Raw genomic sequence first — 67,798 nt, 5'->3', positions numbered from 1 at the left:
AGTTCCCGGCACCTGGAGCCAAAGGGACAGGGGAACTGGGTTTTCACAATCAATTGTATTGATCTAGGAAAACTGAAACCAAATCACTATGTGGGGCAAGAGGCTTATCGGAAAGTGCTGGGCTGTCTGGTCCTGGGGAGGGGGAAGGGTGTTTGTGTTCTTGGGCCTGGATCTGAGGAAGTGGGTGCAGAGATGCAATGGTGCCACCCTTGGCTGCTGGCTTGGGTGTGTGCCTACCTTCTCTGGGGACCCTTACCAAGACAGGGGCTTTGGCAGGCCTGGAAGTACCTGGGCATTGGAGAGGGTTTGGGCATTTGTTATGTAAATGCCTTAGTGTGAGTCAGTCCCCAAGAGCCTGGTTGGCCTCAGCTGCCCTGATCCTTGAGGGCCAAACTCCCACCCTGGAGCTGTTGTTAAGGAGAGTGGCAGCCAGGTCCCCACAGGACACTCCGGTCATTGTTTTGGGACTGGTACACTTACCACATGTGTTGCCCCAGCAGTGTGGGAAGCTCAGACCTGCTCTGTGACTTGGTAACTAAGCTTGGGCTGAGCCTCTGACTCCAGGCCTGCCTGGCCACCCTATCTCACCCTTCTCATTAAACAAAGTCGGAGCCACAGATTCCAGCTCCAACAGGGATTAAAGACAGGCCCAGGACAGGGAAAGAACAAATGGCAGTGACAGGAGAGGAAGTGGGAGATGAAGTAAGACAGGGCAGGATGGGAGGAGGATGAAAGGCCAGAGAGAGATACTGGCCACAAGTCTGCGCTTTCATCTTTTCTTTTCTTTTTTTTTTTTTTTTTGAGATGGAGTCTCACTTTGTTGCCCAGACTGGAGTGCAGTGGCTCAATCTCAGCTCACTGCAACCTTTGCCTCCTAGGTTCAAGTGATTCCCCTGCCTCAGCCTCCCGAGTAGCTGGGATCACAGGCACACGCCATCTCGCCAGGCTAATTTTTGTATTTAGTAGAGATGGGGTTTTGCCATGTTGGCCAGGCTGGTCTCGAACTCCTGACCTCAGGTGATCCGCCTGCCTCAGCCTCCCGAAGTGCTAGGATTACAGGTGTGAGCCACCACGCCCAGCATGTGCTTTCATCTTTTTAAAACAATTTTTTATAGAGGAGTTGTCATGCTTTGTTGCCTGGGCTGGTTTTGAACTCCTGACCTCAAGTGATCCTCCTGCTTCAGCCTCCCAAAGCACAGGGATTACAGGCAGAAGCCACCATGCCTTGCCCTGTGCTTTCATCTTGAACACTGCCCAGCTCCAGCCTAGGGTGGTCAGCCAGGGACACCGCAGGAACATATGGAACTCTTAGTCCTTCATCAAGACCTGACAGAGTGGCATTGTTACAGTCATGGACATAGATCATTATCTTCCAAATGGTATCTTTGGTGTGTGTGTATTTATTCACTTTGATATTGGGTGAGAGGAATCAGGGTCACAAGGCCCGGTTTGGTGCAATTTCTCCCAGGACTTCAGGGAGAGGGGTCCTTGGGGGTCCAGGTCTCAGCAGGGACTGTGACCACCACACTCCCTTTCCACTCTCTGCCCCAGGCTCCACATACCTTCCTTGCCCAGCCCAGCAGACCTGGCCAAGGAGAGCAATTATGGCCAGGAACTCATATCAAAAAGCTTAGTAAGGTCCATGCTCCCATCACAAACCCTTACTGGTCCCTGGGGTCAGACAGACATGGGTTCAAATGCTGCCTCTACCACTTCCTATACATGTGACCTTGAGCAAGTTATTTAATCCCGCTAAGACTAAATGTTCTTTTTTTTTTTTTTTTTTTTTTTTTTTTTTTTTTTTGAGACGGAGTCTTGCTCTGTCACCCAGGCTGGAGTGCTGTGGCCGGATCTCAGCTCACTGCAAGCTCCGCCTCCCGGGTTCCCGCCATTCTCCTGCCTCAGCCTCCGGAGTAGCTGGGACTACAGGCGCCCGCCACCTCGCCCGGCTAGTTTTTTTGTATTTTTTAGTAGAGACGGGGTTTCACCGTGTTCACCAGGATGGTCTCGATCTCCTGACCTCGTGATCCGCCCGTCTCGGCCTCCCAAAGTGCTGGGATTACAGGCTTGAGCCACCGCGCCCGGCCGACTAAATGTTCTTTTCTGTGAAATGGGTAGTGCTTACTTCATTACAGAGCTGCTGGGAGAATTAAATAAAACCTTGCATGTAAAACATTTAGCATGGTGCCAGCACATAGCAAGTTAGCCATTACGATTATTTTCATTAGCATCACCATTGGCTTGACCACCTTACAATTTATTGTTGACACAGGATTTCACTGCTCAAGTTTGCATTTGTGTTTATGATTTTGTTGGCATCGAGCAGTCCTTTTTAATTGCTGCTGGCTAACAAGAAAAGAATAGAGGCGGATTTAATGCATAAATGATGCGTTGAAGCCAAGTGAAGGCCAAATGATGTAACAGCCCACTGTGCAAACAAAAATATTGCAGTAATTCAAGTAGAGAAAAGTTGGGGAGAATTGAGTCATTCCCCAGTGCATGGTAGCATGCAAATACATGTCAAGCTCAAAAGCAGATCCGCTCTGAGTGGTCAGTCCTATATCGCTAAAAGTAGCAATGTGGTTTCAGGCAAACATTATCCTTCTCATTAAACAGATCTTGTTACTTTAAATTTTACTGGGTTTGCAGTTTTGTCTATATTTACTAGGTACATTTCTCCAATGTACACGTACTGCTAAGTGAAAAAAAATTGTAATATGCTGCCTTTTGATTAAAAAGGGGAGAACAGGCCGGCCATGGTGGCTCATGCCTGTAATCCCAGCACTTTGGGAGGCCAAGGTGGGGGGGATCACAAGGTCAGGAGATCAAGACCATCGTGGCTAACACCATGAAACCCTGTCTTTACTGAAAATACAAAAAATTAGTTGGGTGTGGTCGCACGCACCTGTAGTCCCGGCTATTTGGGAGGCTGAAGCAAGAGAATTGCTTGAACCCGGGAGGCAAAGGTTGCAGTGAGCCGAGATTGTGCCACTGCACTCCAGCCTGGGTGATAGAGCGAGACTCCGTCTCAAAAAAAAAAAAAATAATAATAAAATAAAATAATGGGGAAGTATAGGCTGGGCACAGTGGCTCACGCCTGTAATCCCAGCACTTTGGGAGGCTGAAGCAGGTGGATGGCCTGAGGTCAGGAGTTCGAGACCAGTCTGGCCAACATGGTGAAACCCTGTCTCTACTAAAAATACAAAAATTAGCTGAGCTCGGTGGTGCACGTTTGTAATCCTAGCTACTCAGGAGGCTGAGGCAGAAGGATAGCTTGAACCCAGGAGGTGAAGGTTGCAGTGAGCCGAGATCACATCACTGCACTCCAGGCCGGGTGACAGAGTGAGACTCCATCTCAAAAATAAAATAAAATAAAATAAAATAAAATAAAATAAAATAAAGGAGTATAAAAATATAGATAACTCTATATGCTTGTATATGTATGTGTCTATATATTTTTTTCTTTTGGCAAAAAGAGACAACAGAGGGATCAATCCGATCCAATAAAAATTAGTACTTGGATATGGAGAGGGACTACACAGAAGGAATGGAGGTAGAAGCAAGATTGTCTTATGTGTATTTTTCCATGTAGTTTTGACCTTCAAGTCATGTATTGCCTATTCATCTTGGATTGATGTTTGCATAGGGGCTATAAGAAGAAATGTATACCTGACATCACAAAAATAACTGACATCAGCATATTGGGGTGCGAGTAGGGGTGGGGCGCTGCAGGAGTCTCTTTCCCGTAAATAATGTACGTGGCTTGAATTGGAGACTGACTGCCATGACCAGACAGAGCCCTGTCGTTTCTCAGGAAAATAATCTTCCTAGAGCACTACTTAGAAATTATTCCTTCTCTCTAAAACTGAAGATCAGGGAGATCGGCCCTGCCAGGATCTCTTGAGGAGAGAACTTAGCAAGCCCAATGAGGTGGCTGTCACAGGGAAGCAGCGTTCCCACCTGTCCCCCATGCGGTCAGGCCACCAGGGTCCCTTAGAGAGCACTGCCCACTAGTGTGCCTGAAATGGGCTCTAGATCCTCTCCTCCCCCAAGCAGGCACCAGGGTCCAGGGCGACCAATGCCAGCAAGGCTCTGCCAGCCTCAGTCAGCCTGGTCCATGGGCCCCAGCGGGTTGCCCATGTAATCTGTGTGGCATCACGTGAACAAGTTGGGAAGTACTGGCCTCAGAGGACTGTTTGCTGACCTCTGACCTCAGGGCAAGAGGTCAAAGGAGCAGAAATCTTACAAAATGGGTACAAGGGCACCTCGTGGGCCACCCAGGAACCAGGCCACACCAAAGGCTGCACTGAAAGTACACAGCCATGCAAGGGGACTGGTAGCTGTCTCCCAAGAGAAAAATCACCTGCCAGCACCAAGCTGCTGTCAGAGCAGAGGCTCAGCCATGAAACTAAGCCAACAGAGAAGGGTCAGAAAAGCCTTGTGGGCCAGCCAACTGGAAGAGCATTCCTGCTTCAGGAGGAGGGACGGTAGAACACAACCCCAGCAGCCCTCATTGCTGGTTGGTACAGTGCTGCACACTTCACAGCTGTCACTGATGATGGGGTACTGCTCTTACCCCATTTTATAGAGGAGGAAACTGAGGCCCTGGGAGGTTGAATAATTTGCCTAGGGACATTCAAGAGCATTTCAAAGCTGAATCTGAAATGAGGGCTGGGCTGATCACCAACACTGCAGCCTCCCAACAAGTCTGTGGAGGGGAAGGGCAGTTCAGCACTTCAGTAGCATGAATATTATTAAAAAAAAAAATCAGGGCAGGTGCAGTGGCTCATGCCTGTAAGCCCAGCACTTTGGGAGGCTGAGGAGGGAGGGATCACTTGACACCGGGAGTTGTAGACCAGCCCAGACAACATGGTGAGACCTTGTCTTTACAAAAGAATAAAACATTTCAGGAGGCATGGTGGCATGTGCTTGTAGTCCCAGCTACTCAGGAAGCTGAGGTGGGAGGACTCCTTGAGACCGGGAGTTCAAGGCTGTAGTATGATCTGATGGCACCTATGAAGAGCTGCTGTACTCCAGCCTGGGCAACAGAACAATACTGTTTCAGACAAAAACAAAGGAAACCAGAAAAATCAGCATGTACTACTATGAGAACATAGGTGAACAATTCTTGTCCAAGAAAAAGTCAAATGTGAATCACAGCTGAGCCACCCACATCATGATGGCTGAGTGAATCTGTGTCTGATTTAGCCACAGTTCAGCACTCTTGTAGAGGCAGAAGGCAGAGTGGTTGAAGTGTGTAGGCTTTCTATTCTTATGTCCCAGGTTCAAATCGTGGATCTTTATTTTCCTTAGTGACTGTGAGTCCAGGTCTCAGCTTCCCAATCTGTGAAACAGGGATCAAAACAGCACCTGCCTCAAGGGTTGTCGTGAGCAATATATGAAGCAATCATTATAAGGCATTGAGCACAGAGCCTAAGAGCATGAGCCCGCAAATGCGCTATGAGTTTCAGCTGTTAACTCAAAGCAGTTTTTTTTTTGTTGCCAAGTCTCTGGCTAAAGATGCCCAAGGGCTATGGTTTAGAGAGAAGCACCTGAACCCTCCTAAGCAGTTGGGTTGGGGGATCCCAGGCCTGGCTGCCCTGCCAGCTCTTGTCCCGCAGAGGCCCCCATTTCGCAGGTCAGATGTGTGGTTCACCTCCTGTCCAGCCTTCCCAGGCCTGTGCAGGAGCCTACCACCTGCTTACTGGTTTGTAAGTCATTCAAGGGCTGGTGCTTATAGTCACTCAAGGTGGTGACTCACACCTATAATCCCAGCACTTTGGGAGGCCAAGGCAGGTGGTTCACTTGAGGTCAGGAGTTTCAGACCAGCCTGGCCAACATAGCAAATGAAATCCTGTCTCTACTAAAAATACAAAAAATTAGCCGGGTGTGGTGGCGCATGCCTGTAATCTCAGCTACTCAGGGAGGCTGAGATACAGGCTGCAGTGAGCTGAGATCATGAAACTGCACTCCAGGCTGGGCGCGGTGGCTCAAGCCTGTAATCCCAGCACTTTGGGAGGCCGAGATGGGCGGATCACAAGGTCAGGAGATCGAGACCATCCTGTCTAACCTGGTGAAACCCCGTCTCTACTAAAAAATACAAAAAACGAGCCGGGCGAGGTGGCAGGCGCCTGTAGTCCCAGCTACCCGGGAGGCTGAGGCAGGAGAATGGCGTGAACCCGGGAGGCGGAGCTTGCAGTGAGCTGAGATCCGGCCACTGCACTCCAGCCTGGGCGACAGAGCAAGACTCCGTCTCAAAAAAAAAAAAAAAAAAAAAAAAAAAAGAAACTGCCCCCCAGCCTGGGGGACAAAATGAGACTCTGTTTCATTAAAAAAAAAAAAAAGTCACTGGACTCTCCCAAGCCAGTCCCCTACATTTCACATCGGGAGGGTCACCTATGGTGCCTGTGTCGGGCTGTGGTGGGTTCCCACACGAACCCCTTGTATTTCTACTCCCCATGGTAGTCAGAAGAGCCTTTAAAAAGGGTAAATTTGCCGGGCACGGTGGCTCACACCTGTAATCCCAGCACCTCTGGAGGCAGAGGCAGGAGGATTGCTTGAGGCCAGTCTGGGCAACAGAGCGAAAGCCCATCTTTTAAGTTAAATTTAAAACTATAAAAATAAAACGGCCAGGTGCGGCGGCTCATGCCTGTAATCCTAGCACTTTGGGAGGCTGGGGCAGGTGGAATGACTGAGGTCAGGAGTTCGAGACCAGTCTGGCCAACATGGTGAAACCCTGTCTCTACTAAAAACACAAAAAAATTAGCTGGGCATGATGGTGTGCACCTGTAATCCCAGCTACTCAGGAGGCTTAGGCAAGGGAATTGCTTAAATCAGGGAGCTGGAGGTTGCAGTGAGCCGAGATCGCGCCACTGCACTCCAGCCTGGGCAACAGAGCAAGACTCCATCTCTAAATAAATAAATAAATAAATAAATAAATAAGTTTTATTAAAGGGTAAATCAGTCAAATTTCCAAAAGAATTTTGAGAATCCAGAGCCCATAGCTCTGATAACTAAACTCAACATCTGGACCCAGCTTGGCAAGTGCTCTGTGATCCAGCCCATTACCTACCTCTCATCTCATCTCTCCGTCATGCTCCAAGAAGTGTCTGCTCCCCAAGTGTATAAGCTCATGCCCCCAGGCCCATGTCCTTGCCCTTCCCTCTGCGTGGTACACCCTTCCTCCAGATCTTTACACTTTTGCCTCTTTCTTTTTTTTTTTTTTTTTTTTTTTTTTTGAGACGGAGTCTCACTCTGTCACCCAGGCTGGAGTGCAGTGGCCGGATCTCAGCTCACTGCAAGCTCCGCCTCCCGGGTTCACGCCATTCTCCGGCCTCAGCCTCCCGAGTAGCTGGGACTACAGGCGCCCGCCACCTCGCCCGGCTAGTTTTTTGTATTTCTTAATAGAGACGGGGTTTCACCGTGTTCGCCAGGATGGTCTCGATCTCCTGACCTCGTGATCCGCCCGTCTCGGCCTCCCAAAGTGCTGGGATTACAGGCTTGAGCCACCGCGCCCGGCCACTTTTGCCTCTTTCTTCAGCCTCAGCTCAAACATCATCTTCTCCCAGAGGTCTTCCCCGACCACCCCAGGGATAGTAGCCCTCCCCCTCCCCCAGGCACTCTCACATTACCTTATCATTTTCTTTCAGAGCTCTTAGGATGATCTGAACTTCTCTCATAAACTGGGTTATTCACCTGCGAACTGCCTGCTTCCCTCACTATAACTGAAGCACTGGAAGAGGTTCTGAACCTGGTAGGCACTCAATGAGTATCTGAGGAATGAATGAATGAAATGCCTGGTGCACAATCAACCTCCACGAAAGCAGTTTTTCTTTTCACATATAACTCATCCCTGTCACAGCCCCTCTCCTTGCTCCCCTGCCTCGCTGAGGGGCTCCTAAGAACCTCCATAGAGGTCTCCATCAGCCAAAAAGCATCTGCACAGTCAGAGACGGCCCCTGACTGCTGCTTGCAGTGCTCCCTCCTGCCAGGTGCAGTCCCTTGGGCATGAGCCTGTAACACACAGGTTGGCACATGGCATCTGGCTTCTGTAAATGCTCTCTGCTCCCAGGTGTGCCATGCCCTACTGAAGGACAGCACTCACCCTCCTCCAGGTATTAACCGACTTTTCCCCAGCAATGTTTGTTTTAGGGATTAAAGTTTGTGGAGGAGCCTATAATTTCCAGAATCATCTGTTCCTTTCCTGGCAGCCAGCACATTTGTTATTCTATTTTCCCAAGCCCCTGATAATACCATTCCAGACATGTTGGTTTGATGGCATCAGTCAACGGAAAGACTCTCTGAGGCCTGCTGTAGGCCAGAGGACAGGCTCTCCGGGCCACACTCAGGGGTGACTGAGCCAACTCTTCATGCCATTCCTTTCCTTCCCTGCCTAGGACGACCTTACAGCCCATGATCACTTTTCTTCTTTTTGTTTTTTCTTCCTGTTTCCTTTTTAAGTATTATAGTGACTCCTTATTTATTCAGCACAGTCAAGAAACGGACTACTCCACAGTAGTGAATTTTCAAAATAATGCCCTTCAAGCACTAAAACTAAACAACACATCTTCAAAACAGCTTTGCTGAGGTATAACTGACACACTATGAACTGCATGGATTTAAAGTGTACAACTTGATATATTTTGACATATGGGCACACCCATGAAACTATCACCACAATCAAGATAATGAACATGTCCATCATTCCCAAAAGTTTCCTCCCACCCCTCCCTGCCCCCTTCCCCAAGCAACCAGTGATCTATTTTCCAAATACGTCTTTAATGCTACAAGGGCCCACACACCTCCCTGCCTTAGAAAATGGAGTATGATCAACATGATTGATCCTTTCCTTGATTCAGCATTATCACCAACACGATGGAAAGTGATGTCGGCCGGGCGCGGTGGCTCAAGCCTGTAATCCCAGCACTTTGGGAGGCCGAGGCGGGCGGATCACAAGGTCAGGAGATCGAGACCATCCTGGCTAACACGGTGAAACCCCGTCTCTACTAAAAATACAAAAAATTAGCCGGGCGCGGTTGTGGGCGCCTGTAGTCCCAGCTACTCGGGAGGCTGAGCCAGGAGAATGGCGGGAACCCGGGAGGCGGAGCTTGCAGTGAGCCGAGATCATGCCACCGCACTCCAGCCCGGGCGACAGAGCGAGACTCCGTCTCAAAAAAAAAAAAAAGAAAGTGATGTCCTCAGATGTCATGAGGATGCATGATTTTTTGCCCTCACTAAATGGCCCATTGTTGTGCTGGCATACTGGGTGGTTTCAAGTTTGGGAATTTTCTCCCTCGCTGCCAGCTGTCTCAGAGCTTAGTTCCCAGCAGACAACTCTTGCTGCCTCGAACCCTGGCACACTAACCACCATCCTGTGATGTTCCCACTCCTCACTCTGCGACAGTGGTTCTCTGCTGGGAGTGATTTTTGTCTCCCAAGGGAAATTTGGCAATACCTGGAGATCTTTTTGGTTGTCATCATGGGAGCGGGAGTGCTACTAGCAGCTAAGTTTAGTGACTAGGGATGCAACTAAACATCCTGCAATGCAGAGTCTCCCCTACAGAGTATCCCACCCAAGATGTCAATAATGCCAAGGCTGAGAAACCCTGTTCAGGATGACAAACCGACTGAAAACTCAACAAGGGGGCCAGGCACGGTGGCTCATGCCTAATAATCTCAGCACTTAGGGAGGTCGAGGTGGGTGTATCACTTAAGGTCAGGAGTTCGAGACCAGCCTGACCAACATGGCAAAACCCCATCTCTACTAAACACACACACACACACACACACACACACACAAATACAAGTGGCATGTGCCTATAATCCCAGCTACTCGGGAGGCTGAAGCATGAGAATTGCCAGAACCCAAGAGGCGGAGGTTGCAGTGAGCTGTGATCAGGCCATTGCATTCCAGCCTGGGCAACAGAGCGAGACTCTGTCTTAGAAAAAAAAAACAAAAAAAACCCATAAAACAAACAAACAAAAAGAAACTATGAGGATTGAGTGATTCACATTTTTTTTTTTTTTTTTTTTTTTGAGACGGAGTCTCGCTCTGTCTCCCCAGCTGGAGTGCAGTGGCCGGATCTCAGCTCACTGCAAGCTCCGCCTCCCGGGTTCATGCCATTCTCCTGCCTCAGCCTCCCGAGTAGCTGGGACTACAGGCGCCGCCACCTCGCCCGGCTAGTTTTTTGTATTTTTTAGTAGAGACGGGGTTTCACCATGTTTGCCAGGATGGTCTCGATCTCCTGACCTCGTGATCCGCCCGTCTCGGCCTCCCAAAGTGCTGGGATTACAGGCTTGAGCCACCGCGCCCGGCCGTGATTCACATTTCTGAATCAACAGAGAGAAGGAAGGGCAGCAGGCTTGTTGAAGCTGGAAGGTCAGGGGGGTTGCAGACTGAAGAAGATCCTGGTGTGTCCCAGTTACCTCCATGCAACCCTACTAGAGGTGGTCTCTGGCTTCCTAGGGATAAGCTCTAAGGGATTCAGCTATGGTGCACCACAGCCCAGCGTTCAGCAGCTGCTCAATGAATGTCTGCCAGGTGAGACTGCACCCAAAGCATTTATTAGGTACATAATGTGGCAGCACTTGCTGGCCATGGAAGGCAAGGCAGAAGACAAGGAGCTGGAGCTGGTGGAAGGAAGCCATTAAGTCAGCCAGTGGCTGGGATGCAGCAAAGCTAGGCAGAAGGTAAGTGCAGATCCACCCCAGTACGTGAGGAAAATGAGAAGGGCTGGCCATGTTAGGATCCAGTCCCAGCGCGACCAGATATGTCACCACCACATCACTTTTAGCTCCTCCCCCCACCCACACACACCTTATTTGCCTGTCATATAAAGAAGGTTTTCCCAAAGTGGTTTAGCCAGAACTGGAAGAGCCCTGCCCTGTGAAGGGATAGGAGCCTGACTGTTGCAGCTGCAGCCTGTGGTGGGGAAGCAGCAGCGGCCAGGATGAATCCCAGGTGTTCTGGAGCTGGATGGTGAAGTATGGACACGCTTTATTCGATTTCGCATTGACTTAAAGGTTTAATTATTTTAGGAGTTCTTGTAGACATTCCTGAAAAATGCAGGTAAGCAAAAAGAAGAAAACAAAGATCGCAAATGTGACCCTTTCACTCGGAGAGAACACCAATGGAATTTTGTTGGGCATCCTTCTATGCAAGTCTGAATATTGTGTAGACATTCTGCTTAAAACTAGGTGTGGGTGCTGCTGCCGGAGGCTTTATTTGCTGTGCCTGAGGTGGGCCAGAGATTTCACTGAGCACCCCAAGAAGACAACAGAAGCACTTGGAGTCAGGATGACTGGGTGGATTTAGGACTATGTTACTCTCAGGAGCCTCCCTGGATTAGCCCCAAATCAAGGATAAAGAGAGGCCTGGCTGAACTCTTCCTCCCAGAGCCCTGCTGGGAAAATGGGAGCCCCTTTGCAGCCCCCACTTACCCATCAGGCCCTGCTCCTCCCACTCATCTCCAGACTTCTGTCACATGCCCAAGTCCTGCTAACTGTTGTGTAAAACTGATAAGGTGGGATCCCGAGGACCTTGGGCCCCGAGGGCCCCAAGTCAGGAGACCTGGGCTCCAGGGCCAGTTGGGAGTGATAAAGAGAACAATACCTGCCCACAGGACTTGTTGCAATGAGATAAAGGCAGAAGTCACCAGTTGTGGTCAAATGGGATTTTTTCCAGAGAGGTCTCACGGAGAGTGGCTTTCAAATTCTTTTTAGCAGCAGAATTGTTGTAAAATACAATCTCATGTGAAACCCTAAAATATGAGACACTCTGGTTGAAGCAGAGAGAGGTGCTCACCTGCTCAATCCTGTCCTCATTCCTCCCTCTGAGGGTTGCACCTCTGAGAACCCAGTTTAAAGAATTTTGCCTTATGCCAAAGTCAGGATTGAAGAGGCAAGCTGGCTGGGAGAAACTGGGAAGCTCCACTTCCCACCGCCTCTGCCTGGGTGGCAGCCATCTGAGCCTAGACTAGCCCCTCCCCCTCCAAAGACCCACTGCGGGCTCCCCTGGGGCCAGCCTCCAGGATGGGTGGGGCACCTGAAGCAGCACGTATTGCTTTTTTTTGGGCTGACCTTTCTTCTAGGCCTGAGGACAAGTGGGAAGATAGGTGGGGCCAGCCCTGTCCCTGTTTCCCCTCAATGGAGTTCTCTTGCTCACAGCCTAAGGAAGAAGCGTGACTCACTTCCTGCCTCAGTCTGACTGCTGGAGTATTGTTCTCCCAACTGTGGCTGGCACTACCCAGTGTGGCCCCTACAAGTCTTAGTTCCTTGGTGGAGGGGACGTCCCCACTTTGGGACAAGGCCAACTGGACTTACCTTCCAGCTCAACTTTGAGGACCCAGCATTGTTCCTCCAGTTTCCAGTTTTTGCAGTGTTTCTAAAGGTGCCCGAATCATACCTTTGAATGAATGGGATCAGCATTCATTAAATATTATCTCCATTTTATAGAGGAGTAAATTGAGGAAGTCTCTGATAAATTAACTTGTCTAAGGTGTCCCAGTAAAAAATAGTGCCCCAGGGACTTGAACGGGTTTGCTGATTTTCATCAGTTGCCTTAAGAATTATCATGATTTAACCTCTCTGGGCCTCAGTTTCCTCCTATATAAAATGTAGACAGTGATACATCAAAGGTACTTAAAGGAAAATGTACTGTACCCACCTCATGGGGCATGTGGTGAGGATAGAAGGGGTTGACACAAGAAAAGAGTTCTCAATGGTGCCTGGCTCACAGAAAACACTCAGTGGATTTTTTTTTTTCTTTCCATTACCCGGGAACCTGTGTTCAGGAGGCCACAGGCAGATCCTGTGCAGCCAGGTTATCTCACAGGAAGCGAGAAGAGATGGGCACAGGCTGCTCTGCGACCTTGGAATAACCCAGCCTGGGAAGCTCTTGGCCACATTTTCCTTCTTTTCTTTCTCAGCTCAAGCAGCATCGGCCTCAGCCAAGTAGCACAAACGTTTTCTAGGGCCCAGGGAGGGAGAGGCTCCGGCTGGTATATTGCAAGCAGCTTGGATTCAGGTTCTGCCAAACACCCCAGTCTCTTGCAGGATCTGAGGTCTGCTGGTTGCGGAACTTTGGGCAAATTATTTAAACGTTGTGCGCCTCAGTTTCCTTATCTGTAAAATGGGATTAATAATGTCAGCCTGACAGGATTATATGGATCAAATCATGTACATAAGGAGGAGATAATATAAAGTGACTGGCCTGGTGCCTGGCAAGCGGTTGTGTTTAAAAAAAAAAAAAAAAAAAGCTAAAAATATTAAAAGGAGGTGGGTTACTTCTGCTCATATATCCACCTGTCTATACAAATGCAGACGAAGTCGTGACTCCTCTAACAGTAGGCCCAGAGGAGGCTGGCCCCGCCGCCGTGCAGTCCTCCCTCGACCTTGGACTGGAGGACCCCAGGTCCGCCGTCCCTGGGCACTTAACCCGGTTAGGCTCAAACTCGTGGCCCAGGAGTGGGAAGAGGGGGACGGAGAGGGTCGGCCCCCCAAGACTCCGGCCGAGGCAGGGCTCAGAGTGCCTCCCTCAAGCCTTTCCCCTCGGTTCCGAGTTCGGGTCTCCGCAGCCGTCTTCCCGGGGCGCTCGCGGGGCGAAGAGCCGAGCCCGGGGGCGGGGGCACGGCAGCCGGGCCTCGTGCCTGGCGGCCGCGAGGACTTTGGGATCGCCTGCCCCACTTCCTACCTGCCCCTACCGGGAGTCGGAGGCAGCGGGCGCCCCAGAAGGCCCCGCAGGGCCGCCGCTCGGGGCCGGACGCACTGGGGCGCACGGCGCTAGGAAAGCGGGCCCGGGGCCGGGCGGCATGGGCGGCGGGCGGCCGAGCCGGAGCCGGCGGTGGCGGCGGCCGGGGAAGCGCGGAGGTGGCGCCGCGAGGGGGAGGGGCGCGGCGGCGGAGGAGGAGGAGCCCGGGCCGCCGCCGCCGCCGCCGCCGCCGCTGACAGCGGCCCGAGTAAACAAGCCGCGCCGCTGCGGCCCGGCCGCTGCCCCCGCCCGCGCCGGAGCTGGAGCCCAGGCCGAGCCCTGCCCTGGTCGCCGGCCGGGCCGAGGCCGCGCCGCCGCGCCTCCCCGCCTCCGCGCCGTGACGCTGCCGCCGGGCGCGGGGACCGCGCCGAGCCCAGGCCCCCGCCGCCGGGCTCTTCGCTCGGCCGAGGGGCACCCGAGCCGCCGCGGCGCTCGCCTGTAAAAGTTTCCCCGCCCGGGCTCCCGAGGGTAAGCAGCGAGGGCGCGGGGCCCGGGGCCCGGGGAAGGCAAGCGCGCCTGGGAGCCGGGCCCGAGGGGAGCCGGCCGGGCCGGGCCGCTCTGCCCCAGGAGCGGGCTCCGCGGCCCGGGTGCCCGGGCCGGGGAGGGTCAGGGCACTGGCGCCGGTGCAGCCCCGACCCGGGTCCCCCGGGGCCCGGCTGCCCGCCCGCTTTCGGGAACTGGCTCCGGGGCCGGCCCCGAGGGTGGAGCTGCCGGGAGCAGACAGGGCGCTCAGCAGCCCACCTGAGCGCGCCGGGCCGGTCTCGGACCCCCGGCCCTGGCCGGTACTTTTCCGCGTGGGGCCAGGGCGAGCCCTCTGACCTCAGGAAGCGCCTGCGGGGCCCCTGCTGGGGGCGGGATGGGGAGAAAATTCCGCAGGCTCCGGGTGCTCCCGCCTCCCCGCCGCCTCGGGGGCTGCCGCCGACTCGCCCACTCCGCGGCCGCGTAGGGCCTGCGTTCAGCCCGGGGAGGGGAGGAGCGGCCGGGGGCGAGGCGGGGGATCCTTCTCCCGGGCCTCGCCCCCGCCCGCACACCTGTGCGGTGAGGACTCAGGTGCGGGATCCGCGGGCGCCGGCGGCGGGCGCAGGTAGGTCCCGGGGCTGCCTTCTGCCGCGGCCTGGCCGAGGCCCCTGTGCCCCCGCGGGGTGGCTGAACCGAGGGGCGGCCTGCTTGCCAGACAGGTCTGACGGCAGTCACTTGTCTGGTCGGAACCCGCTTTCCCATCATCCTCTACCCCATGGCCCCTGGGGTGCAGACCCTCATCCACTGGAGGGTGTTGGGATTCTTATTCCGACTTGGGAAGTGCGAGGGGAACCCAGGTGATGTGGCCTGATGAGAGCGGCTGCTGAGCAGGTGTGGACACAGCATAGGAGAGTAGCCAAGCCTGGCCTCTTCTCAAGCAGAGCAGCCCTCGTTTTACTATTTCCTATATTGGAGCATTTGATTTTAAAAAGGATTCTGTGGCTTTTTAAAAAAAAGTTTGAAAACCGCTGGTCTAGCAGTTTTTACCACCAAGGAAACTGAGGCCCAGGGAGAGGAAGTGACTTGTTAAGATCATCCAGCAAATAGTGGGCAGGAACTGGGAGCGATAATTTCACGGGAGCCTCCCAGGGCTGGTAACAGGACCCGGCGTGGTGTCTCTTCTAGAGGAAGAGACTGATTGGGTGTCCGGGTGGCCCTCCCGTGGCCTGCTCTGTGGCTGTGTCAGAGCCAGACCCCCAGTGTCTGGGAAACAGCAGTGGGTCCTGGGGTAAGGCGCAGTTTGAGTGGCCCAGAGTGGCTCTCTGTGTCGGGAGGTTCTGGAGCTGGAGAAAAGGGCTGTGCCCAAGAACATAGCCAGGAAGAGCACCCACAGCTCTCTCTGGCCACAGCCTGGAGCACAGTCCCATGTGAAACAAGATCATGAGAAATACAGCAAGCCTCCAGGTTTGAGACAAACTGGGACTAGAGGGTGAGTCAGAGTCTGGGATGGGGGTGGGGAGAAACCCATTCATTCATTGTTTTCAGTTCTTACTCTTTTCGGGGATCCTCCCTTGTCCCGCATGCTGTGGCAGAGCCGTCTGTGGGGGTCTGATTTTCTGGAAGCCATCCCCACCCCTCACCACGGGTGGGGTTGTTGGATGGAGGGAGGCTGGCCCTCTTTCTTTGGGGGGACTGTTCAATTGCGCCTGAAGCCTGCTTTCTTTCCGAGTGCTGCAAGGTAATTAAATAGTTGGTTAATCACTTTTAACGCCAAGCAGCTGCGGCTCCATCTACAGTGTGCTGGAATCTGGGCTAGACCCAGATGAACCCAGCCTCGATTTGGGGGCTCCAGCAGGACTCACAGCATTGTGGTTGGTGGTGGTGGGGGCAGGGGGATGATCCAAGAGGCAGCTGTGGTGGCAAGAGGAGAGAGATGAGGCCCTGTTCCTATGTGGCTCTGCCCCCAGGGTCCCACATCCTCTCTTAAATGAGGGACTTGGGAGGAGGTCCCTCCATCCCCTAGGGCTGGGGTGCCTAGCTGTCCAGCCATTGATCAGGCCAGCTTTCTGGAACCAACCATCATGGGGCTGTGGTTCCCAGGCCTGCCCTGGAGCCCTGTGGAGTCTGCCCACAGGGATGTGCAGGAGCTGTATTGTAGATGTCTCCTGCCATCAGCTGTCAGGTTATTTTGGTCCAAACTGAAAATACTCCAGGAATTGTATGTGGAGTACCCCCAGCCTGCAGGGTGGGACTGCAGCAGTCAGGGAGGCCGGTTGTGTCTAAGGGCAGCCTCTGGAGAAGCAAAGAGTTCTCTATAGTGAGCCTGCCTCTGTAGCTCCCCAGGGCCTACGTGAGCTGGGGTGCCTTCCTTTTGGTATCCGGCAAAGAGTGGCCTTGGCTATGGAAGCGGTAAGGGCATCCAGGGCCCTGCCGCTGCTCATGCAACTTGGCACTGATACGGGATACCCCCAGCAGCACTGCTGGGACCTCCCCCAGCTTCCCTCCTTCCTCCAGGGGCTTGGCTTCTGGCTAGTCAGGGGCTCTATGTGGGGACAGTTATGTGGCCCTAGGCAGAGAGGTCCCGCCGTCTGTTTGCTGAAGGAGGAAAAACAACACTCGGACTATTGATTCAGCCTCACCTTGGCGCTCCTGGCTCAGCAGCCAGTGTTTGCCCTGGCTGCCTGGGCTCGGATTACGCAAGGCTGGTGGGCGTGGAGCAAGCAAGGGGGCAGCTGGGGGCCTCCAGGCCCAGGCAGGGCAGGGCTTGGCGGCCCCAGCATTCCCCAGGAAACAGTAAAAACGAACCTGGGCCCCTGACTTTGCTGATAGAGCCATCTCAGCCATAGAGGGAGGTGAAGCCTCTGTGATTGCCACCCCGCACCCCCTCAGGACATGGCCCATAAAAGTACCATCTCACCTAGGGTCACCCATTCTTTCTTCTTAGGAGCTATGGGGCTTTGCAAATAACTCCCTATGGCTGAATCTGCTTCGCTGAACTAGGAAACCCTAGTGAGTTGTATAGATGCCATTCATTTAAAAACCTTGAAAAGCCAGCATCTTATTCCTATGTAAAATGTACCTAGGTGATTTGGAGAATACAGTGACACAAAGAAGAAAATAACAATTACTTGTTTTTTTTTTTTTTTGAGACGGAGTCTCGCTCTGTCGCCCAGGCTGGAGTTCAGTGGCCGGATCTCAGCTCACTGCAAGCTCCGCCTCCCGGGTTTACGCCATTCTCCTGCCTCAGCCTCCCCAGTAGCTGGGACTACAGGCCCCCGCCACCTCGCCCGGCTAGTTTTTTGTATTTTTTTTAGTAGAGACGGGGTTTCACCGTGTTAGCCAGGATGGTCTCGATCTCCTGACCTCGTGATCCACCCGTCTCGGCCTCGCAAAGTGCCGGGATTACAGGCTTGAGGCACCGCGCCCGGCCAACAATTACTTGTAATTCTCACCATCTTGAGAGAACCACTGTTAAGGTTTTATAGCGTGTGTCCTTCCAGATTTTGTTTTGGTTTGTATAAATATACATGTAAAAATAGTTTTTAAAAAATAAAATGGGATTATGTGTACGTACTGCTTTATAATGCATCTTTTTTACCTTGATCAGTTGAATATTTATTCATTTGTTGTTTCTGATTTTGAGTGACTCAGGGCTTGATAGTCTTCTTCCTGCTGCTTCCGTTACACTTTTTTTTTTTGAGAGGGAGTCTCGTTCTGTTGCACAGACTGGAGTGCAGTGGCGCGATCTTGGCTTACTGCAACCTCCACCTCCTGGGCTCAAGCAGTTCTTGTGCCTCAGCCTCCCGAGTCGCTGGGACTGGAAGCACCTGGCTAATGTTTGTATTTTTAGTAGAGACGAGGTTGCACCACGTTGGCCAGGCTGGCCTCGAACTCCTGACCTCAGGTGATCCACCCGCCTCAGCCTCCCAAAGTGCTGGATGACAGGAGTGAGACACCATGCCTGGCCTTTCTGTTACACTTCTTACATTCTTGCATGGAGAAAGGATTGGGTGGGATTGTCAGGGCATCCATCTGTCCATCTATCTGACTGGCCTTGGGTGCTAGATTTCTTCTGGGGAGTACTTATTTTTTTACCCTTCTCCCCCAGATCTCATTTCAGGCCCCAATTGAAACTTGAGGTGGGCAGGGCAGCTTTAGTGCATGGCAGGGGAGGAACTGACCCTCTCCCCCCTTTTCCCTTCTTGTTCCTCTCAGAGTCGGCACTCCTCACCCTCCCGAGCCCTGCCCATCTCGTCCCCATGCCCCCACCAGTCAGCCCCGGGCCACAGGCAGTGAGCAGGCACCTGGGAGCCGAGGCCCTGTGACCAGGCCAAGGAGACGGGCGCTCCAGGGTCCCAGCCACCTGTCCCCCCCATGGAGCTGAGGTCCTGGTTGCTATGGGTGGTAGCAGCAACAGGAACCTTGGTCCTGCTAGCAGCTGATGCTCAGGGCCAGAAGGTCTTCACCAACACGTGGGCTGTGCGCATCCCTGGGGGCCCAGCAGTGGCCAATAGCGTGGCACGGAAGCATGGGTTCCTCAACCTGGGCCAGGTAGGTGTTCTTACCTGGGCTGCTGGCCTAGACCCAGGACATTGCCAGGGGGTGGGACCAGAGAAGACAGGGATTCTGGCACCAGGGAGCAGGAACTGTTGGCCTTGTTTGCTCAGGGGCATCTGGGTAGCTGGCATGTTCTGGGTGGCCAGGAGCAAAGCACAGGTGCTTCAGGCGAGCAGCATATCCCAGTGAGAGTGAGTCCTCACGGTCCCTGCATGTTGCTGGGTCCTGGACAGGGAGCAGATGCCCCGCACCCCTGACCATGGCGAGCCTCTGGTGAAGCCATTGTCCACCCCCGTCCCCCGCCTCCCTGGGGACTGACAGATGGAAAGCCCAGCTCAGTCTCCCTGCTTTATTGCAGATTTTCGGGGACTATTACCACTTCTGGCATCGAGGAGTGACGAAGCGGTCCCTGTCGCCTCACCGCCCGCGGCACAGCCGGCTGCAGCGGGAGCCTCAAGTGAGTGTGGCCCCAGCCCCCTCCTGCTGCCACCCTCCCCCTCCTGCTCTCGGGAGCCCCTCTCGCCTCCTGCTCCACCCACACCATCTCTCCTCCACTCCCCCGCAGGTACAGTGGCTGGAACAGCAGGTGGCAAAGCGACGGACTAAACGGGACTTGTACCAGGAGCCCACAGACCCCAAGTTTCCTCAGCAGTGGTACCTGGTATGCGGCCTTCTTGGCTGCTGGGACCTCCTCCCCAGATGCACCATCCACCCACCATGAGCTCTTGGACAGAGGAGACTGACTTCGAGGCCTCCTCTGATTCTTTTCCTTTCCTCCTGCTGGGCAGTCTCTTCCTGGCCCATCCTAATAAGCAAGCCTGGGGGTGGCCCTCCCAGAGTCCTCTACATTCCCATGGAGTCCAAACAGCCAGTGGCGGCCTTTCAGGAGCAGGGATGGGTAGAGGAGGAGGTTTTAGGGTGGCAAGGGGATTCTTCAAGTTGTCCCTAGCCTCACAGAACCAATCATCTCTCATAAGTGATGGGGTGGGTGTCTCCGCAGTCTGGTGTCACTCAGCGGGACCTGAATGTGAAGGAGGCCTGGGCGCAGGGCTACACAGGGCACGGCATTGTGGTCTCCATTCTGGACGATGGCATTGAGAAGAACCACCCGGACTTGGCAGGCAATTATGTGAGGAAGTGGGGGAGGGAGGCCGTGATCCGTGGTGAGGTGTGTCTAGAGGCTGTCCTGTTCTATCAGTGAGGTCAGCCTTCTCCTGATGGTGGCCAAATCCTTCTTAGGATCCTGGGGCCAGTTTTGATGTCAATGACCAGGACCCTGACCCCCAGCCTCGTTACACACAGATGAATGACAACAGGTAAGAAGTGGCAGGCCCCTGGCCTCTGCCTCCCTTCTCCTTTATTCCACTGAGGAACAGGGCTGAGCCTGGGTGAGATGTGCCCTGCCTAAAAGGGTGAGGGTTTTTCCACAGTCCTGGCCCACCTGGGGCTCTGAGGGAGGGCTTGGTCAGAGTGGAGATGGCCACAGGCCCAGTGGAGTGTGGGAGACGGGCTGGGCACTCAGGGGATGGTGGGTGTCAGATGTGCAGATCCCTCGTGCTCCTCAGGCCACATCTGCTGGGCCCTGTTCACCCCATTCGTCCTACTCATGCTATGCACTTGGCCGTGGCAGGCATGGCACACGGTGTGCGGGGGAAGTGGCTGCGGTGGCCAACAATGGTGTCTGTGGTGTAGGTGTGGCCTACAATGCGCGCATTGGAGGTAAGTGTGGGCTTGGGCCACCCTGTCTTCGGGAGGGCCTGTCAGTGGGATTTTTCCCTGCCTGCTTCCCATCTGGCTAATGCCTGCCACTTTCCCACTGTGGATCCTTTGATCACATGGCTGTTCCATGGAGGGTTCTCAAAGGGTCAAAGACTGAAAGAGTTGGACCCCTGTGGAGTGAGGGTTTCCTAGCAGGAGTCTCCTGAAATCCTCACGACCCATTGTGAGTCCTCATGTGGCAGATCCTTGATCACCAGGCTCCTTTGGGAACTGGAGACTCTTTCTAGTCCAGAAGGTGTGGTTGGGGGCAGGAGGTGTTCTCTTTTCCCTTCTCTGGGTCTTGTCTTTGAAAGGCAGAGGCAAACGGGTAGTTGGGGGTTCAGGGTTTCCCAGCATCAGCCTCTACCCTCCCCTGCTCATCCCCTGGGGTGCAGGGCTGGGTGTGCTCCTTGGGGTGGGAGCCCCGACAGCTGGACCCACGCAGCATCCCTCTTCATGCCCCCTCTTCATGGCCAGGGGTGCGCATGCTGGATGGCGAGGTGACAGATGCAGTGGAGGCACGCTCGCTGGGCCTGAACCCCAACCACATCCACATCTACAGTGCTAGCTGGGGCCCCGAGGATGACGGCAAGACAGTGGATGGGCCAGCCCGCCTCGCTGAGGAGGCCTTCTTCCGTGGGGTTAGCCAGGTGAGGTGGGGATCGGTCCAGCCCATGGGGGCAGGCTGGGTGGTTTTTTTGGCTTATTTATTCTCATGTTTAACTTTACACAAAACATGTTTATTGAAACATTAAGGGACAAAAGAAAAGTAAAGTGCTTATACCAGTTGCACTTGGCTAATTAAAAAACAAATTTTTTTTAGAGATGAGGTCTTGCTATGTTACCCAGGCTGGTCTTGAACTCCTGGCCTCAAGCAATCCTCCCGCCTTAGTCTCCTGGTCTGATATTTTGTGTGTCTAGATAGACATATTTGGATACACACTTGATCCACCAGGGATCTCACAGGGGACAGGAGGTTCCCAGAGAATGAGGCCAGTTCTCCAGCAGTGTCCTCCTGCCAACCCTCCCTCAAGTCCCAATCTTGAATGACCCCAGCCCACTCTGTCCACAGGGCCGAGGGGGGCTGGGCTCCATCTTTGTCTGGGCCTCGGGGAACGGGGGCCGGGAACATGACAGCTGCAACTGCGACGGCTACACCAACAGTATCTACACGCTGTCCATCAGCAGCGCCACGCAGTTTGGCAACGTGCCCTGGTACAGTGAGGCCTGCTCATCCACACTGGCCACGACCTACAGCAGTGGCAACCAGAATGAGAAGCAGATTGTGAGTCTTACCTGGGCTTGGGGGCTGGGGAAATGGGGCTGCTGGCTGACTTTGCCCAGCACCCTCTTTTGGAGGCTGTCTGCCTCCACCTCCATGTGGCTGGGTGATAGTGGCTCAGGCATCATGGAATGTGAACTCTGGGGCTCTCTAAGTTCTTGGGAGGCGGTGGAGCCATACCTGAAGCCTTTGAAAAGCCTAGTGTCTCCCTAAAAACATACGTTGTTCTTATTCATCTCCAACTGCTAGTTGAACCCCCTTATTCCTTTGGAAAATGAGGTCCAGGAGGGGCTCATCATCAGCCTGTCCACAGCAAGTTAACAGGGCAGCAGCTGGGACCCAGGGGTCTTGGCCCTGGCTTCTCATACCATCTGTGGTGCCCAGGGCCTGTATGCAGAGGGAGGGTAGGCAGGTGGCTCCTCTAGCCCTCTCCATCAATCACAGTCCCCAATATGATTATCTTCCTGGCAGGTGACGACTGACTTGCGGCAGAAGTGCACGGAGTCTCACACGGGCACCTCAGCCTCTGCCCCCTTAGCAGCCGGCATCATTGCTCTCACCCTGGAGGCCAAGTAAGTGGGTGGGGGCCAGGGGCAACCCTGTCTCTACCAGCACTCTCTGTAGGGCAGCCCTTAGTCTCCAGCTGCTCCCAAAAAAGACTGATCCCTGACCTCTCCTTTCCTTCTTTGCAGTAAGAACCTCACATGGCGGGACATGCAGCACCTGGTGGTACAGACCTCGAAGCCAGCCCACCTCAATGCCAACGACTGGGCCACCAATGGTGTGGGCCGGAAAGGTGAGGACAGGCTGGCCCGGCAGGCTGGATGTGGAGTTAGGTGGAAGGCACTCTATGCCTCACAGCTGACCTCACCTTCCCTGTTCCCACAGTGAGCCACTCGTATGGCTACGGGCTTTTGGACGCAGGCGCCATGGTGGCCCTGGCCCAGAATTGGACCACAGTGGGCCCCCAGCGGAAGTGCATCATCGACATCCTCACGGAGCCCAAGTGAGGGCTGGACCCAGGCTGGGAGGGGGCCAGTGGGACCAACGTCGCAGGGGGTGCCCGCTGGTCCCTCTGGGCCAGGCTGACCGTCATGGTCCTCTCCTGCACAGAGACATCGGGAAACGGCTTGAGGTGCGGAAGACCGTGACCGCGTGCCTGGGCGAGCCCAACCACATCACTCGGCTGGAGCACGCTCAGGCGCGGCTCACCCTGTCCTATAATCGCCGTGGCGACCTGGCCATCCACCTGGTCAGCCCCATGGGCACCCGCTCCACCCTGCTGGCAGCCAGGTGCTTGCTCTGTCCCTGCCCGCCCTGCCCATCACCTCCTCCTCTCACAGCCCACATGCTTGCCTTTGCTCGCTCACACGGCCCAGGGGGCACTGAGTGCTACTCAGTGGGGCACTCTTGGCATTTTGGGAGGGACAGTTTTGTCCTGTGGGACTGTCCCATGTTGCAGGAATCCCTGGCTTGCACCTATTTAATGTCAGTAGTGTGCCCCACCTTGTGCAGTGCCTGTGTATCCTTCTAGAATCCCCTGGTTGAGCATGTCTGGCTCGCTGGGAAACAGCCAAGCCAGCAGGCACTTCTGGCCCCATGAGGTTGGTCTGCGTGGGAGAAGGGTATGTGGCCCGTGTTCTGTGGGTTAGATGTCCCTAGCTTGGGGTCCCCCAGAGGCCTCAGGGCTGTGTGCACTCCCCTCCCCAGGCCACATGACTACTCCGCAGATGGGTTTAATGACTGGGCCTTCATGACAACTCATTCCTGGGATGAGGATCCCTCTGGCGAGTGGGTCCTAGAGATTGAAAACACCAGCGAAGCCAACAACTATGGTACTGGGGGCACTTGAGGGGTAGGGGTACGAGGTGGAGGGCTGGCAGGATCTAGGGCACTGGGCGTGGTGCCAGCACTGTCCAACTCTTGTCTCCTCACCGCTCTGGAACAGGGACACTGACAAAGTTCACCCTCGTACTCTATGGCACTGCCTCTGAGGGGCTGCCCATACCTCCAGAAAGCAGTGGCTGCAAGACCCTCACGTCCAGTCAGGCCTGTGTGGGTCAGTAGTGGGTGCTGTTGGGCTTTGGGGGCCGGAGTCTGGGGGGATGGCGGGTGCCTGTCCTGAAGCCCAGCTCTAAGAAAAAAGTCTCAAGAGACCTAGGGCCCCTGGGGCTTTTGGGATGACCACAGTCCTGGGGCTGGGGGATCTTGGGGATGTGGTGACTTGGCTTGGGGCTGCTATGGTCCTGGGGCTACAGTCTGTTTAGCTGACACACACTCGCCCTCTCTCCCACGCCGGCAGTATGCGAGGAAGGCTTCTCCCTGCACCAGAAGAGCTGTGTCCAGCACTGCCCTCCAGGCTTTGCCCCCCAAGTCCTCGATACACACTATAGCACCGAGAATGACGTGGAGACCATCCGGGCCAGCGTCTGCGCCCCCTGCCACGCCTCATGTGCCACATGCCAGGGGCCGGCCCCGACAGACTGCCTCAGCTGCCCCAGCCATGCCTCCTTGGACCCTGTGGAGCAGACTTGCTCCCGGCAAAGCCAGAGCAGCCGAGAGTCCCCGCCACAGCAGCAGCCACCCCGGCTGCCCCCAGAGATGGAGGCGGGGCCGCGGCTGCGGGCAGGGCTGCTGCCCTCACACCTGCCTGAGGTGGTGGCCGGCCTCAGCTGCGCCTTCATCGTGCTGGTCTTCGTCACTGTCTTCCTGGTCCTGCAGCTGCGCTCTGGCTTTAGCTTCCGGGGGGTGAAGGTGTACACCATGGACCGTGGCCTCATCTCCTACAAGGGGCTGCCCCCTGAAGCCTGGCAGGAGGAGTGCCCGTCCGACTCAGAAGAGGATGAGGGCCGGGGCGAGAGGACCGCCTTTATCAAAGACCAGAGCGCCCTCTGATGAGCCCACTGCCCACCCCCTCAAGCCAATCCCCTCCTTGGGCACTTTTTAATTCACCAAAGTATTTTTTTATCTTGGGACTGGGTTTGGACCCCAGCTGGGAGGCAAGAGGGGTGGAGACTGCTTCCCTTCCTACCCTCGGGCCCATCTGGCCACCTGAGGTGGGCCCAGGACCAGCTGGGGTGCGGGGAGGGCCATACCCCACCCTCAGCACCCCCTCCATGTGGAGAAAGGAGTGAAACCTTTAGGGCAGCTTGCCCAGGCCCAGGCCCAGGCCCAGGCCCCAGCCCCAGCCAGAGTTCCTGCGGAGTGAAGAGGGGCAGCCTTTGCTTGTTGGGATTCCTGACCCAGGCCGTAGCTCTTGCCCTTCCCTGTCCCTCTAAAGCAATAATGGTCCCATCCAGGCAGTCGGGGGCTGGCCTAGGAGGTATCTGAGGGAGGAGGCCACCTCTCCAAGGGCTTCTGCACCCTCCACCTTGTCCCCCAGCTCTGGTGAGTCTTGGCAGCAGCAGCCATCATAGGAAGGGACCAAGGCAAGGCAGGTGCCTCCAGGTGTGCACGTGGCATGTTGGCCTGTGGCCTGTGTCCCATGACCCACCCCTGTGCTCCGTGCCTCCACCACCACTGGCCACCAGGCTGGCGCAGCCAAGGCTGAAATTCTGGCTGAACCCTGTGCTGGTGTCCTGACCACCCTTCCCTCTTTTGCACCTGCCTCTCCCGTCAGGGCCCAAGTCCCTGTTTTCTGAGCCCGGGCTGTCTGGGCTGTTGGCACTCACAGACCTGGAGCCCCTGGGTGGGTGGTGGGGAGGGGCAGTGGCCCAGCCAGCCTCTCTGGCCTCCCACCCAATGCTGCTTTCCCCTGTGGGGATCTCAGGGGCTGTTTGAGGATATATTTTCACTTTGTGATTATTTCACTTTAGACGCTGATGATTTGTTTTTGTATTTTTAATGGGGGTAGCAGCTGGACTACCCACCTTCTCACACCCACCGTCCGCCCTGCTCCTCCCTGGCTGCCCTGGCCCTGAGGTGTGGGGGCTGCAGCATGTTGCTGAGGAGTGAGGAATAGTTAAGCCCCAAGTCCTGAAGAGGCAGGCCAGCCAGGCGGGCTCAAGGAAAGGGGGTCCCAGTGGGAGGGGCAGGCTGACATCTGTGTTTCAAGTGGGGCTCGCCATGCCAGGGGCTCATAGGTCACTGGCTCTCCAAGTGCCAGGGGTAGGCAGGTGGTGGCACTTAGCCCCCTCCAACACTGTGCCCTGGTGGAGAAAGCACTGACCTGTCATGCCCCCCTCAAACCTCCTCTTCTGACGTGCCTTTTGCACCCCTCCCATTAGGACAATCAGTCCCCTCCCATCTGGGAGCCCCCTTTTCTTTCTCCTAGCCATTCCTGGTACCCAGCCACCTGCCCAGGGGTGCCCCCTCCTCTCCCATCCCCCTACCCTCGTGGCCAGCCCGGCTGGTTTTGTAAGATACTGGGTTGGTGCACAGTGATTTTTTTCTTGTAATTTAAACAGGCCCAGCATTGTTGGTTCTATTTAATGGACACGAGATAATGTTAGAGGTTTTAAAGTGATTAAACGTGCAGACTATGCAAACCAGGGCCAGTCTCCAGTGTGTTACCATTGCTCCTGCATTGAAGCTGAGGATAGGGGGCCAGTTAGGCCCACACAGTGGCCTGTCTGCCTGGACGTGGGCCCGTCAGAAGGCCAAAGTCCTCCAAGGGGCCGGAGGATGTGCCAGCCCCTAGTGGAAGGAGACTGCGGCTGGAGGCCAGCCCCCTGGGGTGGGGCTGGTGACCCCTGGTCCTCAGGAGCTGAGCACTTCACTCCCAAAGTCCTGGTTTCCAGCAGTGTGAAGAACTGGGCCTATTGTGTCTTCCTTGGCTGAAGTGACCTGGCCGCTGTGGGCTATAGGGCTGAGGCCTAAGGTGGGGGCAGTACTGAATGAGATGACTTGCTGTGAGGAGCCTGAGTCCCAAATGGAAAACTCCACACATCTCCACTCCCCAACCCCTGCCCCTTGATTGCCCCAGGTCTCCCTTGGGACAGGAAGCCCCTGCCTGAGGGTAGGAGGATAGGGACAGAGCCACCAGGACCTGTCCCTGAGAAGCAGCCTCTGTTCGGGATATTTACTTGGAAATTTTATTCAAATGGAAGCTGGCGCCTGAGCCTCTCCTTAGGGAATTCCGTGAGGTGGGGAGGGCTGGGACCACTCTTCCTCTTCTGCGGTGCCCCTGGCCTGGTGCTAGGACTGCGCACCTCCCCTCAGGTCCCCCCGGACACCCTGGGCTTCCCTGGGCCCAGCATCTGCCTGGGGCCTCACCCCGCGCCCCCCCTCCTGACTCCCACCTTGCACCCCTTCCCGGTGTTCCGGGGCGCTGCCAGGCCCTGGGGGCTGCGGGGCGCAGGCGGCTCTCGGCTGGGCCATTCTTTGCCGGCCCCCTCCTCCCTTCCGTTTCCGTGGCCGTGCGGCCGACTGGAGGCTGCGGCCCAGCGCGGAGCAGGGGGGCTGGCAGGCGTCGGGGCCGTCGGGCCGGTCCCGCCCGCCCCTTCCCCTCCACAGGCCCGCCCCGGGGCCTGGGCCAACTGAAACCGCGGGAGGAGGAAGCGCGGAATCAGGAACTGGCCGGGGTCGGCACCGGGCCTGAGTCGGTCTGAGGCCGCCCCAGGAGCAGCTGCCCGCGTGGGTAACTCTAGCCCCGGGGCCTGGAGGAGCGGTGGGAGCAGGGGGCGCGGCAGGCAGGGGCAGAGCAGGCGTTCCGAGGGCCGGAGACCCACCCAGGTGGGGGTAGGGGCCGCGGAAGGGCGGGGATGGCCGCAGGAGCAGGGCTCAGGCTGTGGCCGCCTGAGGCTTCAGCTGGGGCAGCCTTGGCCTGTCGAGGACCTGGGCAAGGGTGTCCTTGTAAGGGGCGGTGGGTGGAAGGGCCTGGGGAGAGAGGCTCCAGGTTGGCTCCTGTTCCCGAACGGGGGAGGGATCCCTGACACTAAGGAAGCCATGAGGGCCAGTCCCCAGGCCAGGCTGCTGCTAGGTACCCATGGCTGCCTGTGAGAGAGGCGGGACCCCACCTCCTCCCTGTCTGTAGCCCATCCTGACCCTACAGTCCCCAGCCTCCTCTTCCCATGCCTCCATCTCCAGCTGCTGCCTTGCCCCCAGGGATGGCCCCCTTTCTGTCCCCAGGACAGCACTATGGGCTTCTCTTCGGAGCTGTGCACCCCCCAGGGCCACGGGGTCCTGCAGCAGATGCAGGAGGCTGAGCTTCGTCTACTGGAGGGCATGAGAAAGTGGATGGCCCAACGGGTCAAGAGTGACAGGGAGTATGCAGGACTGCTTCACCACATGTCCGTGCAGGACAGTGGGGGCCAGAGCCGGGGCATCAGCCCCGACAGCCCCATCAGCCAGGTGAGTCTCCATGGGACTCTTGTGGGTGCTGGCTGTAACTGCCTTCTCCTTCCTCTCCCGGGGGCCCTCTGGGGCAGTGGTTGGAGATTTGGCAGGCCCAGCCTTGGGAGCCATTGTCCCCTCCTCCCTGCCTCCCCGATCTGTGCTGTATAGTCCTGGGCAGAGATCACCAGCCAAACTGAGGGCCTGAGCCGGTTGCTGCGGCAGCACGCGGAGGATCTGAACTCAGGGCCCCTGAGCAAGTTGAGCCTGCTCATCCGGGAACGGCAGCAGCTTCGCAAGACCTACAGCGAACAGTGGCAGCAGCTGCAGCAGGAGCTCACCAAGGTGAGCGGGCAGCAATGGGGCTTCAGTCAGTTCTATCTAAATTTTGAGCCTCCAAGGGGTTGTTTTGCACAAGAGGCACTGGATTCACTGGGGAAGTGGAAGTCCCTGACCGCAGGCCTGGCTTGCTCTAACCTTGATGCAGCTTCCTCTCTTCCTCCCCTATGTTGGGCTGGCTTGCAGCAAGGCCTCTCTGTGCTTTTTCTGTGCCTGGGCAAAGTGCTGGGAATGTTAAGGATGAGTGACTGGTCATTTGCCTGGGAGAAGCTCAGAATCAGTACTCACCTCCACACTGTGCCATCTGACTCTGGGTTCTGAGAGTCAGGGAGAGGAATGAGGGTCAGTCTGTTTGCCTTCCACCTAGGCAGGCTCCTCTCAGGGCCCCAGAGACTGGGCAGCAGCATGGCCTCCTGAAGGTCAAGGACTCGGGCTGTGAAGTCAGCCTGCCTAGGTTTGAATCCCACCGAGCTCCTCGGTCTAGAGGCTGTGTGATTTGGAGCTGGCTATTTATCTGGGAGCCTAGTGCCCCCATTCAGTGTGCTGGTCACCCTCCCTGCACCACACCCCTTCCTCAAGTGCAGAGCCCAGCCTAGCCATGGACCCACAGCGGCCCCTGGTGGCCACCCTGGCCCCATTCCTCTCCCCAAAAGATCATCTAATTCAAGGGTGGGCCCATTTTTATAAAGTTTTGCTGGAACACAGCTATGCCTCTTTGTTTTCATATTGTCTGTGACTACAGTGACAGAGTTGAGTAATTGTGACAGAGACCATATGGCCTACAAGCCTAAAATATTTATTTACTATCTGGCCCTTTAAGGAAAAGACTGATCTAGTCGAGGAATTTAGTTCAGTTACAGATGGGGAAACTGAGGTTGGGCCCTTGCCCAATATATCCCAGCACATAAACAGGAGAACGGGGACAAGAACACTGATCTCGGGCTGTCATCTATTCCTACTGCCAAGAACATAATTTGCAGGACTCAGTGCAAAATGAAATTGTGGGGGTCTTTGTTAAAAGATTGTTAAGAATTTCAAGGTGGTAATAATGGAGCATGAAACCAAGCACAGGGCCCTTTTACATGTAGAGCCCCGTGTGACTGCACAGGCTGCACACACCTGCAACTGGCCCTGCCTGCCATCAGGCTACCATTCTCAGTCCAAGGAGGGACCGTTGTAGCCTGTAGTCTACCTCTTTACCTCCCCAAGGGGCCTGTCTTTAACAGGCCCTGTGATCTTTGACTCTCACAGTAGCAGCCAGCTTTCCCAGAAGTCTCCAGGTACTCCCTACCTGATGACAGGACCTTTCCAGGGCTTCACCCCAGGCAAGAATCCTCCATAGTTGGGGACCTGCTGCCCCACACTGGCTTCTCCTCTCTGCCTAGACTCACAGCCAGGACATTGAGAAGCTGAAGAGCCAGTACCGAGCCCTGGCACGGGACAGTGCCCAAGCCAAGCGCAAGTACCAGGAGGCCAGCAAAGGTTCGTGGCTTCCCTTGCTGGCAGGGAGGGAATCCGAAGCCAGTGCTGACCTGTCCTTGGGTACTCAGAGAGTGGTGGCTGCCTGGGCCTCCATGCTGTCATCTATACCCCTTGCCCCCCATCCGGCAGACAAGGACCGTGACAAGGCCAAGGACAAGTATGTGCGCAGCCTGTGGAAGCTCTTTGCTCACCACAACCGCTATGTGCTGGGCGTGCGGGCTGCACAGCTACACCACCAGCACCACCACCAGCTCCTGCTGCCCGGCCTGCTGCGGTCACTGCAGGACCTGCACGAGGAGATGGCTTGCATCCTGTAAGCCCACAGCCCCGTCCCCTGGCCCCCACCCTTGAGCGGCCCTCAGCGCAGCCATCAGGCCCAGAGGCAGGACCCAGAAAATCCATTGCTGGGAAAGTGCTGGCCATGTAACCACATGAGAACGGGACCTGGGCCAAGGACTGGAAACAGGCAACTTACCTCCGAATTACACTGTTCCAGGGTCCCATTATTCCAGGGTTTTATTACATTCATTGAGCACTGTGCCGGGCTCTGGATTATAGCAGAGAACAATGGTAGACAAAAACATCTGTCCTCAGGGATCTTTCGTGTTAGTGGAGTGAGGATGTGAGGAGCACTAAGAGCCATGGAGAAAAATAAAGTAAGAGAAGTGGATTGGGACCTGAGAGCACGGAGGCAAGGGAGGAGGTGACAGTTGTCCACAGAGTGGTCTGGGAAAGCCTCTTGAGAGGTGACATTCAAAGAGGCCCCTGAGAGGGGCACAGGAGTGAATCCTGGGGCTATTTGGAGAAAGACCATTCCAGAAAAGAGGACAGCAACTACACAGGCCCTGAGGTAGAAGAGTACCAGGGACTAATAGCCAGGAACCAGTGGTGCCTCTGAGAGTGAGGGAGGGGGAGAGTCATACACGAGGCTGGAGGAGTCAGGCGTCAAGGTCTACTGGGTGATAGAGGGTTCAGCAGGGCCATGGTGAGGACTTTGGCTCTGGGTGAACAGGAATGGCATGATCTGACCTCTGTTTTTTTGTTTCATTTTGTTTTAATTTTTTTTGAGTCAGAGTCTCTGTTGCCCAGGCTGGAGTGCAGTGGCATGATCTCGGCTTACTGCAACCTCCACCTCCCAGGTTCAAGCGATTCCCCTGCCTCAGCCTCCCGAGTAGCTGGAACTATGGGCATGCACCACCACACCCAGCTAATTTTTATATTTTTAGTAGAGATGGGGTTTCACCATGTTGCCCAGGCTGGTCTCTAACTTCTGGGCTCAAAGCGATCTGCCTGCCTCTGTCTCCCAAAGTGCTGGGATTACAGGCATGAGCCACCATGCCCAGCCCTGACCTCTGTTTTAATGAGGCCACTCTGGCTGCTATGCTGCGAATAGACTTCAGGGGGCAAGGACAGAAGCTGGGAGGCCAGAGAGCAGGCTCTTGCAGTAATCCATATCCAAGCTTTTGGCCACTAGGACGGGGAGGTAGCAATGGAGGTGAGAAGCGGTCAGGTCCTGGGGCTAATTTGAAGATGGAGCCAGTGGGATTTCCCTATGGATTGGAAGTGGAGTGTGAAATAGAGGAGTCAGTAACTCTGGGGATTTGGCCTGGAGCAGCTGGAAGATGGAGTGGCTGTTAACTTATGTAGGGAAGGGTGTGGGAGGAAGAAGTTTAGGATACAAGGGTAGCCGTTCGTTCATTCATTCATTCATTCATTCATTTATTTATTTATTTATTTATTTATTTATTTAGAGATGTAGTCAGGCTGGAGTGCCTTTCGCCAGGCTGGAGTACAGTGGTGCAATCTTGGCTCACTGCAACCTCCACCTCCTGGGCTCAAGCGATTCTCCTGCCTCAGCCTCCCGATTACAGGCCCGTGCCACCATGTCCAGCTAATTTTTGTATTTTTAGTAGAGATGGGGTTTCACCATGTTGGCCAGGCTGGTCTCGATCTCTTGACCTCATGATCTACCCACCTCAGCCTCCCAAAGTGCTGGGATTACAGGCATGAGCCACTGCGCCTGGCCTCAATTTTCAACTAGAGAGGTTGGGGTGTCTTAGAGCTAGCCAATGGGACATTTTGAGTAGCTGAGCGAGTACATGAGGTTGGGGCCCAGGGGAGGTGCCTGGGCTGGGAGATATGGACGGGGGTGGGCAGCATGTTGATGGCTTATTTGGTAGTGGGTGTGCAGAGCTAACTGCCCAGGGCAGGGATGACTGTAGCTCATGTTTACTGAGCACTCCCTCTACAGCAGACACTCTGCACACAGGATCTCAATTGGATCCCTTCTTTTGAGATGGTGTCTCACTCTGTCGCCCAGGCTGGAGTGCGGTGGTGCGATCTTGGCTCACTGCAATCCCCACCTCCCGGGTTTAAGCAATTCTCCTGCCTCAGCCTCCCAAGTAGCCAAGTAGCTGGGACTACAGGCATGTGCCACCATGCCTGGCTAATTTTTGTATTTGTTTTTTTCAGTAGAGACGGGGTTTCAGCATGTTAGCCAGGCTGGTCTCAAACTCCTGACCTCAGGCAATCCACCCGCCTCCACCTCCCAGTGTTGGTATTACAGGCATGAGCCACTGTGCCTGGCCCACTGGATCCTTATTACAACTGCCAGTGTCCCTCTTATACATATCAGGAAATAGAAGATTAGGGAGAGATTAAATAATTTGCCTAGAGTGGCATGGCTAGCACGAAGTGAGGCAGGGATCAACCCCAGCCCTGACTCCAAACCCAGGGTCCTAGGCCTGAACTGCCCAACCTTGCCCAGCCTGAGGCCTCCCTGACTGGGGATTCCATGTGGGGGGCAGGAAGGAGATCCTGCAGGAATACTTGGAGATTAGCAGCCTGGTGCAGGATGAGGTGGTGGCCATTCACCGGGAGATGGCTGCAGCTGCTGCCCGCATCCAGCCTGAGGCTGAGTACCAAGGCTTCCTTCGACAGTATGGGTAAGTCCCGTTCTTGCTCCTGCTGGGCCCAGGGCTGCCGGCCTGTCCACTGATGGGGCGCTGTCCCCCGCAGGTCCGCACCTGACGTCCCACCCTGCGTCACATTCGATGAGTCACTGCTTGAGGAGGGTGAACCGCTGGAGCCTGGGGAGCTCCAGCTGAACGAGCTGACTGTGGAGAGCGTGCAGCACACGTGGGTGGTGGCTTCGCACCTGGGCCGCGGCGGGGCTCCCAGCAGACCACGGGTGTTTATGTAGGCAGGGCTAGGTCGTGGACACTGCCCACACAGAGCTGTCACCAGGTGGCCAGGCTTGCTTGGCTCTACAGGGATGCACTGGACATGGGTTGAGGGGGCAGGAGGGCTTGGCTCTAATGCTGCCCTTCTCTTGGGTGCAGGCTGACCTCAGTGACAGATGAGCTGGCTGTGGCCACCGAGATGGTGTTCAGGCGGCAGGAGATGGTTACACAGCTGCAACAGGAGCTCCGGAATGAAGAGGAGAACACCCACCCCCGGGGGCGGTGAGTGGGCCCCTGCCTGCAGCAGCCTCTTGGGCCTCCCTCCCTCCTGCCTACCCTACCTGGTGCTGGCTACAGACTGAGCCGTTTCTCACCCACCCTCCCACCCGCCCCTGCCTGCAGGGTGCAGCTGCTGGGCAAGAGGCAGGCGCTGCAGGAAGCACTGCAGGGGCTGCAGGTAGCACGGTGCAGCCAGGCCAAGCTGCAGGCCCAGCAGGAGTTGCTGCAGACCAAGCTGGAGCAGCTGGGCCCCGGCGAGCCCCCGCCCGTGCTGCTCCTGCAGGATGACCGCCACTCCACATCGTCCTCGGTGAGCTGCCCCGCCCGCGCCGCTGCCCGCCACCGGCCTGCCCACCTGGGGCTGCGCTCCTCATTTTCGCCCTCCCCCTCCCTAAGCCTGGCCACCCGCTGACGTCTGTCCCTGGCCTCAGGAGCAGGAGCGAGAGGGGGGAAGGACGCCCACGCTGGAGATCCTTAAGAGCCACATCTCAGGAATCTTCCGCCCCAAGTTCTCAGTGAGTGACGCCCAGCCTGGACCCCCCTATTGTTGTGTTTCAAATTTAGTCACTGGGATGTCCTAGAGAGGAGGCTCTGCCCAGGCTGCTTTTATTGGGAAGTTCCTCTCTTCCCTGGGATTCCAGGCTGCACATGTCCCCAGACCCTGCCACCCCTGTGACCCCTCCCTCTTCATTGCCCCTGTGTGCTAAAGGGACCAGCAACCTTGACTATTCCATGGCTCTCCCTGCTCCAGGAGTGGTTGGGGGCCTGTGGCCTGGAGGAGGAGGCACCAGCTTGGTTTGGGGTCTTCCTGCCTGGGCTTCCCTTCCCAGCTCTGCCCAGCATGAGCCTGGGCCAGTCCACTGCCCACTCCAGGGGCCTGTGGATGGCTCTGCATGCCACTCCGTGGTTGTGAGGGCTGAGGGCATATAGAGGGGAGAGAGAGACCCCTGGCTGCCCCCATGGCCTCTTCAACAAGCTGGTTGAGTGAATCCTCCTCGATCCTCCCTTGCCCAGCTCCCTCCACCGCTGCAGCTTGTTCCGGAGGTGCAGAAGCCCCTGCATGAGCAGCTGTGGTACCACGGGGCCATCCCAAGGGCAGAAGTGGCTGAGCTGCTGGTGCACTCTGGGGACTTCCTGGTGCGGGAGAGCCAGGGCAAGCAGGAGTACGTGCTGTCAGTGCTGTGGGATGGTCTGCCCCGGCACTTCATCATCCAGTCCTTGGACGTGAGTGGGGCTGGGACCCGAGCCTTCCAGGCCTCACTCTAACCCTCCCTTCCCTTCTCCAAGGGGAATGACCTTTCAGGGTAGGGGATAGCTGCCAGGTCTTGAATGCCTCCCTAGCAAGGCTGGCTGAAAGGGGCCACAGAGACCACCCAGTCCCTGCAACAAAATAGAGGCTTAAGTGTGAGTCCTCCCTTGTGGGGCAGCAGGATGTCATGCGCTAGGAGGTGTCTCTGTCCCTGGTCCTGGGCAGGCCGTTTCTCCCCTGCTGCTCTCCCTTTCCCCTCCCAGGGCTCAGGCCCCCTCAGAATGGAGGCTGTTGACCCCGGGTCCCCTGCCCTGCAGAACCTGTACCGACTGGAAGGGGAAGGCTTTCCCAGCATTCCCTTGCTCATCGACCACCTACTGAGCACCCAGCAGCCCCTCACCAAGAAGAGCGGTGTCGTCCTGCACAGGGCTGTGCCCAAGGTGAGCCTGCACCCAGCCCGGCCCATGCCACCTGTGGCAGGGCTTGGGGAGTGTGGGTCAGGCCCACCCAGCGTCTGAGCAGAAAGGGCTTTCCAGGCCTTCCATCTACATACAAGGTGCAGAGTGAGTGACCCTCGGGGCCAGCCTCGCTCTAGGTTTGGAATGTCAGGGCCACTCCTACACCATGGGCTGTACACACCAGGCTGGTGCTTACCTGGTCAGGACACCTGCCTGGAGCCCGTATCATTTCAGTGTGCTCCCATGTGGTCCCACCCCTGGTCACATATGGAGGCATCAAGAAATGGAGGACATAGCCCTTGTAAGGGCCCAGCACCCCTTTTCTTCAGACTTCTGATCCCCTAACTCCTCTCTTCCCCAGGACAAGTGGGTGCTGAACCATGAGGACCTGGTGTTGGGCGAGCAGATTGGACGGGTGAGTGCACCTCTGCTGGTCTCCTTGTCGCTGGCGGCTTCTCCCGAGTCACGCCTGGGCCCCCTGCGCTGCCACCCAGAGACCTCCGTGCCCCATCTGGTTCCCCACTTGTACCCCAACTCCCTGCCCAGCCCCCACCACACACCGTCCTCCGGGAAATGGGATAGTACCTACCCTGAAAACTCCCAGCAGACAGCTCTGCCAGCACCCTGACCTCATTACCTCCACCTAGGCTGCCCCCCTCGAGCTCTTGTGTGCACACAGGGAGACACCCTGTTACTGTAAGCCATCAGATACCTGTTTAGGGAAGAAGTCACTTTCCTAAAAATCAGAATGCTTTTCAAACCCAAGGGAGAGTGATTTTTGGATTTCCATGTCACTTCTCTCAGGGAGGGTGGCACATTGGAGGCAACTTTCCCTGCCTGCCCCATGTGCTCTCTAGGTTCCCCAGCGAGGGACAAACTCCCAGAGAGCCTGTGTGAGGTGTCCGAGCACGGGGGCTGAGTAAAGAATGGGCGGGGAGCAGAGAAGAGAATTGTGGGACTGGGAAGGCCGTGGTAGGAGCCCAAGACCGTTTCAGGGGAACTTTGGCGAAGTGTTCAGCGGACGCCTGCGAGCCGACAACACCTTGGTGGCAGTGAAGTCTTGTCGAGAGACGCTCCCACCTGACATCAAGGCCAAGTTTCTACAGGAAGCGAGGTGGGTGATAAACTAATGATCACCACGGGTCCCGCATACACAGAGGTTACACTGCATGGCACAGTGTAAAGTGCTTGACCTCTGTGGTGGCGTTTAATCCTCGAGGCCCCACATTGCAGGTAGTAACCCCTTATAGTGCCGAGGGGTAGAGGCTGCCCCAGGTCACACGTCTGGGTCTGCTGGCCTTGGAGGCCAAGCTCTTCTCCCGTCATCCCTGGGGGGCCCTGGGGAGATGGGCCTGGCCACATGGAGTCTGAGCAGCAGTGCTCTCCAGGATCCTGAAGCAGTACAGCCACCCCAACATCGTGCGTCTCATTGGTGTCTGCACCCAGAAGCAGCCCATCTATATCGTCATGGAGCTTGTGCAGGGTGAGCGTGGGGTGCTGAGCTCCAGGTAGGGCGCACAACCTGGCCAGGTGGCACCCCTACGGCAGGAGGCTCAGCACGGGTCCTCCCCACCTGCAGGGGGCGACTTCCTGACCTTCCTCCGCACGGAGGGGGCCCGCCTGCGGGTGAAGACTCTGCTGCAGATGGTGGGGGATGCAGCTGCTGGCATGGAGTACCTGGAGAGCAAGTGCTGCATCCACCGGTGAGTGGGTCGTGGCCACAGGCCCTGCCAACACCTCCGACCAGAGTCAAGAAGTACCTATACCTCTAGGGCCCCTGCTGGACTATCAGGCATCAGCTCCAGAGCGGCAGTGGGCCTCTCTGGTAGACAGGGGTACCCGGAGCTGGGAACAGCTTTTGTCCTTGGCTTTTCTAGAGTGTTCAGCCAGGGCTGGGCAGGCAACTATTGACCAAATGAGCCCCTGCCCTGTCTCACCCAGGGACCTGGCTGCTCGGAACTGTCTGGTGACAGAGAAGAATGTCCTGAAGATCAGTGACTTTGGGATGTCCCGAGAAGAAGCTGATGGGGTCTACGCGGCCTCAGGCGGCCTCAGACAAGTCCCCGTGAAGTGGACCGCACCTGAGGCCCTTAACTACGGTACCTAGTCCCTGTCCACCCTGGACTGCATGGCCAGAGGCAAGGCCTGGGTCCTGCTTCCTGCCTTGCCCTGGTCCCAGGGAGGGTCCACTCATGTTGTCTGGCCTCCTCTGCAGGCCGCTACTCCTCCGAGAGCGACGTGTGGAGCTTTGGCATCTTGCTCTGGGAGACCTTCAGCCTGGGGGCCTCCCCCTATCCCAACCTTAGCAATCAGCAGACACGGGAGTTTGTGGAGAAGGGTAAGCACCCTGTGATGACAGCAGCCTCAGGCTGCACCCTCTTCCAGATGCTCCAGCCAGACTCTTCCAACTCCCTTAATGCCAACCTTCCCACCAGGCAGAATAAGAATAACCTGGCCAGTGGCTCACGCCTGTCATCCCAGCACTTTGGGAGGCTGAGCTGGGTGGATCACTTGATCCCAGGAGTTCGAGATCAGCCTGGACAACACAGTGAAACTCCATCTGTACAAAAAATACAAAAATAGGCTGGGCGCGGTGGCTCACACCTGTAATCCCAGCACTTTGGGAGGCCTGACCAACATGGTGAAACCCCATCTCTACTAAAAATACAAAATTTAGCCAGGTATGGTGGCACGTGCCTGTAATCCCAGCTATTTGGGAGGCTGAGATGGGAGAATTGCTTGAACCCAGGAGGCAGACGCTGCAGTGAGCTGAGATTGTGCCACTGCACTCCAGCTTGGGCGACGAGAGCAAAACTCCATCTCAAAAAAAAAAAAACAAAAACACAAAAAGTAGCTGGGTGTGGTGACATGTGCCTGTAGTCCCTGCTACTCGGGAGGCTCAGGCGGGAGGATCACAGGAGCATTGGAGGCAGAGGTTGCAGTGAGCTGAGATCATGCCACTGCACTCCAACCTGGGTGACAGAGAGACACCTTGACTGAAAAAAGAAAAAAACTCGGGCACAGTGGCTCACGCCTGTAATTTCAACACTTTGAGAGGCTGAGGAGTGTGGATCATTTGAGTCTAGGAGTTTGAGACTAGCTTGGCCAACATGGCAAAACCCTGTCTCTACTAAAACTACAAAAATTAGCCAGGTGTGGTGGCACAAGCCTGTAATCCCAGCTACTTGGGAGGCTGAGGCACAAGAATCGCTTGAATCTGGGAGGTGGAGGTTGCAGTGAGCTGAGATCGCACCACCACGTTCCAGCCTGGGTGACAGAGTGAAACTCTATCTCAAAAAAAATAAAAAATAAAAAAAATAGAATATCCCTGTAGCTACTACTGAGTGAGCACCTGTTCTGTGCTAGACCACACGTTATTTAATTTACTCATCACTACATGTGTGGTAGGGATTAATATGTCCCTTTCTCAGATGGAAAAACAGGCTGGCAGAGGACACACAACTAGCATGTGGTGGGATTGGGATCAGAAGCCAGGCCTGTTTGTCCTTTGGGCCCTTGGTGGAGAACAGTGCGTCCTTCAGAACAGTGCACCTTAAGCAGCTCCTATGGCTCATGGTATCCCTCAGAGTCTGCTGAGGACCCTCAAACTCCCTCCTCATGCCTGGTGTGCTGTGCCTCTCCTCACAGGGGGCCGCCTGCCCTGCCCAGAGCTGTGTCCTGATGCCGTGTTCAGGCTCATGGAGCAGTGCTGGGCCTATGAGCCTGGGCAGCGGCCCAGCTTCAGCACCATCTACCAGGAGCTGCAGAGCATCCGAAAGCGGCATCGGTGAGGCTGGGACCCCCTTCTCAAGCTGGTGACCTCTGCAGGCCTAGGTGCAGCTCCTCAGCAGCTCCAGCTCACATGCTGACAGCTCTTCACAGTCGTGGACTCCTGCCACCAGCATCCACACTGCTGGCAGGATGCAGCTCCGTGTCTTCTCTGTGTCCCTGCTGCTGCCAGGGCTTCCTCTTCCAGGCAGAAACAATAAAACCACTTGTGCCCACTGAACGCTCCTGGCATGTGCGCTCCTCTGGAAGGCAGGTCTCAGAAGGCATGAGTGCTGGTATGGTGGCCGTGGGGAAGGAGGAGGACAGGCAGTATGCATGGGACATGATTTAGTAGCAACTGGATGTGAGACATGGGGAGGGGGAGAGATCAGGATGATAATACAGGCTATGGCCAGATGGCGGTATCATCCCCAGAAATAGGATTATAGGAAGAGGATCAGAGCTTTGAGGAGGATGTGAGTTTAGAGATGTTGCATTTTATTGGAGATAAAAGTATGGGTGAAGCTAGGTGTGGGGTAGACACCTGTAGTCCCAGGTACTTGGGAGGCCAACGCATGTGGATTGCTTGAGCCTAGTTTGAGACCAGCCTGGGCAACATGGTAAAACTCCGTCTCTACAAAAAAAAAAAAAAAAAAAAAAAAAGCAAGAAAATTAGCCAGGCATGGTGGCACACACCTATAGTCCCAGCTATTCAGGAGGCTGAGGTAGGAGGATCAACTGAGCCTGGGAGGTCGAGGCTGCAGTGAGCTGTGATCACACCACTGCATTCCAGCCTGGGCAACAAAGCGAGGTCCTGTCTCAAAAATAAATAAATAAAAATAATAAATAATTAAAATGTAGATGAATAGGTCTGGAAGCCCAGATGGAGGTGAAGGCTCATCATAGATATGTGAATCATTGGCTTATGAATATTAGAGGATAGCTGACACTGTGGATGTGTACAACACTCACATAAAATTCAGGAGGAGATGAGAAGAGAGTTCCACTCAAAGGAGACTGATGTGGCTGATGAAGAAAATGCTTTTGAGGAAGTTGTTTCTCAAGACGAATTTAATGAGGAATCGGATGGCAGACTGGGGAGCCTTCACCTCCTCCCCTCAGTCTCAGTGAAACCTATAAAGTCATCTGAAATATTAATATTACCAAAAGCGAAGTTTGAGAAGATAAGGAAGTGTGAACATACTAAAAAACAGAAAGTGGGAAGTATTTGTAATACAGAAGAACAGGGAAATGAGAAACTTGAAGTAAAATGGCCATCCCTCAAGAAAGTTCAGGAAATAGTTAACATCGGCCAGGCGCCGTGGCTCACATCTATAATCCTAGCACTTTGAAAGGCTGAGGCAGGTGGATCACCTGAGGTCAGGAACTCGAGACCAGTCTGGCCAACACAGTAAATCTCCATCTCTACTGAAAACACAAAAAAATTACCCAGGCGTGGTTGTGTGCACCTGTAATCCCAGCTACTCTGGAGGCTGAGGCAGGAGAATTACTTGAACTGGGGAGACTGAGGTTGCAGTGAGCTGAGACCGCGCCATTGCATTCCAGCCTGGGCAACAAGAGCAAAGAACAAAACTCTGTCTCAAAAAAACAAAACAGCCGGGCACAGTGGCTCAAGCCTGTAATCCCAGCACTTTGGGAGGCCGAGACGGGCGGATCACAAGGTCAGGAGATCAAGACCATCCTGGCTAACACGGTGAAACCCCATCTCTACTAAAAATACAAAAAAAATTAGCCGGGCGTGGTAGCGGGCGCCTGTAGTCCCAGCTACTCGGGAGGCTGAGGCAGGAGAATGGCGTGAACCCAGGAGGCAGAGCTTGTAGTGAGCCTAGATTGCGCCACTGCACTCCAGCCTGGGTGACAGAGCAAAGACGCCGTCTCAAAACAAAACAAAACAAAAATCTATTTTGAAAGAGATGAGAGAGAGCCCTATAACTTGTTTAAACAAGAGGAAGTTGTGTTGTCGTGTAATTAAGTAAAAATACTAGGAAGTGAAATAATACCTCCAATGGAAATGGTAGAAAGCAGAACTGAAACACTTCTGCTGGGTAGGGTATGGTAGATCTCCGCACGCCACCACTCCCATTGCAACTGCTAGGGAAAAAGCTAAGATGAAAATGTCTTTTTTTTTGAGACGGAGTCTTGCTCTGTTGCGCAGGCTGGAGTGCAGTGGCGCAATCTTAGTTCACTGTAACCTCCACCTCTCGGGTTCAAGTGATTCTCCTGCCTCAGCCTCCTGAGTATCTAGGATTACAGGCGCACACCACTACGCGTGGCTACTTTTTGTATTTAGTAGAGACGGGGTTTCACCATGTTGGTCAGGCTGGTCTCAAACTCCTGACCTCAAGTGACCCGCCTACCTCGGCCTCCCAAAGTGTTGCGATTACAGGCATGAGCCACCGCGCCTGGCCGAAAATGTCTTATTTTTGAAAAGAATGAAGAGTGGTCACAGAAATAAAGAATGAATGAACTAAAATTTCAAGGAGGAAAGAGCCCTTCCGAGTTGAACTAGTGATAGGCAGCTATTTTCTTCCTTGAAACATTTGCCCATTTGGGACATGAGGATCAGACTTGGCCCAAGCAGAGAGACTCTACTGGGGAAGAGAGAAAGGAACAGTTTTTGGTGGTTGCAAGGACTTGCTATGGATTAGGACCTAGAGTAGCACAAAATGCAGAGCGTTTTCACCATGGGACATTTGCTGAGTTCTGAGGCAGTGCAGGAGACTGAGAAGACAAGTCCTACAGTCTTGCAGTGTTTAGAGAGGAGGCCCGGAGTGAACAAATAGCTGGCCTCCCCAGCATAAGGTATTTGCCAGGTTTTGCACCTGTGTGGGTTGGGAAGCTAAAGAGCTCCCTATAAATCTCTGATGAGCAGAACTTTAAGATCTGAGAGACAGAGACTGACCAGTCTTTCAATCCAAAATCAAGAGGGTCATTCCTAAGGAACAAGGACAACCAGGAGGGGATTGAGTTTTACTGGAACGACAACACTGCCCCAACCCAGTTTAGTACTTTTTTTTTTTTTTTTTTTTTTTTGAGACAGAGTCTCGCTCTGTCGCCCGGGCTGGAGTGCAGTGGCCGGATCTCAGCTCACTGCAAGCTCCGCCTCCCGGGTTTACGCCATTCTCCTGCCTCAGCCTCCCGAGTAGCTGGGACTACAGGCGCCTGCCACCTCGCCCGGCTAAGTTTTTGTATTTTTTAGTAGAGACGGGGTTTCACTGTGTTAGCCAGTATGGTCTCGATCTCCTGACCTCGTGATCCGCCCGTCTCGGCCTCCCAAAGTGCTGGGATTACAGGCTTGAGCCACCGCGCCCGGCCCCAGTTTAGTACTTAATTGCATCGAGGTGACTAGCTCCTATAGGGAATAACAAGATTTGAAGCCCCTTTCCTTTTATACCCAATATGTGACATACAATTAAAAATCATAAAGCATGCAAAAAAATGGAGCAATATGGGGCTAATACACAAGAGAAAAAAATAAACAATAAAACCAGACCCACAGATGATCCAGATATTGGAACTGGCAAAGATTTTTAAATAACTATGGTTAATATGTCAAATAGAGAAGAAGATGGACAAAAAGAAACGAATGTACAGAATGTCAACAGAATTGGAATCTATTAAAAGAGAATGAAAAGAGCCTATTGAACTGAAAAACACCTCTGAAATTACAAACTCATTGGATGGATTTTATAAACATTGATAGAAGTAAAGGATAAAATCACAATCGCAGTTAGAAATTAGTTGTATCAGAAAACAGAATTAGTGAACTTGATAGGTTAATAGGAGGTACCTAAACTGAAGTACAGAGAGGAAAAAAAAGAATGGAAGCTAAGAAACATGGGACCATATGAGTAATTCAAGTTACAGAAGAAGTGGAGAGAAAACTTAGGTCCAGAACAAGCAGAAAATGACACAAACATATATACAGCAATAAAAACAAAACAAAACACTAATATATGCACCAACATTGATGAATGTCAAAGACATATGGCTGGGCACAGTGGCTCATGCCTATAACCCCAGCACTTTGGGAGGCCAAGGTGGGTAAATCACTTGATGCCAGGAGTTCGAGACCAGCCTGGCCAACATGGTGAACCCCTGTCTCTAATAAAAATACAAAAATTAATGGGTGTAGTGGCACGTGCCTGTAATCCCAGCTACTTAGGAGGCCAAGGCATGAGAATCACTTGAACCCAGGAGGCAGAGGTTGCAGTAAGCTGAGATCGTACCACTGCGCTCCAGCTTGGGTGACAGCAAGACTGTCTCAAAAAAAAAAAAAAGACATATTGAGTAAAGAAGCCATACATGAAGGAGTACATACTTATTATTCTATTTTATGAAGTTCAAGAACAGGCAAAACTAAGTTACAGAGAAGTCAAAGCAGTGCTTATGTCTGGAGGGTACTGATGGAAAGGTGTGAGAAGATGTAGGGGAAAAGGTTCACCATGGTGCCCTTACAACCATGTACGTCTCTACATGGGCCACATAGGCAAAGCTGGACGACAGTATGACAACCACTATGCTGTGCTTAGGGACTGCTTGACCACTTGACACAGGGGAACCTTTTGGGTAGATGGGAATGTCCTGCATTTTGATCTGGGTGGTGATTGTGCTTGTGTATGTATTTATCAAAACTCATCAAGCTGTACACTTAAGATTTGTGCCACCTAGTGTAAACTGTACCTCAGTTTTTAAAAAAGAACCACCAGAGAACAAACAAGAATTCTTGAAAACTGAGATTATCAGGCCGGGCACAGTGGCTCATGTCTGTAATCCCAGCACTTTGGGAGGCTGAGATGGGCAGATCACCTGAGGTTGGGAGTTCGAGATGAGCCCAACCAACATGGAGAAACCCCATCCCTATTAAAAGTACAAAATTAGCCGGGCTTGGTGGCAGATGCCTATAATCCCAGCTACTTGGGAGGCTGAGGCAGGAGAATCGCTTGAACCCAGAGGCAGAGGTTGCGGTGAGCTGAGATCGTGCCATTGCACTCCAGCCTGGGCAACAAGAGTGAAACTCCATCTCAAAAGAAAAAAGAAAATTAAGATTATCACCAAAATGAGGCTGAGTGCGGTGGCTCACACCTGTAATCCCAGTACTTTGGGAGGCCGAGGTGGGCAGATCACCTGAGGTCAGGAGTTCAAGACCAGCCTGGCCAACATGGTGAAACCCTGTCTCTACTAAAAATACAAAAATTAGCCGGGCATGGTGGTGTGCGCTTAAAATCCCAGCTACTCAGGAGGCTGAGGCACGAGAATCACTTGAACCTTGGAGGCAGAGGCTGCAGTGAGCTGAGATCGCACCGCTGCTCTTCAGCCTAAGTGACACAGTGAGACTTTGTCTCAAAAAAAAAAAAATAATTATCACCAAAATGGAAAGTTCAATAGAAGGGCTGGAAAATAAATCTCCCCATGAAAAGACAAAGAGGATGATGAGCCCAGTCTAGGTCTAACACCCTAATAACAGGCAATCCAGTGAGTAAACAAACCTGGAAAGCTGTTCCTGATGGTGATAAAAGAAATGGCAGTCGAGTGCAGTGGCTCATCCCTGTAATCACAGCACTTTGGGAAGCTGAGGCAGGAGGATCAAGGCCAGGAGTTCAAGGCTGCAGTGAACCATGATCACACCACTGCACTCCAGCCTGAGTGACAGACAAGAGCCTGTCAAAAAAAAAAAAAAAAAAAAAAAAGCTGGGCACTGTGGCTCATACCTGTAATCCTGGAACTTTGGAAGGCCAAAGTGGGAGGATCGCTTGAGTCCAGGAGCTGGAGACCAGCCTGGGCAACACAGTGAGACCCCCACTCTACAAAAAATCAAAAAAGTAGGGCCGGGCGCGGTGACTCACGCCTGTAATCCCAGCACTTTGGGAGGCCGAGGCAAGTGGATCACCTGAGGTCAGGAGTTCGAGACCAGCCTGGAGAACATGGTGAAACCCTGTCTCTACCAAAAACACAAAATTAGCCAGGTATGATGGTGTGTGCCTATAGTCCCAGCTATTTGGGGGGCTGAGGCAGGAGAATCGCTTGAACCTGCGAGGAGGAGGCTGCAGTGAGCCAAGATCGCACCATTGCACTCCAGCCTGGGCAACAAGAATGAAACCCCGTCTCAAAAAATAAAAATAAAAAAAATTTAAAAATCAAAAAATTAGCTGGGTGTAGTGGCACATGCCTGTAACTCTCAGCTACTCAGGAGGTTGAAGTGGGAGGATGGCTTGAGTCCTGGAGGTCAAGGCTGCAGTGAGCTGAGATGGTGCCACTGCACTCCAGCCTGGCAAACAGTATCTTGTCTCAAAAAAAAAACAAATGGTCGTTAAATAAGAGATGGCATTCATCATTCTCAGCAAACTAACACAGGAACAGAAAACCAAACACCACATGTTCTCACTCATAAGTGGAAGTTAACAATGAGAACACATGGACGCAGAGAGGGGAACATCACACACCGGAGCCTGTCGGGGGTTGGGGGCAAGGTGAGGGAGAGCACCTAATGTATGTGGGGCTTAAAACCTAGATGATGGGTTGATGGGTGCAGCAAACCACCATGGCACATGTATACCTGTGTAACAAACCTGCATGTTCTGCACATGTATCCCAGAACTTAAAGGAAAATTTTTAAAAATGAGATGGCATTGTATATCTGATTAATCAACTAAAACATTGTTTAAGCAATATCCAACAGTTTGTTATTGATGGTGTAAACTGGTACAGTTTTGGGGGAGCAATAGTGTCATCAGTCATTTCTGTCCTTATCTTTTGCCCGGGTAACTTCATTGTTGCAAATTCATCATAAAATAACGTCTTAATCTGTTTGGGCTGTTAGGACAAAATACCATAAAGTAGGTAGTTTATTAACAACAGAAATTTATTTTCTCACAGTTTTGGAGGCTGGGAAGTCCATGATAAGGCACAAGCTGATTCAGTGTCGGGTGAGGGCCTGCCTGTGGTGCACAGACAGTGTGCCTTCTAGCTGTGTTCTCATGTGGTGGAAGGAGCCGACTCTCGGGTCATTTCATACCGGCACTAATCCCATTCATGAGAGCTCTCCCTTCAAACTCTGTTCACCCCCAAAGGCCCACCTCCTAATACCATCATCACCTTGAGGGGTTAGATTTCAACATGAATTTGGGGGATCACATTCAGATCATAAGTTATATATAACTTAAAAAGAAGAAAAATGTGGAATTCATGGAGATGTTCAGGGCAGTATGGATTACACTGAAAAACTGTCAACAACCTAGATGCCCAGTAAAAGGGAAACAACCAAGAAAAGTCTGTGTCGTGTTCACGCGCTGGCAGGAAACATAGAGCAGGCAGGGAAAGGAAAGGGACTCGAGGAACGCGCTGTACCAACAGGAGGCAGCACCCCTTTGCCCGAGAGGCTCAACGACAGAAACCTAAGGCTACCTGGGTCGGAGCGGGGTGAGGCCGCGGAGAACGCACCCCGCTAGGCGGCTGCCGAGACGGAGGCTGGCGTTTCGACCACTGCCCGACAATGTGCTTACTCAGGTAGGATTCCGAAAAAATTCAGTCGCGCGTCCCTTCTGAGGTTTCGCAGCTCGCCAGGCCCGGCCCGGGCTGCTGCGGCTGCGCACTGCGGCCCAGCGGAGCGGGCCCGGGAAGCCCGAGCTCCTGTCAGCTCAGCCGGGCGCACGCAGGCCGGGGCGGGCGGCGCGGTTATCCCCGCCCCGCACGCTGCTCTGCCTAGCAGCCTCAGAGGCTGGCGGACCCGCGCGGGGCGGGCGCAGCGGAGCGCGCCGGCGGCCCTGGGTCCAGCGGCAGCGCGGCTGAGGCGCGCGGAGCAGAGGGCTACGGGTGGGCGGGCACCCGCCTTCGCCTGCGTCGCTGCCTGCGCCGCTGCCTGCGCTGCTGCCTGCGCGCGGGCCGCCGCCCCCGGGCATGTGAGGACCGGCAGCTCGGCCGACGGCGCCCGGAGCGGCTCGGAGGCCGGGCGCTGACGGTAACGGGCCGGGTGCGCGCGGGGGAGGGCTCTGGCTGCCCCGACCGAGGCCGGGCTCCGGCTCCGGCGGCGGGAGCGCGATCGGCGCTGCGGCGTCAGAGGGGCCGGGAGGGGGTTGGAGGCGGCCTGAGGCCCGGACCGGGCTCCTGTCTCTGCGGTCCCCGGGGCCGACGGAGTCGGGGCGGGTGGGGAGGCAGCCGGGCCGGCGCGCGGGCGGCCAGAGACGCGGCGGCAGGTGCCTGTCCTCTGTGATCCAACTCTCTCCCCAGCTCCACCCACACTGGCCTGGACCCAGTCTCTAACGGCTAAAAATATTGCCCGAAGGCTCCCGAGCAGAATCAGATCGCGCTAAGTAGGGCACAACGCAGAGGCGACAGAGCTCCTCGGCCCCAGGGCCCGCGGAGCAGACTCCGGAGCGCCGTCCCGCCCACGCTCGGCTCGGCAGTTAGCGTCCTCCCTCCTCCTGAGCAGGCAAGCGGGGCCTGAGGGCGGTGGCGGCTGGGGGCACGGGTCCCCTGAAGTTGCCTCGCAACCGAGCACTGGACCCGGTCTCTCCCTTCCCAGGGGGCCTTCGGCATCACTGTAGGCTTCCTAGGGGTCCCCTAAGTGCTCTGCAAACCGCGGCTGGAAGTTTCCCACTGCAGGAATCAGTATACGAACAGGGAGAACACATAGGGCTTGCTTTATGCTAGAAACACAAGCATCTTTCTTCTTTATTAGAAAGAAATGCATTCTGTGTTTCTGAGAAAGGATTTGTGCCAGGCGCTGTTTCTGGTGAGTGCCAGTTTGACCCTAAAGGGCACTGAGAAAGACTTTCCTATTAGTCTCTTTGGGTTCTGGCTAAACTTTTAAATCAAACAAAATAGAAACCAGCTTATTCACCTGAAACTAGAAGCACATGGCCGAGGAGCCTGAACAGGCACCTCCTATCTAGGCAGGGAAGCTGTTGTAATCAGGAGCTTGTGTGGCACACTCCAGTCAGAGCTGGGTCTCTCATCCTGGGCCCATTTTTCACAGCACCAGCCAAAGGAGAACGTCCTCTCCACCCTAGGGGCAGAGCTGCTACCAGGACCAGGTGGGGCCAGCCCCAGATGTGCTACTTGTGCTCTGAGTCTCAGCAAGACAATAAAATCAAGGCTGGGTCAGGATCCCCAACTGGTGTTGGGTTTTGGCATTTCAAAGCTGGCTTTTTATTAGAGCCAGGCAAATGGGTGTTCCTTGGGAACAGCCCTTAGGAACTCACTGGGGCATTTGGTGGAAAGACTGCCATGGGGATTTTGCATGCTGGAGGTACAGATGGTGTCCTTCCTGCCAGGTGTATGTGGAGGCCAGTATGAAGCTGAAAAAGCAGGTGACAGTGTGTGGGGCTGCTATCTTCTGTGTGGCAGTCTTCTCGCTCTACCTCATGCTGGACCGAGTGCAGCATGATCCCACTCGACACCAGAATGGTGGGAACTTCCCCCGGGTGAGTCGTGCCTGGTTGCTAATTTCTTCGTATACAAGTCACCTGGGTTCAGGGTATTGCCCACCCCCCTCCCCCCGCCGACACCCCCCACCACCTCGCTGGAGGGTAATGTCAGTACAGGACAGGAGCAATAGTCAGGTTTTGTAGAAACCTCAGCTGAAAACAGTGATGGCGAAAAGAAGGAAGGAAGAAAAAAAATGTCAATGGCAATGAGTATTGTTGCTCTGTTCTCCTGAATTCTTTTCTTTTCTTTTCTTTTTGAGGCAGAGTCTCGCTCTGTCTCCGAGCCTTGAGTGTAGTGGCGCAATCTTGGCTCACTGCAACCTCTGCCTCCCTGGTTCAAGTGATTCTCCTGCCTCAGCCTCTGAGTAGCTGGGACTACAGGAGCCTGCCACCATGCCTGGCTACTTTTTGTATTTTTAGTACAGATGAGGTTTCGCCATGTTGGCCAGGTTGGTCTTGAACTCCTGACCTCAGGTGATCCACCTGCCTTGGCCTCCCAAAGTGCTGGGATTACAGGTGTGAGCCACTGTGCCCAGCCCCTCTTGAATTCTTGGCAGACATTGCTAATTGATTGCAGCATTCTTTGCCATTAAGCCCCACTGAAATCCTTAGCACAGACAACACTGATTGTTGAGAACAGGTATGTGAAAGGAAATCTTTGCCCTGGGCTAGACAGTGAAGGTTCTCCCAACCCAAGTGGAGTGTAGTCCTCAGTGGTGAGGTGCACAGCTCCCTTTGTCTGAATGGTATAATCTATCCCTGTAGGCTCATGGTCTGGCTTTAACTGATGAGGGAAGAATTGTAGTTAGACCTCAGCTGGTGAACTCCAAGCAGAGACCCTCCCTGTGGCATAAGGAGCTGTGTGTGATTGCTTTTTGGTTTTTTGGCAGAGCCAAATTTCTGTGCTGCAGAACCGCATTGAGCAGCTGGAGCAGCTTTTGGAGGAGAACCATGAGATTATCAGCCATATCAAGGACTCCGTGCTGGAGCTGACAGCCAATGCAGAGGGCCCGCCCGCCATGCTGCCCTACTACACGGTCAATGGCTCCTGGGTGGTGCCACCGGAGCCCCGGCCCAGCTTCTTCTCCATCTCCCCCCAGGACTGCCAGTTTGCTTTGGGGGGCCGGGGCCAGAAGCCAGAGCTGCAGGTAAGAGTCAGAGCTGGCAGGGATGTACAGTGGCCACAATTGGGGCACTGAGCTGCAATTCACCTGGCAGATGCTCACTGTGTCGGAGGAGTTGCCGTTTGACAATGTGGATGGTGGCGTGTGGAGGCAAGGTTTCGACATCTCCTATGACCCGCACGACTGGGATGCTGAAGACCTGCAGGTGTTTGTGGTGCCCCACTCTCACAATGACCCAGGTGAGGGCCCCGCAGACTCCTGGGAGCTGGAGTGTGGAGTGGGATTTCTGATGGCCAGTGCAAGGGAGGGATGTCGAAGAAGATGGTGGCATCCTCAGGGGATCTTACATTGGCTCCCTAGGCTGGATCAAGACCTTTGACAAGTACTACACAGAGCAGACCCAACACATCCTCAATAGCATGGTGTCTAAGCTGCAGGAGGACCCCCGGCGGCGCTTCCTCTGGGCAGAGGTCTCCTTCTTTGCCAAGTGGTGGGACAACATCAATGCCCAAAAGAGAGCGGCAGTCCGAAGGCCAGTGCCAGGCGGAGAGGCGTGGGAGGGCATCGTCTGAGCCCTAGGCTGGGTGGATGGGTCTTACCTTAAGCTGTGGGTGCCAAGGTGGCAGGGAGAGGCCCAGGGAGCTGTGGCAGAGATGAGTGATGGTGGAGGGAGGGAAGGCAAGAACAGATAGAGGTTCTGAGATAAGCGGGGCCAGAACAGCAGGGAGGTTGGCTGCAAGGAAAGGAGGGCAAGTGTATGTTCTCTTGGTCCTGGGCTTGGGAGAACTGGTTCAGTGAGGCCAGTGCACACAGGCCCTGACAATTTCTTGTTGCCAGGCCTGGACAAAGCGTCCTGCTCCATCTTGAGTGTGAGTCCTTAACTATAGGCTGGTGGGAAACGGGCAGCTGGAGATTGCGACAGGAGGCTGGGTGATGCCGGATGAGGCCAACTCCCACTACTTTGCATTGATTGACCAGCTCATTGAAGGACACCAGTGGCTGGAGAGAAATCTTGGTGAGTCCAGGCCCAGGCATGGGGGTCTGCCCCCTGGACTGGGCCCACAGTGCTATGGCAGGGGGCTGTAAGGCACAGGGATCAGCAGGGGGTGGTTCCTTTCTAGACAGATCCCATCATGTGGGCCTGGTGTGATGTAATCTGTCCACTGACTACCAAGACAAGAGCTGGGGTCCCAGCACCTGGGAGGCTGAGAGACCAGGCCCTGAGGTGTGTTCAGGGCCTCTCTGGCTTCCATGCCCTACCCAGGTGCAACCCCCCGCTCTGGCTGGGCAGTGGACCCCTTTGGACACAGCTCCACCATGCCTTACCTGCTGCGCCGTGCCAACCTCACCAGCATGCTGATTCAGAGAGTGCACTATGCCATCAAGAAGCACTTTGCTGCCACCCACAGCCTAGAGTTCATGTGGAGGCAGACATGGGGTAAGGCCAGGTAGGGTAGAGGGGGTCAACGCAGCATAGTCTTCACTGGGGAAGAGCAGGGATATCAGAACTAAGACCCCCACTGTTCTTCAGAGCAGACTTGTAGGCACTGGTGTGGACTGCCAGAAATGGTCCCACCCTCTGGTTAGGGGAGGGTCACATTGACCTCTGGCCTCTACAGGGCCTGCTGTCCCAAGGGCTTCAGTGTGCGCTGTGTGCCCATCCCCTGAAGGAGCGCCTCATGTCTTTCCCCCTGGCCTACACACTCTCTCCGGCCCTAGGTCCAGTTACAGCCTCATGGTCTATCAAGGCTGCTTTTTGCCCAAGCAGATCCTTGCCCTCCTGACATCCAAAGGCTGCCTGCTGGCGTTGACCATGCGGTGTGTCTTCTGCAGACTCGGACTCCAGCACAGACATCTTCTGTCACATGATGCCCTTCTACAGCTATGACGTCCCCCATACCTGTGGCCCGGATCCCAAGATCTGCTGCCAATTTGATTTCAAACGCCTGCCTGGTGGGCGCATCAACTGCCCTTGGAAGGTGCCACCCCGGGCCATTACAGAGGCCAATGTGGCAGAGAGGTATCTGCTTCCAGCCCTTTCACTTCACAGAGGAATCAGGAGGCCTGGCTCTGGTCTGGGCCATGCCACATGGAGGGTGGGCTCAGATGGTGAGTTGAGGCTCACAGCATCTGCAGCAGCTCCTTACTAAGTCTCCTGAAAAACGAATGGCTCTAGCAACCACCTTTCACAGAATACTTTTATTTTCTCACATGAGTACTTTTTGGTGCTCTAACAAACTGCCAGGGCAAGGTGACAGCTTAGAGGTGAATGATTCCCTTGTTAGGCATTGTAGCTTACAAATTTCAGGCTCTTGTGTCTTCACTTAGTGCCAGTGTTCTGACTTGGCTTTAAGTCAACCACGAGAATCCTGTTCAGATCCATATTCAGTCCCGCAAGATAGCCTCCAGCCTCTGAGAAAACAGACCTGTCCCCTTTGAGAAAATTTAGGGACCCCTAAAGATATCACTCTTGTTGAAATCAGGGCCCAGGCGAAAGTGTTGGTGAAGAGTTGATCCAAACGGCAATTTAGTCAGAACCTTAAGAGTACAACAAGTTGGACTGGTTTTTATGTTGCAATGCTCTGATTTCTCCCTGATGTCCAAGAGTTGAAACACGTGACCAAAAGGGAAATAGAGTGGTCTTTTGTTTCCAGAAGTCTAAATGCTGATTCCAGGCAAGAGTCTAGGGCTATGAAGGCATGATGTTTCTTAAAGCGGCAGTTGTGATCAGTGAGGCTGGCCTGGGTTTGTAAGAACAGGCCCTGAAAGGTAATCATTTTCTCCTTTGAAAGGCTTACTAGACTGATAAGTTAGGGGAAAGTAGTATTTGAGGAATCCTCTCACAAGAACAAAGTAGAAAAGTACAAGCTGGGTCAGCGCCGCTAAGTAGATTAGTTGACTCTTTGGGTTGTGATATTTATAACATGCCAATTAAAGCAGGAAAGGGCTTCTGCTGATATGCCACAGGGCTGTTTTTCCTCTGATTTTGCCAATAATTTGGATGAAAAGAAAATAAATGTTTATGTATAGTTCCTATTATGTACCAGGCACTGTTCTAAGTGTTTAACAAATATTCATTCCATTCATTTAATTTTTATTTATTTATTTTTTTTTGAGATGGAGTTTCTGTCCCCCGGGCTGGAGTGTGGTGGTGTGATTTCGGCTCACTGCAACCTCCACCTCCTGGGTTCAAGTGGTTCTCCTGCCTCAGCCTCCCAAGTAGCTGGGATTGCAGGTGTGCGCCACCACACCTGGCTGATTTTTGTATTTTTAGTAGACATGGGATTTCACCATGTTGGCCAGGCTGGTCTTGAATTCCTGACCTCGGGTGATCCGCCTGCGTTGGTCGCCCAAAATGCTGGGATTACAGGCGTGAGCCACTGCGCTCAGCCCATTCAATCCATTTTAATTCTCATAACATTATATGGGTACCTACTGATGTTATCCTTATTTTGCCAGACACGGAGGCTCAGAGAGGTTACTTGCCCACGGTCACTCAGCTAGTACTTGCGGAGCTGGTGTGATGTGGCTCCGGGATCCAGACTCTTAACTCTGGTGCTGCATCACTAACTTGTGGGCAAAATGAGGCGGGAGTGTCAGAACAAGGATCCCAAAAGATCTCAACAGCCTAAGCATAAAAAACAACATTCCGGCTGTCAGAACTGCCCAGAGAACACTGGATTTCCCTGGGGCTGGTATTCGTGTGCAGGAGGTGTCCATCTGCGCTGAACCACTCCTTGATGGACGGGATGTCTTCCAGGGGCTTGCTGGTGGGATGGCTGTGCGTGGCGCTCTTTTACTGATGACACTTCATGTTGGGCCCATGTTTTTTTCCTGCCGCAGGGCAGCCCTGCTCCTGGACCAATACCGGAAGAAGTCCCGGCTGTTCCGAAGCAACGTCCTCCTCGTGCCTCTTGGAGATGACTTCCGATATGACAAGCCCCAGGAGTGGGATGCCCAGTTCTTCAACTACCAGCGGCTCTTTGACTTCTTCAACAGCAGGCCTAACCTCCATGTACAGGTGTGAGGGGAACTTGTCTGGGGAGGGGACCTCGCAGTGCTGCAGCCCACCCCTTCCTGTGAGACCGTGCCCTGGGTTCCCAACTCCAAAGCAGGGGTTCCTTCCCAACTCTTGGGCAAGGTGCCTCTTTTGTGTCAGAATTAATTTTCAGGCTCCCCCACTTCTGTTAAGTCCAGAATGGCAGGATATACAGTTCCTGCTTCTGAGGCCAGAGCCCCTGCCTCACCCCTGACTGCAGCACTGTGGCCACAATTTCCAAGAGGCTCTAGAACTGATGGGAGTGGGTTTTTGGGGTTCCCACAGGCCCAGTTTGGCACTCTTTCTGACTATTTTGATGCCCTGTACAAGAGGACAGGGGTGGAGCCAGGGGCCCGGCCTCCAGGGTTTCCTGTGCTGAGCGGGGATTTCTTCTCCTATGCGGACCGGGAGGATCATTACTGGACAGGCTATTACACTTCCCGGCCCTTCTACAAGAGCTTAGACCGAGTCCTGGAAGCCCACCTGCGGTGAGACCCTGTCCCCGCTTCCAGGCTGGAGGGGGAGGGTCAGCCTGTGGGATTTAAGGAGGGGCTGGATCGGCTCAGAAGGGAATAGCTAGGCCCAGAGGCCAGGGCAGGTAGAGAAGGGGTGGGAAGGAAGGAGGCTGGACTGGCAGAGCGTGGGTGGGCCCTGGGGAGTGGTGCAGGCTGGCAGCTAACTTCTCTCTCTGGGCAGGGGGGCAGAGGTTCTGTACAGCCTGGCTGCAGCTCACTCCCGCCACTCTGGCCTGGCTGGCCGGTACCCGCTGTCTGACTTCACCCTCCTGACGGAAGCTCGGCGCACATTGGGGCTCTTCCAGCATCACGACGCCATCACTGGCACTGCCAAGGAGGCCGTGGTGGTGGACTATGGGGTCAGGTGGGAGTCTTCTCTTCTCCCTTGTCAGGTCCCCCGCTCACTGTCCCAAAGAAGGGATGTTGGGTGGTCAGGGGATAGGTCGGCCTAGGGCTTGTCCTGCTGACAAAGCAGACGGCTTCCCTATGATCATCTCTCCTTCCCTCTCCTGCACCATCCACAGGCTTCTGCGCTCCCTTGTCAACCTGAAGCAGGTCATCATTCATGCAGCTCACTATCTGGTGCTGGGGGACAAGGAGACCTACCACTTTGACCCTGAGGCACCCTTCCTCCAAGTGGTGAGCCCCTCCTGGGTCTGCATGGGGACCTTCGGGTTGTGCAGGTGGCATCCCAAGAGCTACTGGATGAGGGTGCCACTCCTCTTTTTCCTTCCCCACCTGAATGAGTTCTGTGCCCAGTGCAACTGCTGGTCCGCACCCGGGGCAGGCGGGGTAGGAGGAGGCTGAGCCCATGACGGTTCTTCCCTTCTGGCCCACTGAATTCCAGGACGACACTCGCTTAAGTCACGATGCCCTGCCAGAGCGCACGGTGATCCAGCTGGATTCCTCGCCCAGGTAAGCTGGACTACACCAGGTGCAGAGAGGCAGAGCCATTCCCTGGCTCTCAGGCCCCTCTGCCCCAGTGTGTGCTGAACCACTGCAGGGTGCTTGCCCTGACCGGAAGTAGTGGCCTCCTGGGTCAGCCCACCTTCTATGCACAGGTTTGTGGTGCTATTCAACCCGCTGGAACAGGAGCGGTTCAGCATGGTGTCCCTGCTGGTCAACTCGCCCCGTGTACGCGTCCTTTCGGAGGAGGGTCAGCCCCTGGCCGTGCAGATCAGCGCACACTGGAGCTCTGCCACCGAGGTGGTCCCTGATGTCTACCAGGTGAGGTGCGGGCTCGTCAGGTGAGCCTGGCCCTCTGCCCATCGTGGGCCCCTCCCTGCCTGGCGACGTCAGCTTCCCACCCTCCTGCTTGTGGCCCTGCTTACTCCCCAGGCTGAGGACAGGTGTGCTGGGAAGGGGGTTGTCCAGCAGACAGGTACTCTTGGGATTTGAGTCTGTCCTTGAAAAGAAAGGGAAGGTTGGTATGGTAATAGTAATAGTAAAAATAGCAGTTATAATGCCCCATCATTCAGTCAATCGATGTATATCGAAAGCTTAATGTGTGGTTACCACTTCATACTTTTTCAAATATCACTTGAGAATCATAACGTCTGAAGAGGAAGAAAGGGCAAATCATATCACCTCCACTTTGGAGGTGGGGCAGAGGCCCCAGTGGGTACAGGGACTTGCTCACGCCCTCTGTTAGTAAGCAAATGCCCCAGCACCCCTGTGGCGAATGCCATGCCCCCACTTCCTCACCCCTCCTGTGCCCACAGGTGTCTGTGCCTGTCCGCCTGCCAGCCCTGGGCCTGGGCGTGCTGCAGCTACAGCTGGGCCTGGATGGGCACCGCACGCTGCCCTCCTCTATGCGTGTCTACCTGCACGGCCGGCAGCTGTCTGTCAGCAGGCATGAAGCGTTCCCTCTCCGCGTCATTGACTCTGGCAGCAGTGACTTCGCCCTCAGCAACCGCTACATGCAGGTCTGGTTCTCAGGCCTTACTGGGCTCCTCAAGGTAAAAGGCCAGGGTGGTGGGGAAGGGCCAGGGGCCAGAGCAGGGCGTGTGTGGTGGTGGCACTGTGCAGAGTGGCCTCCCGGCCCTTTGAGCATTCTGCCACCTGACCCACAGTGGACCCAGGCCTGGGACATCTCAGCTCCAGCCTGACAGCATGGGGAAGCTGGGCGTGGCTCCTTGGGGAAGCTAGTCCATGTCCTCCCAGGAGGCAGGCCTGACATGCTGGTGTGGGGCCAGGGGTCAGGGCTGTGTTTTTTGGCAGAGCATCCGAAGGGTGGATGAGGAGCAGGAGCAGCAGGTGGACATGGAATTCCTAGTCTATGGCACCCGTACGTCCAAAGACAAGAGTGGAGCCTACCTCTTCCTGCCCGATGGCGAGGCCAAGGTATGCTAAATATGCCTTGAACAACCTGGCAGGCCCTGGGAGGTCTCACCAGCAGGGAGGGCAGGAGGGGGCACAGGCCTTCCCACAGGTTTATTGCTGCCTGCCAGGGGCCTTGTCTTTCCTGTTCAGCCCAGGGGTATCTAGGAATAGGTGCTCTCTTGCCCAGCCCTGGGCTGGCACCTCCCTGCTTTGCCCTCTGTGCCATAGTTTCAATAGCAGTCTGCTCTTTCCCCAGCCCTATGTCCCCAAGGAGCCCCCTGTGCTGCATGTCACTGAAGGCCCTTTCTTCTCAGAGGTGGTTGCATACTACGAGCATGTTCACCAGGTGGTCCGGCTTTACAATCTGCCAGGTGAGCCCCACCCATGAGGAATTATCTGGAAGGAGGTGTGGGCTCTACAGCTGTGGCGTGTTCTTCCTTCTGCTGCTTCTCTGTTCATACCTCTGTTCCATATCATTTGAGACAGGGATGCTCCATTCTCTTGGAGAAAAAGTCATCCAGAAATGCTCTGGGAATTTCTTGGGAGGGTGGACAGAGCCTCTCCCCAGCTCGGCTCTGATCCCCCAGCCCAGCCTCTTAGCTGTGGTTCAGCCTCACACCTCTCCATGCCACCACTTTGTTCCTGTGCCCAGGGGTGGAGGGGCTGTCTCTGGACATATCATCCCTGGTGGACATCCGGGACTACATCAACAAGGAGCTGGCCCTGCGCATCCATACAGACATCGACAGCCAGGGTATCTTCTTCACAGACCTCAATGGCTTTCAGGTGACTCCTGGGCCTGGGTCTCGGAGACCCCACAGAGTAGAACTTGGACTGTGCTTTTGACCCTATCACAGGCCCTGGGGGATGATCTGTCCTGATGGAGAAAGAGGAATGAAGAGGCGAGAGTGATCAGGGACTCCTTCCATCTGGGGTCTGCTTGGGGCCCACCTGGTGCCCTTGATCTGCTGACCTTGCCCCCACAGGTGCAGCCCCGACGGTATCTGAAGAAGCTCCCCCTCCAGGCCAACTTCTATCCCATGCCAGTCATGGCCTATATCCAGGATGCACATAAGCGCCTCACACTGCACACTGCCCAGGCCCTGGGTGTCTCTAGCCTCAAAGATGGTGAGTAGGGCCCAGAGTTCTGCAGAAGGTATCAGACAAAAAGAAGCCCATCCCCACCCTCAAGGGCTCCCCTCTCTGTTTGCCTCCCTTGCCTCTTTCTGGTCTGCATCACCTCCATGCTTGGAGAGGGGGCGAGCCATTCAGAGCTCTTGGCACATGAGGCAGGCACCTGCTGTCCCCCTGTCCCCTGATGGAGGCAGCAGTATAGGCAACTGGGTGGAGTGTCCTACTGGATCCCCTGAAGAACTGTCAGGGTTATGACTCTTGGGGCCAAAAAAAGAAAAAAAAATGTCAAAAAGCAAAGCTAGGCGCAGGGGTTCACTCCTGTAATCCCAGCGCTTTGGGAGGCCAAGGCAGAAGGCCAGGAGTTTTGAGACCAGCCTGGGCAGCAAAGCGAGACCTAGGCTCTACAAAAAAAAATTTTAAATTAGCTGGATGTGGTAACACGTGCCTATAGTCCCAGCTACTCAGGAGACTTGAGATGAGAGGATTGCTTGAGCCTGGGAGTTGGAGGCTACAGTGAGCCAAGATTGTGCCACTGCACTGTAGCCTGGTGACAGAGAAAGACCCAGTCTGAAAAAAAAAGGCAAGAAGCATCAGGATATTGAACAGTGATTCTCAGCTGAGGTGTACAACCCTCTTCTGGGCAGGGATGAGAGTAGGGACAGCTTGTAAAGTGCACTCAGTGTTATGAAATATTAAGGAAATGAGAGAAATAGATACTGTTTTCCTACTAGTGATCATTGAAAGAGAGACTGACATTTTTTTTTTTTTGAGATGGAGTTTCACTCTTTTGCCCAGGCTGGGGTGCAGTGGTGCGATCTCCGCTCACTGCAACCTCCACCTTCCGGTTTGAAGCGATTCTCCTGCCTCAGCCTGCTGAGTAGCTGAGATTACAGGCGCCCACCACCATGCCCAGCTAATTTTTGTATTTTTAGTAGAGATGGGGTTTCACCATGCTGGCCAGGCTGGTCTTGAACTCCTGACCTTGTGATCTGCCTGCCTCAGTCTATCAAAGTGCTGGGATTACAGGTGTGAGCCACCGTGCCCGGCCAAGACTGATGTTCTTAAGAATCAAAATGGGTGGCCGGGCGCGGTGGCTCAAGCCTGTAATCCCAGCACTTTGGGAGGCTGAGACGGGCGGATCATGAGGTCAGGAGATCGAGACCATCCTGGCTAACACGGTGAAACGCCGTCTCTACTAAAACATACAAAAAACTAGCCGGGCGAGGTGGCGGGCGCCTGTAGTCCCAGCCACGTGGGAGGCTGAGGCAGGAGAATGGCGTGAACCTGGGAGGCGGAGCTTGCAGTGAGCTGAGATCCGGCCACTGCACTCTAGCCTGGGTGACAAAGCGAGACTCTGTCTCAAAAAAAAAAAAAAAAAAAAGAATCAAAATGGGCATTGGGAGCACTGGCCTGGAGTCAGACCCAGGCAGCTGGTCATGTTGGCAATCTCTGTGTGGCCCCCATATCCTCAGAGCAAAATGAACAGTTTGCACTTGGTGGCATCTGAGGCCCTTGAGATCTATCTCTGGGAAGAGCCCTTGCGAAGGGCTGAGTCGAGAGCACCTAGTCAAGGCTAGGCGTGGTCTGATGGCTGGTGAGTGCAGGGGCCTGACTCCCTGCTGGGAGGAGCGTGCCTTTCTCTGCCAGTAGCAGCCCCTGGTCCATCTATGTCATGACTCCTAACAGCAGCCCAATATCCCTGACTGGATTTTCTCCTCTACCCCTCTGGGATGTGGTGTATGAAAAAATGACTGTCTTCTATACAAGGGATCCATTTTAGGATTTTCAGACATCTTTCTGTGATTGTTCTGGGTAAAAAGACTGAGCAACTACGCAAGTCAGTAAGGACTGGAGAGGTGAAAGGGAGAATAGGGCCATATGTCCCGGTGGAATGTAGGGCAGCTGGTGTGGTTTCCCTCGAGATCTTGTATAAGAACAGCTGCACCCACCTCCAACACCTGCACACACGGGGGCCTCTGTCCCCAGCACATCAGCCATGCACCGAGCCGCTGCTCCAAGCATACGCTAGAAAAGAAAGCAAAGGTGGTCACGTGCCATCTCTTTTTCCTAGGGCAACCCCGGATGACACTTAATATGAGCCTCTGCCTGACTTGCCATCTGGCTGTCCTTTCCATAGCCCTACTTTTAACACACAGGCAGTCAGAGTTTGAATCTGGCCTGCTGGGGCTGTCTGGCTGTCCAGTGTAGAACAAGGGCAGGAGAGCCTGTGTTTTAGTCACAACAAAACCTGCCCAACCTGAGCAAACCTGCCCCAGATTACGGAGGTATGCAGCAACACTATCAGTGGCTGTTGATCAAAGTTTTTCATTTCTGGTTTATTTCGTTGTATGTAACCCATCCTGATTCAGTTTCCTGCCTGGGCCCCTAGGCCTGGTCCCTACTCCTGAATCCCAGAGCTTTGGGGGTAAACTGCCAGGGCCAGCCTGCCCCTTTCTGGGCCTCATGCTTCCTCATCTGCAAAATAAGGCTGCACAGGACCAGCCCCTCTTCAGGTTCCCTCCCAGCTGTGGGAACCCGTGACCTCCTCTCCTGAGTGATTCAGCTTCTGTCTCTCCAGCTGGGCTTTTCCCTCAGGGTCTGTGGCTGGGATTCTCCTTCTAAAGGTCAGTGTCTGCTTGGGGGTGGGGGCAGGCCAGCACTCACTGTTTGATTCCCCAGGCCAGCTGGAGGTGATCTTGGACCGGCGGCTAATGCAGGATGACAACAGGGGCCTAGGCCAAGGGCTCAAGGACAACAAGAGAACCTGCAACCGTTTCCGCCTCCTGCTAGAGCGGCGAACCGTGGGCAGCGAGGTAACACCTGGGGCTGACACACAGGGAGCCAGGTCTAGCTAGTCCCTGGGGGTGGCCTGGGGGGTCCAGCCTAGGGCTCGAGGAACGTAGCTAGAGGTGGACAAGGGAGAGAGAGTAGGGCTGAATTCCTGGGGTTGGGGGAGGCAGTCTGGCGTTTTGTGTCCCATCTCACGCAGCCTGGCACCTTCCTTTCCCAGCAGCGCCCTGTCGCCTGTGCCCCTCATGTTCATCTCCCACCTTCCTCTGTGCTGCCCTCCTCTGCCCTGTCCCAGCATTCTCTAAGCCTGTGCTCCAACCCTGCTCATCTCATGGCTTTCTTTGCCCCACCAGCCTGACTTTTTCTCCAAACTGGCAGCCATGTTTAGGGGCTTGATCTTTCACAGCAGCAGGAGCGGTAACCGAGAGGTAAGGGGTCGGCTCTGGGAGCGGGGAACTAGTACGAGCAAGGCATAGCTGCGCCGGAGCCCAGGTGACAGAGCCCGCCGCTCAGTCACTCGTGCATCAGATAGATATTGAGCACCTGGTTTACTGTGAGGACCCAGAGGGACATAAGTGCAGACAGTGCTGACTCTCCCAGGAGTTTACTCGTGAGTAGGGGTGGCAGAGAAGCCATGTGTATAAAAATGCAAGGTAGAAAAGGGCTCTGTCTCACTGATCCCGAGGAGCAAGGTAATAATGTGGGCTAAGGAGATTGAGGTCGAGGAGGTGTCACCCAGGTGTGGCTTTGATGAATGGGGGTGTGATTTGAAGATGTGAACCAGGGCACAGGGTAGGAGGCAGGAAAGACAGCAGGCTGGGGAACAGCAGTGAGTTCCTTAGTTACACTGGAACTACACTGTCCAGTACGGTGGCCAGTAGCCCTATGTGGCTATTTAAATACTACTAAATCAAGTAAAAAATTTGCTTTCTTATTCCACTGGCCACACTTCAAGTACTCAGTGGCCACAAGTGGCTAAGTGGCTGCTGTATTAGACCATGTAGTGTCACATATTTCCATCCTTGCAGAATGCCCTCTTGGCTGGTGCTGGGCTAGAGTGCTGGGGGGAGATCAGGGCAGGTGGCAGAGCACCTTGAGTGCCTGCTAAGAGGTCGGGACCTTATCCTGGAGGCTAAGGAAGGAGCTGAGCAAGGAGGGACACCATCAGAACTCTGCTCTCAGCATGTCACGCTGACAGTAGGGAGCAGGTTGGACCTGTGGGAAGGGAGACTGGAGGAGGGTGACAGTGTGAGGCTGTTCAGGCAGGACATGCTGGCTGCTTGAACTAGGCCAGAGGCTGCAGAAGTTGCAGGTGGCTATGAGGACACTGCCGAGGTGAGACGGAAGAGGGTTTAGCATTACCTGGGAATGCAGAGGGAAGTGAGAGATGCTGGGCGCTTGGAAGGAGGGGGACGCCAGGGACAGAAGTCCAGAATATTCAGCCCAGGCCTGTGAGTCTGACGTCCAGGTGAGCTGCTAAGGAGTAGCCCTGCTGGCAGAGCCCCGGCAGCGCTGGGCCTGAGAGCCCGGCTGGCACTATGGCTGTGGTGTCACGCATGAAGCCACAGAATTACCCCGAGCACTCTGGATTGGAGGCCCGTGCTCCATGGTGAGGCCTGCGTCTGCCTGTCTGCCATCTTCCCTGCACTGTGGATCTGTGTGTGAGGGGAGATATGGCTGATGGGAGTGGGTTGCTCATGATAGTGTTATGTGAACAAGAAACTAAAACGTGGAAAAGAAACGGCGTAGTGAAATAGCCCTCCGAGTTGGGTGAGATGGCAAATGTCCACACTTGAAGGGTTAGGGGAACCTTGCCTGGAGCCAGGCACGCCCTTGAGTCCAGGCACACCAGGAAAGCTCTTTCCAAAGGAACTGACCTGGGTGTACTTTTATCCTGCCTCATCCTCTCCCCTCAGCCTGGCTTCAGTCCCTCACCAATATCTCGGGTCAATCTTGCAGGTCCAAGATAGCCACTCTACCAGCTACCCATCCCTCCTCAGCCACCTGACCTCCATGTACCTGAACACCCCGGCGCTCGCTCTGCCTGTAGCCAGGACGCAGCTCCCAGGCCCTGGTCTGCGCTCATTTCATCCTCTGGCTTCCTCACTGCCTTGTGACTTCCACCTGCTCAACCTACGTACACTGCAGGCTGAGGTGAGTGTCCCTCAGTGTGACATGCTGAGAGCAGAGTTCTGATGGTGTCCTTGCCTGCTCAGCTCCTTCCTTAGCCTCCAGGATAAAGTCCAGACCCCTTAGCAGGTACTCGGCTCTGAGCCTCCAGGACCAGGTTCTGGTCTTTTCTTACCCACATGCCTCCCTGTGCCAGCACTGCCTTTGGGCAGAGGTGCTGCTGCATCTCCAATCTCTGAAAGCCCTGCACCCACGTCCTTGGGCACTGTCTGTCATCCAGGAGGACACCCTGCCCTCAGCGGAGATGGCACTCATCTTACACCGCAAGGGTTTTGACTGCGGCCTGGAGGCCAAGAACTTGGGCTTCAATTGCACCACAAGCCAAGGCAAGGTGAGTAGGGTGGGGAAGCAGAACACCTGGGAACGGCAGGTGTGAGCTTGGTAAGACTGGGCTGAGATTCGGTGACAGGCTGGGAGAAGAAAGTGTCACTCCAGGGCTTTCTGGAGAGAAGCGGGAAAGCTGTGGACATGTTTTCAGAGCTCCCGAGGCCTAGCAGGGGAAGTTCCAGACAAGGCAGATCACTTGAGAACTGTTGTTCCCTGAGCAGGGACCTCTGTCAGGCAAAGTAGAAAACACCAGAAATAGAAAACCAGAACCCATCCTGTTAGTTACTTTGTAAGCTCATATCAGCCGGCACTGATAAATGTCCCCGGGCACCAGGTCCTCTGCTGGGCTCCAGTGTTTCAGAAGTGAACCAAGACATGGTCACTGTTCTCACAGAGCTCACAGCTCAGTGGAACGATTCTTACCTGGAGATCTGTACGCAGGCTTTAGGGTTGAGCAAATCTCAGCAAGCCCATGATACTGGATGCACACTCATGTGTAAGAAGCTGTGGTGTTGCTGAGAGGGGCCAGCCGGAACTGGAGTGCAGTGGCGTGATCTCAGCTCACTGCAACCCCCACCTCCCAGTTCAAGGGATCTTCTGCCTCAGCCTTCCGAGTAGCTGGGATTACAGGCGCCTGCCACCACGCCCAGCTAATTTTTGTATTGTTAGTAGAGACTGGGTTTTACCATGTTGGCCAGGCTGCTCTCGAACTCCTGACCTCAGGTGATCCACCTGCCTCTGCCTCCCAAAGTGCTGGGATTATAGGTGTGAGCCACCGCACCTGGCTGAGATTCTTAAAGAGTTAACAAATTGTAGATGAACAGCTGCATTCTTTAGTGTCTCGGCACCCAGCACAACCCTGCACCTTCTCTCCTCTCCACAGGTAGCCCTGGGGAGCCTTTTCCATGGCCTGGACGTGGTATTCCTTCAGCCAACCTCCTTGACATTGCTGTACCCTCTGGCCTCCCCATCCAACAGCACTGACGTCTATTTGGAGCCCATGGAGATTGCTACCTTTCGCCTCCGCTTGGGTTAGGGCTTCTTGTGGCCTGAAGAGAAAGTTCATTTACAGAGATGGCCTCTTAACATGAAGATCGTTGGACAGGCCACATGGGTATCCCATCCCGATCTGCCTCCCAGAACTGTGACACACTGGGCTCTGCCCTCATTTTCTGTTTATTGCTGCTGCTGTGTTTTGGGGGCAACCCACAAACCCAGTGATGGGTAAATAGGGCAGATGTCAGTGAGATCAGGGAGAGAAGGCCCTTGGTCAGAGTGGGCAGTGCCAGGCTCTGCTTCGGGTTGTGAGTGGACACCCAACTGGGCACAGGCTCAGGCACCCATCCTTTTTCCAAAAGGGGATATAGGAGAAGTGGAAGCAGACAGAAGACGTAAGGGAGGCTAAGTGGGTAACAGCCTGGCATCAGGGTCACCGTGGGCAACAGCCAGCTCTAAGGGAATCCTTTGGTTACGTAGAGACTCCATGTCCTGGTGTGATGAGCAGGATCAGAGTGACTCTGGGAGGACAGGGATGGGGACCCAGAGTTAGCAATGGGGGTGGAGCAGTAGAAGGAATCACTGTTTCTCCTAGGAGTCTGACGGCCTCGCTGCTTTCTGTGATGGCTTTGCTGTAAGTGCCGCCCGGCCTGCATGCATTGGCTAAGAGGCTGCAGAGTGGCAGGAAGGACTCGCTAGAGATTGTCATGGCCAGAGGTCATAGGTCACTTCAGGTAGCAAGACCCCTGGCAAACTAGGCACTTGGCCTATGTACTGATTTGTGGGGTGGTGGCAGGGGCATGGGGTCCTCCACCCTGCCTGAATCCTCTTTGGCTTCTATGCTCTGTACACTGCTGTCCCCAAGAGCTCGCTCTTATTATGGCAGGGGGTGGAGATTGGTCCTGCTTTCTTTCTCTGGAAAGGAAAGCCTCCAAGACCCTATGTGCTTGGGCAGCTTGAGAAGGCGTTCAGCATCACGCCTAGCAGGCAGGCCTTAAAGCTTCACCTTTGGTCTATCCTGCAGAGGTGTTCAGTTACTGGCACAGGGGACTAGGGGTATGTAGAGTATATGAGGAGGCAGTATGGCTGCCTAGGAGCCTTCATTTCAGCTTCAATTAATAAAGAAAATTTTATGATAGCTCTATAGATGCTGAAAAGATAATTTGGTAAGATTTAAAATCCATCCCTTATTAAAACTCTTAGTAAATTAAGTCTGGAAAGAAACACTCTAATCTAGATAAAGGTCTGTTTCAGAAACCAACAGTTACTGGCATTCTGAAGAGTCAAACGCCACAGGCATTCCTATTAAAGTCAGAAACTAGCCAAGGGCATGCTATTATTCAGCAATGTCCCGGCACTACTAACCCCTGCAACAAGCCAAATGAGGAAAATAAGGAAGAATTATAATTGTCATTATTTGTAGACAATAAAACTGCCTACCTGTAAAACCTAAGAATCAACTGAAGACCTGTTAAGAGTATTCTGTAAGTCGACCCAATGATATACATCATGTTCCTGTCCACATACTGGTTTTCCCCACATCAGCTGATAAATTCAGTATAATTCCAATGAGATTGGTACTTTGGAATTTGACAGTTCTAAAGTGCATTTGGGAGAGTGAATGTGTGAGAACACTAAGACTACTCTGAATGATAATGAGTGGGGGGTGGACTGCTGAGGGGGAAAAGGCACACGTCCTGCCAGGTTCCCAGAGAACTCTCATGCCACCATTACCTCAGGTGTGACCTGGAGGGGGTCAGACAGACAGGAGAGTCCAGAAACAGACCCAGGGCTACAGGAATTTATATGGTAAGAGGGATGTTTTAAGTGGGGAAAAAGGTGGATTATTTAATAAACAGTACTTTGAGACAACTAGCTGTCAAAGCTAGATCTCGGCCAGGTGCGATGGCTCACGCCTGTAATGCCAGCACTTTGGAAGGCCAAGGCAGGTGGATTACTTGTGGTCAGGAGTTCGACCTGCCTGGCCAACATGGCGAAACCCCGTATCTACTAAAAATACAAAAATTAGCCAGGCATGGTGGCATTTGTCTGTAATCCCAGCTACTCAGGAGGCTGAGGCAGGAGAATCACATGAACCTGGGAGGCAGAGGTTGCAGTGAGCTTAGATCGCACCACTGCACTCCAGCGTGGGCGACAGAGCAAGACTCCATCTAAAAAAAAAAACCACAAAGTAAGTTAGGTCTCTACCTCACAGTGTCCATACAAATTAGTTCCAGAGGGAAGATATACTAATTACAGATATACTTAAGTAATATACAAAATTACTCAAAAAAATTTTATACCTCTGGTGTGGGACAGTCTTTTCTAAACTTTAACATGAGACTTAAAAGATATAATAAGGGAAAAGATAAGCAGATTTTGCACCAAAAAATATCAAAAGTCTCTGTGTGATGGAAAACATCAAGGTTAAAACACAAATGACAGATATGGAAGAAAATATTTGCAGCACGTAGAAAAATCGAGTACAATTACTTTAGGAGAAAAGCTTGCTTCAGGGTCCTTAGAGAAAGTCACTGGGGACTGCCAAGCAGCCACCTAAAGGCAAGAGTGACAGGGCTGAGTTCTTCCAGGTCATCAGAGTTGTTGCTGCCCCTATTAGGCCACAGAGTGGAACCCTGTTTATATCATAGCAGAAGAAATAGGATTATCAATGTGAACTGCTTAGCATGGTGCCTGGTATATACAAGAGCTCCACAAATGTGAGCTATAATCCTATTAGTAAAGGATGCTAAGCAGTTCTACTGTGGCAGGTGTCATTTGCTAGTAGAATTTGTAATCAAACAGGAGGGGAATCTATGAACACCTAGAAAATTAGCAGAATAAAGGACATTATCTTTGGAGGCTTTAGATGTGCAATGAAATTATTTGTCTGACAGAAACGAGTGCTTAATTCTATTTACTAGCCTTTAAAATGACTTAAGGCAGGCCAGGTGTGGTAGCTCACGCCGTAATCCCAGCACCTTGGGAGGCCGAGGTGGGTGAATCACCTGAGCTCAGGAGTTGGAGACCAGCCTGAACAACATGGCAAAACCCCATCTCTACCAAAAAAATACAAAAATTAGCCAGGTATGGTGGTGTGTGCCTGTAATCCCAGCTACTCGGTAGGCTGAGGCAGGAGAATTGCTTGAACCCGGGAGGCAGAGGTTGCAGTGAGCCAAGATTGCGCCATTGCACTCCAGCCTGGGTGACAGAGCAAGACTCTTAAAAAAGAAAAAAAAGAAAAAAATACATAAAATGACTTAAGGCAGTATGGCTCAAGGTGTGATTCAGAATCACCAGAATTGCTGTTGAAAGTACAGATTTCTGGTCTAACTAGAGCTGCTCCTTCAGCCTGGAGGCTGCAATGTAGATGTGTAGGGCAGAGCCACAGCTGCTCTGAGACTGCCGTGTAACAGAAGCAAGAAACAAAAGCTGACTTCAGTGCACAGGGGAATAAAGGCAGATTCCCGGGTACAACCTTTGAACTGGTCTCTGGGACTAGAGGCCAAAGAATTTGCATTTTCAACAAGCTCCCAGGTGATTCCTGTGCGTGCATAATTTGGAAATGGCCCAACTTTTAAAGCAAGCAGCAACCCTTTACCACAGAGCTGTGGCACTGAGACTTCACAGTTCTTTTTTTTTTTTTTTTTTTTTTGAGACAGTCTTGCTTTGTTGACCAGGATGGAGTGCAATGGCACAATCTTGGCTCACTGCAACCTCTGCCTCCTGGGTTCAAGCAATTCTCATGCCTCAGCCTTCCAAGTAGCTGAGACTATAGGCGTGTACCACCACACCTGGCTAATTTTTGTATTTTTAGTAGAGACGGGTTTTCACCATGTTGGCACGCTGGTCTTGAACTCGTGACCTCAAGTGATCCACATGCCTCAGCCTCCCAAAGTGCTGGGATTACAGGCGTGAGCCACTGCGCCCAGCCAGCCTCAGTTCTGAGGGTTACCATCAGAATGAACCAAGACATGACAGAAGCCATTTCAACCACTGGAGATGGATCGGATTCTATTCCTACATTTACTTGGAAACGTCCAGCTTTCATGAAGAAGGAAGGGCTATATGGCCAGTTGGAA

General features: G+C 54.2%; 3 protein-coding genes across 9 annotated transcripts; all 3 read left to right on the top strand.

Annotated features, from left to right (window-relative positions):
* Positions 1-10,863: 10,863 nt before the first annotated feature.
* On the top strand, positions 10,864-26,294 carry FURIN (furin, paired basic amino acid cleaving enzyme). 3 transcript variants are annotated; one of them, XM_025392442.1, is made up of 16 exons: positions 10,864-10,983; positions 18,422-18,757; positions 19,122-19,220; positions 19,329-19,424; positions 19,764-19,892; positions 20,003-20,079; positions 20,394-20,482; positions 20,999-21,171; positions 21,594-21,806; positions 22,275-22,375; positions 22,496-22,599; positions 22,692-22,809; positions 22,917-23,096; positions 23,514-23,638; positions 23,752-23,862; positions 24,106-26,294. In XM_025392442.1, the coding sequence occupies exons 2-16, from the start codon at positions 18,581-18,583 to the stop codon at positions 24,696-24,698; spliced, it is 2,385 nt and encodes a 794-aa protein (XP_025248227.1). In that variant the 5' UTR covers positions 10,864-10,983; positions 18,422-18,580; the 3' UTR covers positions 24,699-26,294. The 3 variants fall into 3 exon arrangements, with proteins under 3 accessions (XP_025248227.1, XP_025248226.1, XP_025248228.1); XM_025392441.1 differs by lacking the exon at positions 10,864-10,983 and adding an exon at positions 13,951-14,215; XM_025392443.1 differs by lacking the exon at positions 10,864-10,983 and adding an exon at positions 15,475-15,695.
* Positions 26,295-27,248: 954 nt separating this feature from the next.
* On the top strand, positions 27,249-39,074 carry FES (FES proto-oncogene, tyrosine kinase). Of its 4 annotated transcripts, none has more exons than XM_025391826.1 (19): positions 27,249-27,381; positions 27,873-28,094; positions 28,248-28,421; positions 29,801-29,897; positions 30,027-30,210; positions 32,705-32,842; positions 32,916-33,035; positions 33,239-33,361; positions 33,482-33,668; positions 33,790-33,873; positions 34,373-34,582; positions 34,925-35,047; positions 35,427-35,480; positions 36,061-36,179; positions 36,454-36,548; positions 36,645-36,768; positions 37,007-37,164; positions 37,281-37,403; positions 38,714-39,074. In XM_025391826.1, the coding sequence occupies exons 2-19, from the start codon at positions 27,882-27,884 to the stop codon at positions 38,854-38,856; spliced, it is 2,469 nt and encodes an 822-aa protein (XP_025247611.1). In that variant the 5' UTR covers positions 27,249-27,381; positions 27,873-27,881; the 3' UTR covers positions 38,857-39,074. The 4 variants fall into 4 exon arrangements, with proteins under 4 accessions (XP_025247611.1, XP_025247613.1, XP_025247612.1 ...); XM_025391827.1 differs by having other exon boundaries at positions 27,283-27,381; positions 28,302-28,421; XM_025391825.1 differs by having other exon boundaries at positions 27,308-27,476; positions 34,871-35,047.
* Positions 39,075-46,054: 6,980 nt separating this feature from the next.
* MAN2A2 (mannosidase alpha class 2A member 2) lies at positions 46,055-66,577 on the top strand. 2 transcript variants are annotated; one of them, XM_025391926.1, is made up of 25 exons: positions 46,055-46,360; positions 47,081-47,282; positions 48,127-48,276; positions 49,170-49,427; positions 49,498-49,642; positions 49,764-49,935; positions 50,291-50,418; positions 50,668-50,841; positions 51,237-51,423; positions 53,247-53,424; positions 53,728-53,930; positions 54,139-54,321; positions 54,482-54,596; positions 54,805-54,872; positions 55,019-55,184; positions 55,679-55,915; positions 56,178-56,300; positions 56,536-56,650; positions 56,932-57,065; positions 57,266-57,407; positions 60,093-60,226; positions 60,557-60,631; positions 62,163-62,357; positions 62,614-62,724; positions 63,604-66,577. In XM_025391926.1, the coding sequence occupies exons 3-25, from the start codon at positions 48,145-48,147 to the stop codon at positions 63,754-63,756; spliced, it is 3,528 nt and encodes a 1,175-aa protein (XP_025247711.1). In that variant the 5' UTR covers positions 46,055-46,360; positions 47,081-47,282; positions 48,127-48,144; the 3' UTR covers positions 63,757-66,577. The 2 variants fall into 2 exon arrangements, with proteins under 2 accessions (XP_025247711.1, XP_025247710.1); XM_025391925.1 differs by lacking the exon at positions 46,055-46,360 and having other exon boundaries at positions 47,270-47,585.
* The last annotated feature ends 1,221 nt before the right edge of the window (positions 66,578-67,798 follow it).

This window comes from Theropithecus gelada, chromosome 7b, assembly GCF_003255815.1.
Source record: "Theropithecus gelada isolate Dixy chromosome 7b, Tgel_1.0, whole genome shotgun sequence".
In the NCBI taxonomy this organism is placed as follows: domain Eukaryota; kingdom Metazoa; phylum Chordata; class Mammalia; order Primates; family Cercopithecidae; genus Theropithecus; species Theropithecus gelada.
The sequence above is the reverse complement of the archived record's forward strand: the minus strand, read 5'-3'. Positions and strand labels throughout refer to the sequence as shown.

Bases quoted from the DNA above. Each gene is read 5' to 3' on its own strand.
- MAN2A2 (XM_025391925.1), top strand. From the start codon at position 47,538: ATGCATTCTGTGTTTCTGAGAAAGGATTTGTGCCAGGCGCTGTTTCTG. The intron at 48,277-49,169 runs GTGAGTCGTGCC...GTTTTTTGGCAG, and splicing joins ATGGTGGGAACTTCCCCCGG to AGCCAAATTTCTGTGCTGCA. The intron at 57,408-60,092 runs GTGAGTAGGGCC...TTGATTCCCCAG, and splicing joins TGTCTCTAGCCTCAAAGATG to GCCAGCTGGAGGTGATCTTG.
- FURIN (XM_025392442.1), top strand. From the start codon at position 18,581: ATGGAGCTGAGGTCCTGGTTGCTATGGGTGGTAGCAGCAACAGGAACC. The intron at 18,758-19,121 runs GTAGGTGTTCTT...GCTTTATTGCAG, and splicing joins GGTTCCTCAACCTGGGCCAG to ATTTTCGGGGACTATTACCA. The intron at 20,483-20,998 runs GTAAGTGTGGGC...CTTCATGGCCAG, and splicing joins CTACAATGCGCGCATTGGAG to GGGTGCGCATGCTGGATGGC.
- FES (XM_025391825.1), top strand. From the start codon at position 27,882: ATGGGCTTCTCTTCGGAGCTGTGCACCCCCCAGGGCCACGGGGTCCTG. The intron at 33,362-33,481 runs GTGAGTGGGCCC...CCCTGCCTGCAG, and splicing joins AACACCCACCCCCGGGGGCG to GGTGCAGCTGCTGGGCAAGA. The intron at 36,769-37,006 runs GTGAGTGGGTCG...TGTCTCACCCAG, and splicing joins AGCAAGTGCTGCATCCACCG to GGACCTGGCTGCTCGGAACT.